At 44.0% G+C, this 58598-nt stretch overlaps 1 long non-coding RNA gene and 1 pseudogene across 1 annotated transcript; both read right to left on the reverse strand.

Moving 5' to 3' along the window:
* Nucleotides 1–19436: 19436 nt before the first annotated feature.
* LOC109277230 (uncharacterized) lies at nt 19437–48778 on the reverse strand. The gene is made up of 3 exons (XR_008421567.1): nt 48693–48778; nt 26401–26561; nt 19437–19724 (listed from the first exon to the last, which is right to left on the reverse strand). It is a non-coding gene; the product is annotated as an uncharacterized LOC109277230 (long non-coding RNA).
* Nucleotides 32505–34010, reverse strand: LOC109277229 (aspartate aminotransferase, mitochondrial-like; annotated as a pseudogene).
* Nucleotides 48779–58598: the final 9820 nt, after the last annotated feature.

The following is a 58598-nucleotide window of genomic DNA, read 5'->3' on the forward strand; positions in this document are numbered from 1 at the left end:
AATCAATGTATGGAAACCTCTCTCATTTCTATACACTGGTAATGAAGCAGTGCAAAGAGATATTAAGAAAACAGTCCCATTTATAATTGCATCAAAAAGAATAAAATCTCTAGGAATAAACAGGAATAAACTTAACCAATGAGGTGAAACAGCCCAAACAGAAAAAACAATCTCAAAGAGGAACAAAACTGGACACACCATAAACCCAGATTTCAAGTTATACTACAAAGCAGTTGGCACTGGCACAAAAATAGATGCATAAATCAACAGAACAGATTTGAGAGCCCAGAAGTAAACCCATGCTTATATGTTCAATTAATCTTTGACAAAGCAGGAAAAAATATCCAATGAGAAGAGGACAGTCTCTTTAATAAATGGTGTTGCAAAAACTGGACAGCTACTTGCAAAAGAAGGAAACTGGTCCACTTTCATACAAAATACACAAAAATTAACTCCAAGTGGATTAAAGCCATAAATGTGAGACCTGAAACCATAAAAATCTTAGAAGGGAGAGCAGGCAGTAGTTTCTCTGACACTGGCCATAGCAACGATCTTCTAGCTCTGTCTCCTAAGGGAAAGAAAAGCAAAAATAAACTATTGGAACTAAATCAAAACAAAAACTTTTGCACGGCAAAGGAAACAAGCAACAAGACTAAAAGACAACCTTCTGAATGGGAGAAAATATTTGCAAAGGACGGGTCCCATAAAACGTTAGTATCCAAAACATATAAAGAACTTCTATAACTCCACGCCAAAAATTCAAACAGTCCAATTTAAAAATGGGCATAAGACATGAACAGATACTTCTCCAAAGACACCCAGATGGCCAACAGATACATGAAAAGATGCTCACCATCACTAATCAGGGAAATGCAAATCCAAACCACAAGGAGATATCATCTCACACCCGTCAGAATTGCTATCAAAAATATAAGAAGTGTTGACAAAGGTATGAAGAAAAAGGAACCTCCATGCACTGCTGGTGGGAATGCAAACTGGTGCAGCTTCTGTATGGAGATTCCTCAAAAAATTAAAAAGAGAACTATTATTCAGTAATTTCACTACTATTTACCCAAAAGGATATAAAGACACCAATTTCAAGAGCTACATGCATCTCTCTGTATATTGCAGGATTATTTCAATAGCCAATTTATGGAAGCAGCCCAAGTGTTCGTTGATAGATGAATGGATAAAGTGGTACACACACACGCACATGCAATGGAATATTAGTCATAAAAAAAGAATGAAATCTTGTCATCTGGATGGATAGGAAGAATATAGTGCTAAATGAAATAACTAAGAGACAAATACCATGATTTTGCTCAAAGAAAAAAGACACAAGCAAAAAAAACAAAACAAAAAACCCAAAAAACAAAAACAAAACAAAACAGACTCTTAGCGGCACCTGGGTGGCTCAGTCGGTTAAGCATCCGACTTCGGCTCAGGTCATAATCTCACGGTTCATGGATTTGAGCCCCGCATCGGGCTCTGTGCTGATAGCTTAGAGCCTGGAGCCTGCTTTCATTCTGTGTCTCCCTCTCGGTCTCTTCCCCAGTTCTTGCTCGTGCTCTGTCTCTCTCACTCTCAAAAATAAAAAAAATAAAAACAGACTCTTAAATATAGAGAACAATTTGATGGTTACCAGAGTGGGGCACAGGGGGCGTTGGGTAAAACAGGTGAAGGGGATTAAGAGTACACTTATGATGAGCATGGAATAATAATGTATAGAACTGCTGAATCACTATATTGTACACCTAAAACTAATATAACACTGTATGTTAATTATACTGGAATTAAAATTAAAAATGTTTTAAAGATGGGGAACCTGGGTGGCTCAGTTGGTTAAGGGTCCAACTCTTGATCTCAGCTCAGGTCATGATCTCACGGTTTTTGAGTTCCAGCCCCCTGTTGGGCTTTGTGCTGACAGTGTGGATACTGCTTGAGATTCTCTCTCCCCCCCACCCTCCTGCCCCTCCCCTGTATTCTCTCTCTCACTCTCAATTAAACATTAAAAAAAGATGTTTTAAAGATTTTAAAATTAAAACATGAAGGGGGTCTATAGGGAAATAAAAATTTTATGAAGTCAAAGGGATCCACGCATTTATTGGGACAACGCAATTGTCTTTAAGTTATTTTCATTCTTAATTTTACAGATTCTAATGCTACCTGTGTTTCACGTTGTTGACGGTGCATGAAGGTTAGGAATTCCACACAGAGACAATCTAGATCTCTTTTAGTAACACTCCTATTCACAGTTAGATCTTTGGTTCTGAGAATACGCACTGGCATCTACCTTGTGCCTAACGTTGGGACAGGTGTTTGAGATTCTATCAGCCTTTTAGAAGCATATAGTTTAGTAGGGAAAAAACAGGTCCATGGAGGTCTAAGTGCCTGATCAGTGCGCCAGGGTCGGCTGTGCTGTCTGGGGAGCAGATGGCAGCTCTGAAATAGATGAAGTGAGGTAGCAGATAAGTGATAAACGGCCAGGACCGGACAGGTGAAACAATGGGTGGGGAGTCGCCCACACAAGGGGGTCAGCAGAGATACGGGGGAGTAAGTATTGCTTACGAAGTGGCCAAAAGCAGAGTAGCGGAGGCGAGAAGGGGGCCTAGAGGAGGTTGAAGCGGTGGGTGGTGTCAAATTACAAATGTAGCAGAAAGAACAAGGACTTTCTCCTCCAGGAGCGTCCCTTATCAGATACTCATCTGTTGATCTCACCCTGTTGTTTCCATACGTGACAGACCACAAAAAGTTCTTCACGGTAGACTGAAGTGACGTTATTCCCGTACTCCAGAATTTATAACAAGATATCCAGTCAGAATGTCAAAATATGAAGATGGTACAAGAACGTAACCAGAACCTAGAAGTTCCTCTTGCACCCACTCCGAATTACTACCCTCACCTCCTCCCCAAATTTCTACCTTAACTTCTAAAACCACAGATTCATCCTGCCTGTTTTTGAATTCATAAAAATGGAATCATATGCCTTTGGCATCCAGCTTTTTAAAAAATGTTTAAGTGCACACACACGTGTGCACACACATAGGAGTAGGGGAGAAGTAGAGAGAGGGCAGGAGAGAGAGAATCCCAGGCAGGCTCTGCACTGTCAGCACAGAGCCCGAGTCGGGGCTCAATTTCACGAGCCACGAGATCGTGACCTGAGCTGAAATCAAGAGCCCCAACGCTCAACTGACTGAACCACCCAGGCGCCCTGTGTCCAGTTTACTTCAATCATTATTCTAGTTCGTTCACTTTCCTTGCTATATGGTATTCCATTTCATGAACCTACCACAATTTAGGTCTTCTACTGTTAGTAAACATGCATATTCTTTTTGCACTTATCAGTAATACATTTGTGTATAGGTCTTAATGAGGAAAAAAAACACATTAGGAAGGTCAAAAAAAGGCCCTGAGTCCAAGAATGGTGGCATCAGTTTCCACTGCTGGGGAAACCCACGAGCTAACTGGAGCTGGGTTTTGTGCCATCTTCTGTTACATTAATGGAAGACTGTTGTGCAAAATAACCCAAAGTCAGGAAGGAAACATGTTTTTCAGTTACACTGTGGGGGAGGCTAAGTCTAAGATAGGTCTTGACTTTTTTACTGCATGGGGGCACCCAAAAATTTGGAAGGAGATGAATATGTATACGCTACGCACATTTTGAGTGATTGTTAACTCAATGTTCATAATCTTATATATCAATGTAGAGTTTAGATATGGGGATGTTCCGGCAGAAATAAGAATGTTATCTTTTCCTAATTGAAAAACAGACGGTCTTAACCAAGATAAAATTTTCCGACCTGCTCATAAAAATGTGTCAAGAAAACACGTATACTCCATTTCTCCTTGGGTTAATTTGGCAATTTGTCCAATGTTTCTAATTACTGAAAATTTCTAAATGAAGGTTTCCTTGTAGAGGCACACCAGTGTCACCTAGTGTTCAGAAGATCAACTTCAGGCTGAAATAAGCTTGTAGAACTCTTTCTAGCCTATTTTCCCACATAGTCCTGGGGTGGGGGTAGGGGAGGGGCAGGGGCAGTAGAGGAAATAAGGGGATTTGCATGTAAATGTCTGGTTCAGACTTCCTTCCCACCCCTGCCCCATCCATAGACGGACTTGTAAATGCACTGGGGAATGCTGCCCAAACCCTGAAAAGTGATTTAGAGGTTTAGTCGTTTGTTTTAATATGATTACAAGCATAACGTACATTTTAAAGAGAAGATATGGACATTTAAAAAGAAGCAAAATTTCCCCATCATTCCAGTTATCCAATCCTGCAAGTGCTCTGTTCGCTGTTTGGACATGTTTTTAGACAGAAGAGGCTTACTAGAGGTTTCTTCATACTAAATTGGTAGAAACTTGGAAAAAACAATACAGTAGGAAGCACCATCTGCCACCATTTCCTCAGTTGTAGCACAAAGTCTCAATTAATAAGTCTAAAAATTCCCCCCATCAGCTTTCAAAGATCCGAAGTTTGTAACAATTGACACGAATAGAGGAATACATACCAAATCTCAAGCTTCATAGTGTCTATTAAAATGATACCATTTAAAGACAAGATGTGGCACATTTTCATCCTCAACTCTTACTAGTTTATACCCCATTTGGTTGAGACTTTTTTGCTGCCGATAGTAACGTATGAAATATCGCAGTGAGTTGTCAAATTGAAGTTTTTAAGTTTTTTGGTCCTGAAGACATCCGCATCTCTGGGAGCCGGCTGAATTCCCAATTCTCTCCTCTCCCTACGTTGGTACTATTCACAAGACCTTGCATTCAGGCTAAGGAAATTAACCAGAAGATTCCCCTTCGATGGTCTGTTACCATGTCATTGTCCTTTGGCCTCTATTTGACACTGTTATTCCTATGGTCCATTCTGACATCTGTCACATCTTAAATTCAAGCCAGTCCTTGCCCCCACAATCTAAGAAATCACTGAGAGCCAGGAGAACCTTGGCTATAGAACCACCTGTAAATGTTCTTTCAGGGCAATTGTGACTTCTATTCATTAACACAAAGAACATCTAGTATGTCCCACCAGGTGCTTGGCCACAAACTAACACCAAATCCATGCCCTCAAGGTGAGCTCATTACAGTGGGAAAAATGAATGGAGAAACACCTGGGGCATTAAGTTCTAAAGATGGTCAGTTAAATCCATAGGAGTGTCGGGTGGTGATGTTGTGCAAGCTTCCTGGAACGAGGGACTCTAGGCGGTCTTAAAGAGGTCTGTTTAATTGGGTAAAGTGGAGTGAACTCTCGACACGGGGAACAACCTGAGCAAAAGCCTAGAATTCTCTATCAACTACAGTAATTACTAAGGAAGACAGGTACACGTAGGCACAAAAGCCTACTGTTAGCCTACAATGGTTCTGCCAACCTCCTAGATGAGAGGTTAACTCAGAGGTTATCGGAAAGTTCATAAACTTCACTGCATCGATAAGCACATAGAATATTTGTTTACCTCATTAACGCAAAGAAATGCATAAATTTATCTGTGCTTCAAACTTCATCATTAGGGGATAAATCTTAGATGGCATTTTGATAAAATAATTGTTAGGAATTAAACATGATGAGGACAAGAAGCTAGTAATTTATCTTCTTTGGAGAATGTCTGGTGGTTCATGCCTCTGAGTTTAGGGCAAACCCAAGTGGCCAGTCACGAAGACTTCACCTATAGCAGCCTAAGAGAACAACTTGTTTACCAAATTCAGAGGCGATGATGGAGTCAAATGGGCAAAACCAGATGTCTGGGGTGGCAGGAGGAATTTTCATTTATTTTTTTAACTTCCATCCAAGTTAGTTAGCGTATAGTGCAATGATGATTTCAGGAGAATCCAGTGGTTCATCCCCTACATAGAACACCCAGTGCTCATTCCAACAAGTATCCTCCTCAATGCCCCTTAGCCATTTAGCCCACCCCCCCTCCCACAAGCCCTCCAGTAACCCTGTTTGTTCTCTGTATTTAAGAGTCTCTTACACTTTGTCCCCCTCCCTGTTTTCATATTATTTTTGCTTCTCTTCCCTTATGTTCATCTGTTCTGTGTCTCAAAGTCCTCACATGAGTGAAGTCATAGGATATTTCTCTTTCTCTAACTTCGCTTAGCACAATACCCTCCAGTTCCATCCACGTAGTTGCAAATGGCAAGATCTCATTCTTTTTGATGGCTGGGTAATATTCCATTGTATATATACACCACATCTTCTTTATCCATTCGTCAGTTGATGGACATTTGGGCTCTTTACATACTTTGGCTGCTGTCAATAGTCGTGCTATAAACACTGGGGTGAGCATGTGCCTTTGAAACAGCACACCTGTATCCTATAGATTAATACCTAGTAGTGCAATTGCTGGGTCATAGGGGAGTTCTATTTTTAATTTTTTAAGAAACCTCCACTGTTGCCCAGAGTGGCTGTACCAGTTTGCATCCCGGCTTTGCAAGAGGTTCCTTTTTCTCCACATTCTCACCAACAACCGTTGTTGCCCGAGTTGCTAATTTTGGCCACCCTGACCAGGGTGAGGTTGGTTGCCAGTGTGTGGTTTTGATTTGTAGATCTCTGATGAGTGATGTTGAGCATCTTTTCACAGGTGTCTGTTTGCCATCTGGAGGTCGTCTTTGGAAAAATGTCTATTCATGTTGGCCCATTTATTCACTGGATTGTTTCCTGGATTTATTTTATAGATTTGGGCTACTAACCCTTTATCCAATATGTCATTTGCAAATATTTCCCATTCTATCGATTACCTTTTAGTTTGGTCGATTGTTTCCTCTGCTGTGCAGAAGCTATTCATCTTGATGAAGTCCCAAGAGTTCGTTTTTTGCTTTTATTTCCCTTGCCTCCAGAGACCTATAAAGAAGTTGCTGCCTGTTTTCTCCTGTAGGATTTTGATGGTTTCCTGTCTCACATTTATGTCTTTCATCCGTTTTGAATTTATTTTTATGCATGGTTCTTTTGTACTCTGTCTACTTAGTATTTGTTGAATTTTTCACAAGGAGACAAACATACCTAGTCTTTTTAATTGGAAGCCCCATATTAATCTTGGTTACTATTCAAAGCGGGGATAGTTGTCCAACGAAGAAAATCAACTCACTAGGTCTGGGCTTTTTTTTTTAACCACTAGGTGGTGCTGCCACATCTAAGGATGAAACCCGGAGCCTCAGCTTCTGAGGATTCTTAAAGAACCCGTATTCTTAAAGGATCCGTATCCTTAAAGACTACTTTCATTTGGACAAAAAAAAAACAAAAACAAAAAAAAAACAACTATCCTCTTAGATAAGGCTATAGTGGTTTTTGTTTTTGTTTTTTAAGAACTTCTTTGTTAAAAATATCCTTCAGGGGCACCTGGGTAGCTCAGTTGGTCGAGCATTCAACTCTTGGTTTGATTCAGGTCGTGAGTCCAGGGTCGTGGGATGGAGCCCTGCGATAGGCTTCGGGTGGAGTGTAGAGCCTACTTAAGATTCTCTCCCTCTCCCCCACTCATGCTCTAAAATGTGTGCCTGTATATAGATATACATATATGCATACCACATGCACCCTCCATATTACAAGGAGAACACTTTTCAATCATAGTCCTTGAAGCCTGAAAGTTAAGTGAATATTTTCACTACCTGCTAGAGGCAAAATCCTCACGTTCTTAACTTGCCCAAGCCTCAGTTCTCTCGTGTAGGAAATGGGAAAATAACTCTATTTGAGGAGGTGGAAGAGGGTCAGAAGTGTATCCTCAATCCCAAGAAGGCACTTTAATACCCCAAAAATGAAGCAAGCCACTCCGTACCCGTTGACAGAGTTATTCACAGCAACTGACGGATGGGATCCAGCTTTGCTCTGCCCCCCAGTTGGCTCTCCAGCGTCCCTCCCCCCAGCCGAGTCTCCAGCTCGCCTGGCCCTCGGCCCACGGCTGTTAGGGAGGGAGGGGCACGCTGCTGTAGCCACGGGCCAGTTATCTCCAGTCGTGCCATCTGTGCAGCAGAGGATCTCCATTAGTTATCTCAAGTGGCGCCGTGTGTGTGCGCCAGAGGGGAGAACACGATGGGGAGCCGAAGCTGGAGTCACGGTTGGCAGCGCGCCTACCCTCCACCCCCAACATCTTTAGGACCCTATCATCTCTGCACGCCGATCTGTCAGGACCCTAGAGGCAGGTATCGGGAGGGGAGCGGCATCCCTACCCCACAGCAGCAATGTCAAGAGCAACGGGAGATTCCCCCGTGACCTGGTAAAATGGGTTCTTTCCCCAGACTTAACAGTGGGAGCAATTGTGAACTTCTGTGTCAGTGGTGGCCCCATGACAGGAAGACGTTTTCCGACGCGACAGAAACTAACACCAGCAATGTGAGGCCGCGGGCCATCAGGCACCTGTCTCACAGGCAACAGCAATGACAAAGCTTATCGGGACACCACAGTGGCCGTTTGGGCCGCATGAGCCAACACCACCCCTGGCTTTTCATCAATCCTCAGTCTTGAGGTACAGATCTAGCCGCTTCCTGCCGAAAAGGAGCACAGAGCAGGACGTGAGCAATGAAACAGTCTTGCGTCCAACTGCAGACATTCCTTAGTACTAAGTCGAGCCCCATCCTTTGCAGAGCCATTATTTTGGAACGCTCGTGGATAGTCTCAGCACCTGTTCCCCATGTCATGACAAGGTAAATTAGGTCAGTTCAGTTAAAAAGTGGTCTCAGGTCAGGAGGTGGTCCTGCAGATGGCCTTTCACCGTTAGGCCTACAGTGTGCAAGCGATCAGGTAGAAATTTCGCCGGATACGCAAGGAAACCAGAATTCAGGATTCAGCCTGGTTTTAGAGGCAAACCATAAACATTCGAAGACGATCAGTCAGAACTAGAATCTGACATGTACAGAGGTATGTTACTGAAACAGTTCTGTTTTTCTCCTCTAAAGTCACCCCTATTTCTAGAAAAGGTAGTGAAATTAAGACCAAGTTGTTTGTAACGACAAGTCCGGTTTTAACAACCTTGGCCTATTTACATAAGGGCAGCAAGAATACTGACTGACCTTTTGGGTGCTTTTAAATCTGCTTTACTCGAACTTTTAATAAGGAATTTCAGAGTGAGCGTTTAACAGCCTTTCAAGGCTGAGCGCCAAGGCAAATACTCTCCATCAGACTTGCCTGCTCTAGCTATAGATTTGGACTGCTTCCTCTCTTTTCAAGATCCCCCAAGTCTCCTGAGGTTCCAGAGCCTGCCAGAAAGTGACCCTCACTTATTCACCTGGTAAGGCTCCCAGGAACACTGTGAGCAAGGTACCAGGCCCATTTTTTTTCCAAGGGGCTTCTTAGGCTCCATAAAGTCAACCTTAGTCCCTTCGAGCTGTCTGGTCATACCCGAGTCTAGGCAGGTTGCTCTCAAATATAACATTCCAGTCAAAGCCTTACTAATATAACCAATGGTTCCAATGGTGTCATGTAAAAAGGAGAACAGATTCTTATTGAACTTGTGCAAATAATTACAATTTCCCATTTTGTCATTGCCACAGGCCTGGCCAAACCCTCTGGATATGAACTTACATTCAAAACTCACATCTGGCATTAATACCTGCAAGCTCTATACTCGTTTTACTACCATTTTTGCCTTTAAGAAAGCCTCTTGTTGTTCACCCCACCCCCATTGGCTTTTCTTCTTAACCAAGGCATATAAAGGTTTTAAGAGGTGTTCTAGATGGGGAATAAAAGGTCTCCAGTAACCCAATAAACCAACAAAGCCGGTAATTCCTTTACCATTTTAGGGATTGGGAAGGTTTGCATTTTATCAGGAACCCCCTCCAGCATCCCTTTGTTCGTCCCCAGGCTGACGCCCAGGAGCTTTACTGATTGACCCAACCCATGGATCTTGTAGGTATTTATCAGTCATCCTCATGGCTTTAAGTATGCCCGTAATAATGACGTGGCCGCTTGAGACAGGGCGGATAAATCACCACAAGTTATGCAACTTGAACTCACCTGCTGTTGCAGTTAGATCCAGATCCTGTGGAACATCTACACCCAAAATATACTCAAAAGGGGAAATAACGCACTAGCAAACAGGGAAGAAGCCTACCAATCAGTAGGCAAACACTACTTTGTCCCCCGTAACCATCAACAGCTTTTATTTCTCCCCCAAATTTTGAGGAGTATGCATTCAGCTCCATTGTCTATCAGAGTAGTACAGGCTGTGGAACCAATAAGTGGTTAATTCCACATGGAGACTCTAGTTGCCTCCGACTGCATGCCCCAGAAGGCAACGCCGGCCCAACCCTTGGTCTCTAGGGTTAGGGGTATCCAGCCCCAAAGTTCTTCAGTGGAGGGGCTCTTGGTAGCACAGTTGGCTTCTTAAGCCTTCCTCCAAGGGAGCACACTGCTTTCCCTGAGGCAATGCCTTCCATAGACTTAGCGAGACAATCAGGCTTTTTGTATTTTCTCTTGAGTGGTCCTGGATATTAGAACTTGACACGGTTGTTTACAAGAGACCTTGGTGGGCCCCTTTTCCACCATTTTATCGTCAGCAGGATCCTTGGTTCGTCCCTGTTTTTCAACCCGTCTCTTTCCCCCATGACAATTCCTTTGGTCTTACTTACATCAGCCATCGTAGTGGCTACTGTAGCAATGGCCCAATTAACCACAGGGGCAAGGATAGATACTCCAATCCCATACCATGTCTCCAGGGCTGACTGCGAGATACGACCTTTCATACCAGAGGGAAATAATTGTGTCTGGGCCTCTACAACACTGGGTAGAGGGATGATGTTTCATTCCCACATACGGTTTCTTGTAGTTCTTCCAGAGAGGTCCAGCCCGGCAGAGGGCGGGGGAGGGGGGGGAACATCTCCCTTCGTCAGGCCAGGTGATCTTAATGCTGGCATTCATCCACTCAATCAAATTAGTTAAGTGCTTACAGATGCTTTACCATGCCTATAATACACACTCTTTTCTGAAAGTCAAGTTGAACAGTGACTGCGACCATTTTTGACATCTGGGACCCACTTAACACCGTCTCCCCCAGGATCCCATAGTCGGGATACTCAAGGTGCCGGCCCTTCTCGACCTGTTTGCTTCAAGCGGCTCAGTAGCTCCCCCAATTGCATGGACCACAGGAGCTCCCCCGGGGCCTGGAAAAGGGGCTCTCCCCTGGCGGGGACCACAGGCTCTTCCCCAGCTCGGCCCCCTTACCCATGCTCCTTTGGTCTGCGGCACCCTGCTGGCTAAGCCAAGAGTTAGAAGGTGGAGGAAGGTGAGCAAACGTATCCTCCAGACTGAGAAAGCACTTTGAGACCCAAACAGGAAGCAATCCACTCTGATGCATCTACAGTTATTCAGGGTCACTTACCGGCAGGGAGAGCCCCCGGTGGAAGATGCAAACGGAAGGCAGCCATGTCTCCCCAGCTAAGCTCCCCCTGCCGGGGCCCGGCCCACGCTCTTATGGAGCCAGGGGCTTGGCGGGGAGGTCACGTGGGAGTTACCTAAAGCATTGCACCTGGCTTCTTCTCTGCGAAAACCCCGGATGGCACGTGACACCGGAGCAGGGCAGGGCCTGGATGGGCGGCCACTGGCTTCTGGCGCAGCCTTGGGCAGCAGCCTCCCCAGCCGGGGAGGAGACAAGGCTGAGGACAAGGAGTGGATCCCCTTCACCAGGCTGGGCCACCGGGTCCGGAACACGATCGGGTCCCCGGATGAGAGATCTCTCTCTTCTCCCGGCCCAACAGGGAATCTGAAATCGTTGAGTTTTCCTGGGGGCCTCCCTCAAGGATGAGGTTTTGAAGATTATGTCCGCGTAAAAGCAGACCCGCGCCGTCCAGGGGACCAGGTTCAAGGCAACTGTTGCCGTCAGAGCTTACAACGGACACGTGGGTCTGGGTGTTAAGGGCTCTGGGGAGGTAGCCGCTGCCATCCTTGGGGCCATTTCCCTGGCCAAGCCCTCCGTCGTCCTTGTGCGGGTGAGGCTGCTGGGCGAACAAGGTCGTCAAGCCCCACACTCCGTGCAAGGTGACCGGCTGCTGTGGCTCTGTGCTGGTGCGCCTCTTCCCTGTCCCCAGAGGCACTGACACCATGCGAGTCCTGAGCGCATGATGCTACTGGTGATGGGCTGGCACTGATGGCTGCCACAGTTCAGCTGTATTGGCACGGCGGGCACCTATCCCAAAGCCACGTTTGATGCCATTTTCAAGAATTAAAGCCTATTAAGAAAACAGGAGAGAAAGAAAAGCTACATGTGCTCTCGAGGATCTCGGCTAGTTAGCTCAAGTGGCACCATGCGTGGGCCAGAGGGGAGACCAAGCAGGGGGGCCAAAGCTGGAGTCACGTTGTCAGCGTCTCCACACTATATCTCAAGTTTTGTAGGAGTGAAATATCTATTACATGTCTCACAGGGGCATGTAGTGTCACACACACACACACACAAATGCGAAGAATAGCAGCACAGAATAAATATTGGGCTTTTAAGATGGTCGCTTCAAAGGTCAATATAATTTCTGGCATTATTAGTTTGAAAGGTGAATTATTTGGGGGCGCCTCGGTGGCTCAGTCAGTTGAGCATCCAACTCTTGATTTCAGCTCAGGTCATGATCCCAGGCTCATGGGGGTGAGCCCCACATCAGGCTCGATGCTGAGCATGGACCCGTTAGGATTCTCTCTCTCCCTCTTTCTCTCTCTCCCTCTGCTCCTCTCCCCTGCTTGTGCACGCACCTGCTCGTGCACTCTCTCTCTCTAAAATAAATAAAAGGGAATTTTTTTTTCTCATCCACGTCTCACTTGAATAGTAAAGTTCTTTCTTTCTTCATTTCTTTTTTTTTTTTTACCAAGTGACACAATGATTATGCTTTTTAAAAATCTGAAAATGGTTATATGTAAAAGTTACGTGCATACCGTGAAGTGTTCTATAATCAGGGACCCCCCCCCCCCGTCGAAATGGGCAGAGATCTTGTACACTCAGCAGGTCACATCACAGACATTTCTGGGGGTGTCTGATCAGCTCGTAGATTTCCCCTTCTGTGGGAATTGTCTATGATCCTCAGAAACGACTTGTTTTTATTTTTCATTTTTTTAATGTTTATTTATTTTGAGAGAGAGAGCAGGGAAGGGGCAGAGAGAGAGAGGAGACCGAGAATCTGAAGTAGGCTCTGTGCTGTCAGCCCAGAGCCTGATGCAGGACTCGAACCCACAAACCGTGAGATCACGACCTGAGCCAAAACCAAGAGTCAGGCACTTAACCGACTGAGCCACCCAGGAGCCCTAGAAACTACTTGTTTTTATTATGAGACAACTTCCCAAGTCCTGGTTATTCAGTTCAGCTCCGTTAGAAACCACACCACCCTTACAAAAATTCCTTAACCTGCTTTTCTTAGTTTCATTTAGATTCTGTTGCTCATAACCACATGAACTTCAATGCAGCAAGGTGAGACAACAAATTATTTTAACAGCCCCAGAATGGCTCTTAGGGATAGAACTATTTTTGCCTGTGAAAATACCTTGAAAAGTAGCTTAGGATTTATGGTAAAATTTCTAAGACACAGCTTGGCCGGAAACTGCTGAGCTGCTAAAGAAGGATCGAGCAGGAATTTGACGTTGGAGGAGAGTAGAGCATTGTGTGTTTGTGGCAGCGGAGGACAAAGGAAAGGAGAGTACTTGCCGTACAGATTCCCACGAGCTAAACGACTCAGCAAAAACGGAAGGTGATCCAGAGGTGACCAAGAACCAGGGTCCTCTGCCCAAACCCCAAGAGAGTTGGAGGGACTCAGAAAAATCACAGCACGTGGAGTGGCTTTATGCCAATTTTACTTTGCTTTCAAAGGTTAGGCTACCTCTGACATTGAAACGGCACCTACTAGGACAAATGTTCATTCACAGATTTGCTGGTTTAAAACCATCAGTTGCTATTTTGTGGTCGCGCCCTGATACCATCTTAAATTGTTTTCCTGAAATGTGCTAGTTCACTTTAACCCTTAGCAAGGATCTCGGTTATCCAATCTAATTGGCCAAACCAAATACATCCATTCAGCACGTGTTTACGAAGCATCTTCTGGGCACTGAATTTACGAGTTGAATGTCAGCTAGTTTCATGCATCTTAAAATCGAGCTGGAAGGTGAGAATATTTATTGCAACAATAAACAAGTAATTTAAAGTTGTGACCAGCGCTGTAAAAGAATCAGGTAGGATATGGAGAAGGACAAGAATCAAATAGAATATGCAGGTTCCCTGCATCAGAGGAGAGAGTGGTCTGGTAAGGACTTGGGAGAGAAAGCCCTTCCCAAAAATCTTTCCGGTGAGTCGTTCTATCACCCCTTCAGCCATCGCGATAGACAGATTTCCTATCTTGAAATTACCTCCTCCCTCTCGTTCCCATAACACAGGGCCGGGCTTGGAGAGCTGACTTCACACAAAATATGATATTTCTCCTTTGTTGTAACACGCGTAACAAAGTTGCCACCACTAAACTGCATGCACTTGTCCCACCGAGGCTGCAAGATGACGTGTGCTACCCGACATCCTGATTCCTCTTTGCTTTCCAGAAGCTGCATGTGAAGATTAGCCTTATTGCGTTGTGGTCACACCTCACAGTCCACGGAAACGCTAAACACGAGCGTAATGACAGTGAGGCAGGGCAGCCACCGTGGGATCCTTCGTTCCCCATGGAAAAGGGAGAAATTACTAGGAGACAAAACCAAAGTGCTACAAAGCAGAAGTTAAAGGGATCCTCTGGGTATGACCAGAACTCATCGATGGGAAGGATGTTATTTGCCTTGTAATTTGCCCGTTGCCTCACAACAGTGAGCTTGCAGAACGGTAATGATAACGAAAATTCTCAAACTGCTGAAGGGAAACCTTACTCTTCATGTGGGAATGTTATCACCGCGTCCTCAGCGCTTTACTGGAATTTCTATTGCCTGATAAGGGTTGTGGCAAAAGGCTTTTTAGATGATAATCAAGAAATCTGGGTCTTCTCCAAAATATGTGATCTTGGGCAAATCTTCACTTTTGGGGGAGCCTCATTTTCCCCACCTCTACAATCAGGGAGTCTGAATAAATGTTTTCTGGCACCTCCTCCAGTTCTAAATTCAATGATACTATGAGAAAAACACAGCCATGTAGTAAATAACTGGGGAAGATTGGAGTGAGCAGAGCTCGATGTGAGTTTTACCACTTAGTAGTTGTTAGACTCTCAAAAAAATTCTTAACGTTTTTAATCTTAACCTTTTAATCTAGATCTCGTTTCTAAAACAGAATCATAAAAGTAATACAAAACTGAGTTCCCTGCGGTTGAGGTCAAATGAAACGGCAGGTGGAAAACTTCTTAAACGCCCAAGTTCAGCATATACGTGAGTCTTATTACTAGAATTATAACAATGAAAATAAAAATAGTACCAACATTTGCTGACCATCTTAAAGCCTGTGAACAGGTGGTCTCTTAATCTTCACAACCACCTTATGGGATAGTACGATTGCGATCACTATTTCCTGGAGGAGGAAACTGAGGCAGGGGACATGAAATGACATACAACCGACAAAGCGGCCACATAACTGGGCAGTGGTAGAAGGCGGTCGTGTTCCAGGCCACAACTGGGCTTCTTGATCAGTTCTCCTCCGACAGATTTGATGTGAAGGGACATCATAGGTCTAATGTGGCCATGAAGGATGGTTAGTTCTACTCCGAAAGCTTCTTCAGTCATATCCTAAATCAAAAACCTATGTATTTTGTTTTATCCCAAATTATTCAGATATTCACAAATTATTCACGTATTTGCAAATTCTCTAATTATCCCAAGTTATTCATGGATTCACAATCTTGCAGCAAAATATATTGGTTTTAAATTTTTTTCATAAGGGGCACCTGGGTGGCCCAGTCAGTTAAGCATCCGACTCTTGGTTTCAGCTCAGGTTACGATCTCACGGTTCGTGAGTTCAAGCCCCTCATCAGGCTCTGTGCTTGGCAGCGTGGAGCCTGCTTGGGATTCTCTCTCTCCCTCCCTCCTCTCTCTCTCCCTGCTGTCTCTGTCTCTCTCGAAATACATAAACTTGGAAAACATTTTAAAAATAAAAATGCTCCTAAAAGTTATACATCAAAAGAAATCAGGATGGCTGGCCAGCAAACAGAATTCCCATTTGTAGAGAAATTCTGGAAAGGAAATGTAGCAAGTTTAAGCATACATTTCGAAAATCTCAGAAAACCAAAAGTAAACACACAAACACGAAACAGCAAAACGGTGCCCGTGGTTACATTTTTTATACAACCTCAGTCCCTGTGAAGCCATCCCATTTCCCCACCCCCAGCCCCAGCAAGCACTTAGGAAAAATGTCTGTGTCTCAATCCAACTCAGGCTTCCTGCACAAAGGCTGTGCTAATGACAGGCATGTTTCTGTGGCAGAATTTCAAAAGCAGCAGGCAGCAATTTAATTAGCTCTAAGTCAATAAATCTCCATGAACTCTAGCAAGTCGGAAGACCATAAGCCTCACTAGCAATTATCAGCAAGAGATTATTCATGTAGAACCATGATGCGTAACATTTGGCAATACCCAACATGAAATATTTATAATTTTCTGAGAATGACTAACAATGAAGAGTGGCATTAAAATGCATCAGAATTAATTCTACCAGACACCTTGATTCCGAAAAAATCACCCAAAAGGATATAAGACACGGGAAAACCCCAAAAGATAAACGGTCAGAGGATAGACGGGCTCTGAAAAGTTCTTCTCAAAAAAAAAAAAAAAAAAAAAGTGACTGCGGGAATATTTTGTGTAGGAAAATGTAATCCTGGTGGGAGTGGGTTATACTGTGTTACTCATATAAGTATTGTATGTAGCTACTCATCATACAATTCCCTCCCTTCAATAATTCCTTAACTTTAAGCAGCCCTTGGAATCTGCCCCAAATCTCATTCACAGATGCTAAACACTGCTTTGGATTAAGAGGTGATTGCCGGCTTCACTGGAAGTATTCTTTTTTTTTTTTTTTTAATAATTTTTAATGTTTATTTTTGAGAGAGAAAGTGAGAGAGAGAGTGCGAGTGGGGAAGGGAAAGAGAGAGACAGAATCTGAAACAGGCTCCAGGCTCCGAGCTGTCAGCACAGACCCTGACGTGGGGCTCGAACTCACAAACCGCAAGATCATGACCGCGAGTCAGACGATTAACAGACTGAGCCACCCAGGCGCCCCTGGAAGTATTCTGACTTGAGAATCTGTGAGAGTTTTCATCAAAGGATCTAAGGAGATAAGCCAGAGGAGGCTCGTGTACCAGGCACCCAGCTTCACCCCGGTCAAGGTAGACGGACCCCCCCGCCCCCCCACACACACTCACCTACCACGTGCACTGCAATTCACATCCATCACTCTGGTTCTGTAGGGCTGACCCCTTGACTACCTACAGAAAGTAGAATATGAGATTTCCCCCTACAAAGCCATAACAATAACTTCGGTTTTCAAGGGTGGTAGGCTAGTGGAATGTTATTTTTCCTGCGTTTTTATAGGATTGCTCTTACTCCCTGATCTTTTTAAGGTTTTCGTTGTCTAGTCCTGCTGACCTTGCTAATCAGCACGGGTTAGATTTGGCTGTGAGTGATGGAAAACTCAGAATAACATTTTCTGAAACAAAATAGAAGTAGGAGTCCAAGTAGGCGGTAAAGGGCCGGCGTGATGGTTCACAGTGACCCAGATTCCCTCCATCTTGTTGCTCTGTGGGTGCTGGCCTCACCTCACGGTCCAGGATGGTAAAAGCCACATTGCAGGTAGCAGGATGGAGGGAAGGATAAGGAAGAGAAAAGGGGTATTCACTCCCTTTAGACAAAGGGTCTCTGTGATGGTTCTAAGACATACCCACAAATCCCCAGACACTCCCATCAAGAACTGGCATAGAGGGGCCCTGGGTGGTTCAATCGGTTAAGCATCCAACTCTTGATTAGCTGAGGTCATGACCTCATGTTTTGTGAGTTTGAGCCCCTCATAGGACTCTGTGCTGACAGTGCAGGGCCTATTTGGGATTCTCTCTGTCTCTCCCTCTGTCTGTTCCTCCCCCGCCTGTGCTCTCTTCTCTCTCTCTCTCAAAATAAATAAACTTAAGAAAATATTTTTAAAAAAACCAACAGAAACTGGCAGAGATACAGCCCCTCTCCTTGAACCTGCCCAGGCCTTTAGAAAGTGGCAAAAGTGATGCCGTGTGATCTCCCAGGTAGGAAGAAACAGAAATGAGACTTTTGCCAGTATCTCTTGGGACATTCATCCTGGGAGCCTTCAGCTATCATGCACAACATCTGACTACCGTGAGGTCTCCGTGGGGAAGGAAGAGAAGGAGTGGATGGGAAGATAGTGACGGGGTGGGGGTGGGCTGGGGGAAGAGGGACAGAGGCTGGCAGGGCAGGAGTCGAAGCTGGGAAAGGCAGTTATCTATTATTCTGAGCTGTTAAAATTCCATCGCTGTGCCACAATGAGAGAACAAACATTAGGGGACAAAAAGCAGTCTCCACCACGAGCTATGTGCAGCAGCTTTTACAAATGTTTAAAATTTCTTGCAATTTAGCAACACACAAATTTGGATTCCAGAAGGTGTAGGATTATCAGGCTTTACAGATATCTATATAGATATTAAATGCTAACCACTCTTCCATTTACCTTTAGGGCAGAAATTACTCTTGAAATATTTCTTTTTTTGCCCAATTCTTTCCAGACCTTTTTTCTGATGAAAAAGAATTTTTAAAATAAAGGTAATATATAAACCACATAAAACCTTCAAATGGTAAAGAACAGTACAGAATGAAGAAATCTTTGTCCTCTGTACCAACACCCCCCCCCCAAAACCTCAGTGCTCTTTACTCAGAAAGAACTACTGTTGGCAGTGTCTTGTGAATTCTCCAGAAATTACATTCAATGACCAGACTGACTATCTATCATTTATCTATCTACCTATCTGTGTATCTATGTATCTATCTATCATCTATCTATCTATCATCTATCTTAACAATAGGAGAACAAGCCTGTACTAATGAAGTATACATACTCCTATAAACCTTCCAATTCTTTCACATAAAAACATATTTTGGAGATTTTTCCATGTGACATAAACCTTTTTATTGATACACAAACTGGCATGCATTTATAGAATTTCAGGGGCGCCTGGGTGGCTCAGTCAGTTAAGTGTCCCACTTCGACTCAGGTCATGATCTCATGGTCCATGATTTCGAGCCCCGCGTCCGGCTCTGTGCTGACAACTCAGAGCCTGGAGCCTGCTTTGGATTCTGTGCCTCCCCCTCCCCCTGTCCCTCCCCAGCTCACACTCTGTCTCTATCTCTGTCTCTGAAAAATAAACATTAAACCAAATTTTAAATTACAAAATTTCATAAATTTTGCCACAGGTGAACACTCATGAAGCTATCACCACCATCAAGCTAGGGAACATAATCATCACCTCCAAATGTTTTCTCATGCCTCCCCCCCAACCCCGCCCCGCCCCAGCCCTTCCCCTCACACCAGGCAATCGCTGATCTGCTTGCTGTCATTAGAGATTAATTTGCAGTCTCTACCATTTTAGGCAAATGAAATCTACACGTGAAGTGCTCTTCCTGTGTGTGTGTCCAACTTCTTTTACTCGGTGTGTTCATTCGGGGATCCAGCCATGTTGTTGCACGTAACAATAGTGTGTCTCAGGTCTCTACGGAGCACTGTTCTATTATATGGACATGCTGTCAGCTGCTTGTGCCTTCCTCTCGTGATGAACATCCGGCTTGTTTCCAGTTTTTGCTTGTTACCTAAAACACTGAAATGTACATATGTGTCCAAATCTTTGTCTGGACATATGCTTTCATTCCTCTTAAATAAATAACAAGAAATAGAATGGCTAGATCATATGGTAGGTGTATTTTCATCTTTTTAAGAAACTGTCAGCCGACTTTAGCTCAGGTCATGATCTTACAGTTTGCGAGTTCGAGCCCTGCATGGGACTCTGCACTGACAGCACAGAGACTGCTCGGGATTCTCTCTCTCCTGCCCTCGCTGCCCCTCCCCCACCTGTGCGCACGCTCTCTCTCTCTCTCTCTTAAAATAAAAACTTAAAAAAAAACTGTCAAAATGTATTTCCAAATTGAGTGTAACATTTACCTTCCCAATGGCAGTGAATGAGAGTTCCAGTCCTCTGTATCCTCATCAACTCCCAGACTTTTAAACATTGGACATTCTGATAAGGGTGTGCAGCTTTATTTTGCATTTTCCTAGTGACTGATTCTACGGGGTATCATTTCATGCATAAATCTGCCGCTCATATGTCTTCTTTGGTCCATTCAAATCTTTTGCCCAATTTTAAATTGGGCTATTTTTCTTATACTTGTGCTTTTGAGATTCGCCACATATGGTTTGGATGCTATGGTTCATCTTTTCATTATCTTAACTTCCTTAAGAGTAGAAATCATTTTTGATGATGTGCACTTTATCAATTTTTCATTTGCCTAATCCATGGTCACAAATATTTTCTCCTCTGTTACTTCTTCTAGGAGTTTTACAGTTACCATTTTATATTACATGATATTTAGATTTATCAATTTTGAATTAATTTATATATTTTATATATAGAGAGAGAAAGATACATATCAAGGTTAATTTTTCTTTCATATGGATATATGAAGCACCATTATCTAGCACCATTGGTTGTAAAGACTATTCTGTCTCCACTGAATTGCCCTTTCCATTTGAAAATTTGAAGAAAACAAATGACCATATGTGTGTGGATCTATTTCTATTCTTCTCCATTGATCAGTTCGTTTATTGTTATGGACTGTTCTGTATTGATTGCTCTAGCTTTACAATATGCCTTGAAGTCAAATAGTATAAGTCACCCAACTTTGTTCCTTTCCAAAGTTTTTTTTTAATTGTCTACATATTTTGTATTTCCTTATAAACTATATCATCAGCTTAGTAATTTCTACCAAAAAAAGTCCACTGGGACTGCATTGAATCTATGGAGCAATTTTAGGATAACTGACATTCTGAACTATTACTGTACATCCACCACTATCGCAATAGACAAGGCTATTGAGTCTCCTGACCCAGGAACATGGTATATATCTCCATTTGTCTAGATGTTTACTTTCTCTTAGCAATATCTTGACATTTTCAATGAACTGATCCTACACGTCTTCTCAAAGATAAATCCCAAAATATTTCATATTTTTGTTAGTATTATAAGTGGTCTTTAAAAATTTTTCGTAAATAAACAATTAAAAAAAATTGTAATCTCCAATTGTTTGTTGCTACTGTATGGGGATGTAACTGATTTCCTGTATATTGATCTTGTATCCTGCAAGTTTACTAAATGCACATATTAGTTCTAAACACATTTTCTGTGGATTTCCTAGGATTTTCAACACAGGCATGTCATTAGTGAATTGACAGATAATTTCACTTCTTCCTTTCAAATCGTAATACCTTTTGTATCTCTTTTGTCCTTATTGCACTGGCTAGAACCTCCTGTAGGGTACTGAATACATGTGGTTAAACATACATTCCTGTTTTGTCCTTTACCATTAAGAGGTTAGATGTAGGTTTCTCATACATACACTGTATCTAGTTGATGAAGTGCCCTTCTGAGTTTGTTGGAACACTTTATCGTGGATGGGTGGATGGGTGGATGGATTTCTAAATGTTTTTTTCTATCTGTTGAGATGATCATATATTTTCTCTTAGACTCTTGATATATTTACTTTCATTGGTCAATTTTAAAATGTTAAACCAAATTTGAGTTCTCGGGAAAAACTCAAGGTCTCTGGCCCCTTTAAATGGCCCCAGGATACAGGCATTGGCACGCTTATCTCCAGAAACTGAATTCCTACCTCCCCAGAGCCCCCTCACCCTCTCCTTTCCAACTCTGAACCTCAGCTCCTGGTTTTCTCCTGGTCTTCTTCACGGGCAATGTGCCTTAGACCTACTTTCCCAGCTTTTAGCTCAGCTTACCTTCCAGGACAACACCTTCCAGTATTTGTGTTCTGGCTGAGCACATTAGAATTTGGGCCAGAAGCACCCACCTCAGGCTTTGTGGGACCAACTAGGTTGTCCCTCCTGCTCCAGCCTCTCAGGAGAGTGGCATACAATTTCATAAATTATTTTGTCAATGACAAATGAGATCTTTATTCAACTGTAATTTTTTAGTTCACCCTTTATAACATAGAAGAGAAAACCACAAATAAAAATAAGATATATAGTCAAGTACATATATGATTATGGATACAAATACACACATTAATATAATAATTATATAATAATTATGTAAATTAAGCATAAAGTAAATTAGTGTAAATAGGCACATTACTCAGAAACCATGAATACCAAAAATCCAGTCTGTAGTAGAATAGAAAGGAATTTGCTTTATGTCTGTGGTTTCCCTTTTTTAAATAATGGGTGACCATATGGCAGAATAAAATGGATATCTAATAAGGTTCAATATTCCAAGTCCCTGACTATTTGATATGATTTTTGTGCATGTGTGTGCCACTGAGGGATTAGGTCGCTGAATGTAGAAAAATTGTTTCAAATCTCAAAAAAGATTATCAAGTAAAGTGGAAGCTAAGCCAGATAGAGTAAATTACCCGTATGAAATGGCCACACAAGAAGAAAGTTAGGAATTAGCAGCACAACCGATTTTTCCGAATACAAAGACTAATCACCATGGACTGTTACCCACATCGCAAACACCGTGTTGGGAAAGTATGCTTTCAATCAGTTTTTCTGGACCTTAGGACACAGTTCTCCATGGAAACAATGTTTTAAGAATTTGCAGGCTGGTCTTTGAGACCAGTCTTCCCTCTATCTACATGTAGTTAAAATGCTAGCTATTGACAAACAAAAGCACTAAGAAAAATACCACTGTGTTACCAGGAATTTTTAAATATGAAAATGAAAGAAACTACGGAGTAATTTTTTTTTTAAGTGTAAACTCTGTTGGCAATTGAAAAGGAGTCGCTTTTCCCCTCACGAGGCTGAGGAGATGGATAAAGACTGAGCTGATTCTGAAGGACATTTCTGGGTTTTAAAGATCAGTGGCCGGGATGTCTGGGTGGCCCAGTCGGTTGAGCGTCAGGCTTCAGCTCAAGTCATGATCTCACAGTTTGTGAGCCCGAGCCCCGCATCGGGTTCTGTGCTGACAGCTCAGAGCCTGGAGCCTGCTTCGGATTCTGTGTCTCCCTCTCTCTCCGCCCCTCCCCTGCTTGTGTTCTGTCTCTCTCTTAAAAAACAAATAAACATCGGGGCACCTGGGTGGCTCAGTCGGTTGAGCGACCGACTTTGGCTCAGGTTATGATCTCGCGGTCCGCGAGTTCAAACCCCACATCCGGCTCTGTGCTGACAGCTCAGAGCCTGGAGCCTGCTTCTGCTTCTGTGCCTCCCTCTCTCTCTGACCCTCCCCCGTTCATGCTCTGTCTCTCTCTGTCTCAAAAACTCAAAATTAAAAAAAAAAAATAAACATTAAAAAAAAGATCAGTGGCACTATTTATTGTCATATCATTGCTTGTGAAAACACATGGATTTTTTTTTAACACAGTTGCTATTTTTTCGCTCTTCATCTCTAAGTTAAGGCTTTTTCCCCCCTTACCTTAGAAAGGGAGTGGGGAAAGGGTGGCGATAGATGTTCTCTTGTCTGACAGGGTGGAATAAGTCAAGGTAACAAGAACAGTTAGAGGAAGGAGTGTCTTACAAAAAGAATTGGCAGAGTTGAGGCAGTAAAAGGAGGGGGATGTGATCTTCCGAAGGGAGGAGGAAAAAGAGAAGAGGAAGAAGGAAGGGTGTGACTGAACAGGTGTCCGTGGACGTTGCCAGAGGGAGCCGGGTTGGGGCCGTGAGGAGCCTTCGGAGAGGGCCCCCCAGTGGGGTGTGCGAAGATCACATGCTTATATTCTAAAGCCAGAAGGCCTGGGGCTATATGTATATTTACTTTCTTAAAACTCTATCCACCAAACAATAATTGCATGTAACTACTTGTTTTCAAGGACCAAACGTGAGCAAGGAAATGGGCAAACCTTCAAAAGATCAAGCACTTAATGAATCACAGGATAAATATTTATGCAGATTTTAGGACCCTACTGTTGGCTTTGAGTTTCAAGTGCTTTGATATTAAGGTGCTATCTGAAACGGGATTCACGCTGCCAACCGTGGATTGAGGGCAAGCGAAAGGGCACTATTGAGAATCCTTCCAGCCAGCATTTCTTTCATACCCACCAAGCTAGGGACACGGGTGGTCCCAGACAGAGTCCCGCCCTCGAGGAGCTCAGGGCACATGTGAGCACGCAGCACATACACTCTTAGTTGCCATGCAAAGTGATAAGCAGCATTTAAAAGAGATAACGCACCCAGTGCCGGGGAGGACGGTGGGGAGGGCAGATGGGTTGACAAAGCAAAAGATTCCAGGAAACCTCCTCCAAGATCATGGAGACTCCGACTTGGCCCAGAAGGACCTCCTCTTAGCAATCTGCTGGAGGTCATTATGTTTGCAGCTGCTGTCTCTTGCATTTTCTTCCTCCCTTCCCCCGTGTCTCCTTCAGCCACCCGAGTCTCGGCAAGTGGCAGGGGAAGGGGGAGAAATATGTTTCATCGGTGGAGCCATTTTACATCACAGGACGCTACATCTGCCGATGCTGATAGAGCATCCTCAGTAAAAATAGCTTCAGCTAAAAATACCAAGTCAGCTACAGTGACCCCCAAGCGATTCTGTATCCGTCTTGTCTCAAAGGCTGAGACCAAGCACCGCAGAAAGAACCCACTGCCTCCGATTGTGAACACCAGCTCCATCCTTCCACAAAACAGGTACCCAATAATTAGTATTGTCAGCTGCAGTGAAACAAAAATCACTATTCAGAGATTCTTAGCACAGGAGGCTATAAAGTAAGGCCACTGATTTGGGTGTAACACCCAAGCATCCACAATTTAAAATGAATGAAATTCAATTCGAATTAGTGAAAATGAAATGAATGAAGTTATCTCTTTTGGGAAGAGGCGTCAAGTGCGGTTTGCGGGGGGTGGAAAAAAGGGCAAAGATAATAAAAACAGCTCTATTGGTTGTGTTCAAGCAAGACGAGGAACAACAGGCTGATTAAGGTGCTGGTCTCCACTGCCTGGAAGCCGACCTTCCTGGTAAAGAAGCAGAAAAGGGAGGCTGAGAGTTTCTTACACCTCAAATAGATTTAAAAAAAAAAAGAGGGGCCTGCTCCCTTAGATGGTTCTAGAACTAAGCAAATGAGTGAAGAGAATCGGATTGGGACCACGTCCACTGGAGAGATCTTCATCACTGCTATCTGCCATGAAAATGATCATTTTGGGAAAAAGGCACCTGACCAGGAACTCTATTCCTAAGGTCTCCTCCTTTTTTACACACTTAGGAAGCATTAATTGAGCAGCTACCATGTCCTGGGATGTTTGGGGATGTTTTCCTTTACTTTGGGGCAAAATCCCTGAACTTGAGTTCCTCTCCGTGTACTTCTAGGTTAATTAGAATTTTCAGGATATGGCGCATTCAAAGTAACATATAGAAATAAAGTGGATACTGAGAATAAACTGAGGGTTGATGGGGTGGGGGGAGGGGAAAGTGGGTGATGGGCATTGAGGAGGGCACCTGTTGGGATGAGCACTGGGTGTTGTACGGAAACCAATTTGACAATACATTTCATATTAAAAAAAAAAAAAAAAGGAAAGGGGCACCTGGGTGGCTCAGTTGGTTAAGCGTCTGACTTCAGTTCAGGTCATGATCTCACAGTTTGTGAGTTTGAGCCCCGCGTCAGGCTCTGTGCTGACAGCTCGGAGCCCGGAGCCTGCTTCGGATTCTGTGTCTCCCTCTCTCTCTGCCCCTCCCCTGCCCATGCTCTGTCTTCTCTGTCTCTCAAAAATAAATAAAATGTTAAAAAAATTTTTTTTTAAAAAGGAAAAAAAAAGAAGTGGGTATTGAGGTTATAAGTATAGATGCCATTACAATTTGTTTTCATTAAAATTCATGTATTGATCTCATCGATGGCGCTTTTAACAAGTGAAAGGGATGCTTTAAACTTAAAAAGAATTTACTAATAAAATAGTATTTTGTCAATTGTGTCTATTGGAGTTCCATGACTGAAGTAGATTGAAAACCACTGATCTATGCCACTGTCCTATACCCGAGAGGAATCCCTTCCAACAGCCCACAGCCATGGTCATCTGTCTTGTCTCTCCAGTGACAACATAGCCCGCTCCGTTTTCAAAAGTTCGACTCGAAATTTTTCTTCTTACCTTTGTTACCTCCCCTTTGGGTTTTTTGCTGACCTTCCCAGGAAATCTCATATAGGCATCTGTTTTTGGTTTTGTTTTCACATTTGTCATTACAGAAATGCAAAATGAGCGACCCCAAAACTTCCAGGCTTAAAACAAAAGCAGTTTCTTATAATTTCATGATTCTGCGGGTTATCTGGTGGGTTTCCTGCTGGTCATACCTGGAGCTGGTTGTGTGTCTGCATTCCGTTGGCTGACGGGCTGGGGGCACCAGCCAGGTGTCTTGGCTCTCCTCCCTATGATCTGTCCACACTGCTGGCTCCGGATGCTTCACAGCACGTCGATCTCCGTGTAGTTGGGCTTTTCACATGGCAGCTGGCTCCTGAGAGAGAGGGAGCGAGCTGAGGCTGCCAATCTCTTAAATCCTGGGCTCAGAAGACCCAGAATGTCATTTCTGTTGCATTCCGACATGGACAGAAATGAAAACAAGTGAAATAAGGTGCAAGGTCAGTCCAGATTCAAAGCGAGAGGAAATAGATCGCACTTGAATGGGAGAAGCAGCAAGTGTAGGCATCCAAGGAGAGAATATTGGTGACCATATATGCATATAACCAACCAGGTCATAAAAGGCTGTTAATAAGGCTTTTTTTCCCCCATGTAGGTTCTAATGGCTAGGAGAAGTTTATGGCTATGGTCCTCCAATGTGTTGTCATCCCATAGGTGAACAAACCATTCTTCTGAGACCTTTAAAATCAGATAGGGTCTTTTCCTCGTTGCTAATGTAAGGGAGGCAAAACTTAACCTCTCCCCTTCTGGGTCTCCAGACATAAGACAGATGAACAGAAGAAAAGCACATGCATTTATTTTTACATGTACATGGAAGCCTCCACACACAGACAAAAACCCAAATACTCAAAGAAGTGGCGAAATGTAAATTATTTTATACCAAGCTGAACAAAGGCAGACAATTATGAAAAAGTAATTAAGTCACCTGGGGAAGCCAAAGGAAGACGAGAATTTATTTCACAAGATCTGTGTGTACAGAATCTTCCCAGCCTCCTCTCTGGTGATAAGAATGTTTCTTTCCTCCTGATACCGAGAGGACATTTTTCACAAGGGAGTTTTTATCTCTTGCTTCCCAGAAGAAAAGGGGAGGTCAGGGCAACGTTGTTGCTCCCGCTGTTTCTCGGGTGCGTTCAGCTCCAAATAATCCTTATGCCGAAGTGGCATACGTAGGGGTGACATCTTCTGCTCCCCTTCAGCAGTGTAACTTCTACTTGATACCCATTTCCAAATCAGATCAGTTTCAACTGTGCGGAAAATTTGTTGGGCACACGGCCCCTTTCCAGGATGATTGGCACATGCCCCGGAGTTACCCAGCAATCAATTTGTTTTTGCAGGTTGGTCAGGAGCTGAGGTGGTAAAGGGAGCTGAATTCAGCTCTTGTTCCCCTCACTGAGCCCCACAGCCCTGTGTGGGACGGAATCTTCTTGCAGAAATTCGCAGCTACTCCATCTGCTGTGGACACGGCACCCCTGACCTACACAGTGTGCATATCCAAAGACGCCTGGGCATCTGTCAGTTGTCATCAGGTCTTCTCAGCAAGCCCTGGAGGCTTGCTCCTTTTACCATGTTGAAATGCTGCACGACCTACTAGCCTTTTTTTCTTACACCTGCCAAGCCCTCCCCTCCTTTTGTAAAAATTTCAATTGGGTAGTTTATTCTTCCTAATCGTTTGCTAAATGTTATCAACGGATTAGAGTAATTCTTTCCACATGTTCTTTTTGTGATACTGAATTGTTCCTATGGGCCCGTGAGTAATGTCTTCTGCACATGATTTTCTTCCATGTTTTCTATTGTTTCTACTTCTATTCTGCATTAAAAAAAATTTTTTTTAATGGTTTATTCATTTTTGAGAAAGAGAGAGACAGAGTGCAAGTGGCGGGGTGGGGCAGAGGGAGAGGGAGACACAGGATCCAAAGCAGGCTCCAGGCTCTGAGCTGTCAGCACAGAGCCGGATGGGGGGCTCGAACCCGCCAACTGTGAGATCATGACCTGAGCCGAAGTCCGCGGCTTAACTGACTGAGCCACCCAGGCGCCCCTATTTCTATTCTGCATTTATTGGAGATAATGGAATAAAGAACGTTCACAAAAGTACCTACATACTAAATGTGAATATAATAAACACACATTAGACTAATGGCTAATGTCAGGGGCAAAACTGTATTCAGACTAAAATGAGGACAGGTAACTGTTACTGCCCTCTGCTGGTGGTGGCCAGGGTTCATGTTTTCACTCTAAAAATAGTTTTGCTGCTATTCCTGACAACTTGCAAGTTACAAGTTTGTAAGTATCAGAGTTTCCCCAAAGTAACTACAAAGAACAGTCAGTCTTTAGGAGACACCTTGCAGTATGATTCACTGTTTTATAAGCGCTAATTGTCTGCTTTTGGAGTTCTTAAGTATGCACGCTTGCAGTCAATTTTTAAAGTAATTGGGTTTTTGTAAAAATAACTCATAAAATGAGTTGAATGAGCCCTGAAAACCTTAGTTAGCACAGTTAAACTGTCCGAATCAAATGATAATCTATCCTTTTGTGTGTGTGAGAAAAAAAGAGTCCATAGCGTTTACAGCAAATAATTTTTGGATTAACTTTCCATGCAGAGATGCTTTTCCTGGTTTTATTTGCTTCTTTTGATGCGGCAAGCTAAGTTCATTCTCTCGCCTCATTTTGAGTATAAGTCAGCCTGTATTAACTCTAAAAGAGCCTCTCCACGTATTTCTGGACTAACAATGATGGTCATGAGTGCATCTCCCATGGGAGATATTGCCTTTTCTTCCTTGGGTCCCCATGGAGCCCAGAACTTACGTCAGCCGTAGTGCGTAAGTCCCCTTAGGGACTATCCTGGCCGCCTCATCTTGCTCATGGAGAGACTTCGCCAAGGTCTATCTGAATCACCACAGCCCCTACCTGAGTGCCTTAATGCACGCTTAATATATCGTCACCGGAGAAAACAAGCATTTCTAACTATTCCTCACAGCTTTGTGCATCACCACTTGCGCCTCAGTTTTCTGGCTCTGTTTCAGGTCTCTTCTAGGCTCTCCAGCAGCTCTGGAGACGTGGAGGAAGTCAATTTGTGTAATTTGATGATGATTGCTATTTTTAATTTGATCAGCGTGGCTTCATAAATGAGGGCGGCCAGTGGCTGCTCCTTCTAATTGTACTCCCACTGAAATGGCATATTTAAAGGCTTGTATAGAAATAGCATCTCCTACGTTTTGAGCAAGAAGCCAGTGAGACAGCCGGGTGTGGGGTACCGCGCGCCAGGACTGATCTCTCTGTCCCTTCCTGCAATGTGGCTTCGGAGGTGCCCCCACAAGTGGGCTCCACTTCCTTGCTTTCCGAGGGCGCAGAGTGGGTGGGATGACCTCTCAGCTTTCTGCCAGGTCTCCTGGTCTCCGATTCTACTGAGGTTTTACCATATGGAAGAGGCGGGACTTGAGTCTCTGTCTGTCTTCAGACTCCTACTCCAAGGATCTTTCCCCTGCACCAATTAGTTTCTCCTCTTATGTGCTTTATAGAGTCTATCCAATTAGAAACAAATTAGCTTTGAAAGCTTGGTTCTAGCATGCTGACTTAACGGTATTTTCTACCAGGATTCCATTTCTCGTTTTCTTGATGTTTGACAGCCATCCTCACTTATTAGTAAGTGTTCCTTTTTCCATCTTAAGTTTTTCCCCTTTCTGCAGTACTCTGCCTTTCCTCTGATTTAATTGCATTCTGCTTCTGCTATCTTTCCCAAGCACTAAATTTCCCTTGAATCAAAAGCTTCTGAATATTTTCCACAAACGTCATGAATATTTTGCTACGTCATGAATATTTTGTCATCGGAATCGCTGGTGGAACTATAATATGATTACAGAATAAGTGAAATGAAGCTGCCTGAAATAGTTTCCTCATGTTACTCCCCCATGAAAAGCCTACATTCCATCTTTCCCCCAACTCCTCTTCCTTTGTTTGAACTCAGCCGTGCTAAGGCCCAGTGGTCAAGAAGAGATGTCTGCATTCAGGAGATGCTGGTGGTTGAGAAAGGCTGGGAAGGGAGTGCAACGTGAAATTATGGCAATAACCAGACGAGGCTTTTACAACAGGGCTTGCATCAAAGTTGAAGTGTAGGTGCCTGTATGAAGTCAACATGAGGATGTCCAGGAGGCAGTGGTTCTGAGGGTAGGGAATTCTACAGAGAGATCTTGGTAAGAATGATGAATGGAAGGATGGTAACTGCTGCCGTGGAATCTCACTGGAAGGCTAGGAAAAAAGGGAAAAACAAGGATTGAGGACAGAACCCTAAAGAACTCTGCTTCTTATGGGATGGACAGAGTATGAGACGCCCACAATAGAAGCCTGAGTAGGAGAGTACAAGGAGATAACTGTATTTAACATTCATTCATTCCCTCAACCATACAATGCACTATTTTGAGACCTGGGAATCCAGCAAGGATAAGAGAAACAAGCTTATTTTCCTCAAGTTTGAATCTAGAGGAGCGGTGGCCATTAAACACGTAATTGTCCATTTACTTAATTACTCTCTGGATAAGTACTTTTAAAGGGACATGGAATTTGCATGAGAGAACATGGCAGGGCAACTGGACCCATTCCAGGGGATTTGGGAAGGTCTTCTTGAAGAAGTGAAGTTTGATCTGACCTCTGAAGGCTGAGTGGGCATTAGCTAGGGGACAGCGAGGTCACCTCAGGCAGACAAAACTGTGTGTGGACAGGAGAATCAAGCAAAGGATGGAAAGACACATAGACTTGAAGGACAGAGATTTGGAGGGAGAGTGCCTTGAGAAAAGCCTGGTGACTTAGGTAGAGCACACAAGCTGGAGACTGTTCTCTTTATCTTACGGGAAGTAGGATGCCTTCCCCCTGCCCCCCACCAGATCTACAATAACTTTATTTTTTTTAAATTTTTTAATTATATTTTTAAGTTTATTTATTTATTTTTGAGAAAGAAGAAGAGCACACGAGCAGGGGAGGGCCAGAGAGAGAGAGAGACAGAGAGAATGAGTGGGGGAGGGGAAGAGAGAGGAGAGAGAGAATTCCAAGCAGGCTCCGCACTGACAGCATAGAGCCCGACATGGGACTCAATCTCACGAACTGTGAGATCATGACCTGAGCCGAAATCAAGAGTCAGACACCCGACCGACTGAGCCAACCAGGCACCCCAACAGTAACTTTATTTTAACAGAGAAACCAGGCTGCAATAATCTACCGGATTGGAGTAGATGGTGGTTATCTTTCCAAAGGGTGAAGCCTGAGCCCAGCTCACAGCACACAAAGGTTGAAACCAAAGCCCAGATAGCCTCTTTCCTGGTTCTGCCCTGCATCACCTGCTCATGGTGTGAGATGAGAGGCTTCACGACCACTGAATGAAGTCAGGGGTCCATCGGGGCAGAGGCAACCTCCCAATAGGAGACGAACAATCAGTGGAGAGGATGCTGAAAAACAAGTGCAGCGACCTACTCTCTGCTATTCTCTGATGAGGAAGCTGAGGGTGTGGGGTGAGCCGTAAATTATGTTCTTCATTCTTCAAATAAGTTTACCCCATAGGATGGGGTTGCTGGTCAACCAAGGAGTAGAATAGGGTGGAAATCTAGGCTAGTTCTAGATCTTGGTACCTAAGGAAAAGAATAGTAGTGATAAAGGGGAAGAGAAGAACATGAAAATGTTTGAAGGTATTAAAAAGAAGAGCATTTTTTTTTTCTTAAATAAGACAGGAAACAGCATCTTTTCCTTGCTGCAGACTTGCTGGTTTTCGTGAAAACCATTTCTGGAACAAGGTCTGTTGCTAAGCTTACTCAATCATGGGAGGACACACACAGGGCTGACTGCTCATGTTAGAATGAGATTTTCCCACAATGCCTCCTGTAGGTGCTATTCTCATGCTGGATCCACAGAGGTGCCCCCAACACCATAAGGTGCTCTAGTTAAAGCTTCTGAAATATTGCAATGACATGATTGGCAGCTTTGGGGGGCGACTATGTCTTTCTTGTACAGGTACACTCTTAGAACAGCTAAAAGATGAGCAGGAGTTTGGTTTTGAGCCACAAAGTTTCAGACACCAGCCACAGATGCCTCTGCCCTATTTCACTACACGTTCTTTTCTGAGAAACACACTCAATGGTTGAGAGTTAAGCACTATGGTTGAAAGAAATGACCAGCTCACCACCATCCACCCTCCTTCTTCTCCGTGTGAATCTCACAATAGCAGAGGCTGTAGACAAGAAGGTGGTCTCTGTTTCCTCTCACCAAGGAAACTCATGACCTAGTGAATGGCGTAGACAAGGTAGTCCATGTTGCCCGTGGCGACCCCTGCCACAGAGTTGCGGCCATCCTTTGTCACGTAGATGGAGAACTCCTTGGTCAGCCTCTCCACCTGTTCAGGCTTTAGTCTTGCGAAACAAAACATGCCATCCGGTCAGTGATGTGCTACCCATTGTGGGAGGAGCCCTCTTTCTTGTGGTTGGCGACCAGCATGCTAATGATGTGGTCAGCCATGCCTTTACTTCCTGCAACCATTGTTTCTGCAGGTCAGGGCTGGTCAGGATGGTTGAGGCAATCTGGGCCCCATCGATTGGCAGGTTGGACTACATGGGACGGATCGAGATCTTCAGGCGTGACTCCACCCTTTTGACTTCATCAACATCTTTGCCCACCACAGTGAAGGCTCCCACATGCTCACCATATAAGCCCATGTTCTTGGCATAGGATCGGCAGAGACAAACGCGAATGCCCTGTTTGATGAAGTGGCATACAGCCAGGCATCCTTGTTACCATGACTACTGGCAAAGCCTTGGTAGGCCATGTCAAAGAATGCAAAGAGGTTGGTCTTCTTCACCAGTGTTGCTATTTCCTTCCACTGCTCACTCCCCCATTCCGGTGGGATTGTAGGCACATGCATGGAGGAGGAGAACACTTTGCTATGGCATTTTTGAATGTCTTCTAGAGAGCCTGTGAAGTCAGAGCCACACGTCTTGGGGTCATAGTATCGATAACCATGTAGTTGCAGGCCAGTATCCCTGAAGATGGGTATGTGATTTCCCTAGGATGGTTCAGGCAGAAAGACATCTTGGGTGAACTTAAAATAATCTTTGTAGGAAACCGGCTCCAATCCTCAAGGCCCCCAGTTCCAGAAACGGTCTGCATGGTGACATAGCAGCTACTTTTCAACACTTCGCTGTTCTCACCCAGGACTAGGTCTGCAGATGCCTCAACAAAATTCAGCAAGGATTGCAATGGGCGGGTATTTGCTGTCCAAATTGGTTTTGCAGCAATCTGGGCCTCTGTTTTCCGGACATGAGAGAGCACATAAGGCTCCATTATCATCCCAGTGGGGCACCAACTCCCAGATTCATCTTTAAAAAAAATTTTTTTAATGTTTTGTTTTATTTTTGAGAGAGAGAGAGACAGAGCATGAACAGGGGACAGGCAGAGAGAGAGGGAGGCACAGAGTCCAAAGCAGGCTCCAGGCTCTGAGCTGTCAGCACAGACCCCGACGTGGGGCTCGAACCCACGAACTGCTAGATCATGACCTGACCCGGAGCTGGATGCTTAACTGACTGAGCCACCCAAGCGCCCCCCAGATTCATATTTTTGTTCTTGGTGTCTCTCATAAGAGCTTCTGTGACTCCCAGTGTGGGATCTGGGGCCCACATCTCCACATGGGTCCATCAGGAGCTGGCTCTGGCAGAAGCCACAGCAGTGAGGCTGGGTGGAAGGTAGCAGTGACCGTGGACAGGCCATGGCCGGAGTGTGAGTGCAGCATGGCCATGGTGGAGGCGAGAAGGCAGTGGGAAGATGCAGGACAGAGCAGAGGGCCACAGGTGGATGTCTTTAAGCAGGAGAATAATGCGATCGTATTCTGACTTTAACGTTTTTGTTTTTTGTTTTTTTTTTTTTTTTTGGGACAGAGAGAGACAGAGCATGAACGGGGGAGGGGCAGAGAGAGAGGGAGACACAGAATCGGAAACAGGCTCCAGGCTCCGAGCCATCAGCCCAGAGCCTGACGCGGGGCTCGAACTCACGGACCGCGAGATCGTGACCTGGCTGAAGTCGGACGCTTAACCGACTGCGCCACCCAGGCGCCCCTCGTATTCTGACTTTAAAAGGCCACTGTGACTGTGGTGTTTCTTTCCTGCAGAAGCTGGGTGTTACACCTCTTTATGAACACGGCCAGTTCCGTGTCATGTGCTACGATTATGTGCTGAATAAATACCTGATAATGATAAACAAGCTAAGAAACAGCGGGCCCCAAACTGGCCTGGGCACACATCATTCTTATACCGTCTTTGCCCCCAACAGCCTTGACATTCTCTAAGCTCTCTTCTTTCTTCTTCAGCCAATATTGGTTGAAGGGAATTGCATTTGTAGAAATATCCTTACTTTTATGCACTTTGTTAAAATAAACTATTTCTTTCTGCTTACCTTCTGCATAGAAACCGAGTACAATCAGTGATCAATTTCGTTCCTTTATGGCACATTTATTTACTGAGCGCCTACTAGGTTCCAGGCACTACTAGATTTGGCTTTAGAAGGAGCCAAAATCGCCACCACCTCCACCAACAACAACAAAAAAAATCACTTCGATACAAAGCAATAATTATATCTTACCAAAATTCATATGTAGTAGTTATTTTGGGGGTACTCTCAAAGTATGTTCCAATAAGAAATAAATTACACATGACAGTTAAGTTTTTAAACCAGTCCAGAAAATCTTATATAACTCCACTGTAGTAACAAAAGAGTTCGCTCAGATCCCTTCCGCGCGTGTGTGTGAGTGTGTGTGTGTGAGTGAGTGTGTGTGTGTGTGTGTGTGTGTGTGTCTGTCTGTCTTGATGATAAAGATGCTTCTTTTCTACATACAGATTTCTAGCTAAAATTTTGAAACAGATGAGGTTTATCTCTGGTTTCCTTTCATGTCCTTTCTATACTGTCACAGTGGTGTCCTCTCTCTAGGCCCCCAGGCCTCCCGCCTTCTCCTGCAGCCTGGCCTCATACCCATTCCCTGGCCCACGCGCAGCCCTGCACGCAGAACCACCCCACTCCCTAGAGATGTCCTGTCTGTTTGGACAGACGCACTCGTGTCACCTGGCGTGGAAACCGAATAACTGGCTGGGTGGGGGCGGGCTCAGAGGAAAGGAGGCACAGAGGACGGAGGAATTTATAGTCTGCAGGGAAGACGGACATCAAACGATTACCTAATTATAATTGGGGTGAGTACGAGAAGTTCAGGGTACTATGAGAGCACATAATACAATGAGCCGCCAAACCTGGGATTAGGAAACTCTCACTGAGAAAACGGCATTTAAGGTGACTCATGAAGCATGAAATAGAGGTCTTTATGTAACACAGAAAATTCCTATTCTTTCATGTGAAGTCCTCTTTTGTTCCCACCTAAATCCCTGCTTCTCCTATAAATGTCCTGGGCTCCAAAAGCACCGCGCTTATCAGATCAACCCCAGGACGAGTAGACTGACAAGGGGTCAGCTACCTGGTTGGGGAACCCCCGCATGAGCATCCTTGGCCCACGCCTTTCTGACCAAGAGTCAGATTGTGTCAACCAGGGCTCTAAGTTGTGTGTGTTAAGAAAACAGGCTTAAGGGTTGGGCCACACTGGGTTCAAATCGTGTACAGCTAAGGAGCTGTACTACTTTGGACGCATCACTGAACCTCTTCAATCTCCAATTTCCTCATCTGTAGCACAGGGAGAAAACACGCCTGCCTTTTATTGCTGTACCAATAGGATGATTTGACAGCAAAAAGCAGAAACCCCCGCTTAAACCAGCTTAGACAGTCAGGAGATCTATTATCTCATAGCAGGGACCGTGTATCAGGACCCTGGCTGCATTTCTCTGTGATTCTCTTGGTTCATCCCCCCTCCTTCTGTAAGCTTCAACCTCAGGCAAGTAGCAAGATTCCGGAAATTAGACTAAAGTTCATCATGGCCTAGAGAAAGAAAAGAACCTTCTTTCCATGGCTCCTCGTAGGAGTGAGGATACACTGCCAGGATCTCTGGCATACTTCCTTCCCCCTCAAGTTCTGTTGGCCACAATTTGGTCACATGCTCATTCCTAAAAGAGAAACCGTCAAAAGGAATGGAAGCATCCTCAGACAAATCAGAGCCAGCCTTGTGCTGAGCATGGAGTGAATTCTCCTGGGGCACATGGCTGGGTGAGGGGTGGAAAGAAGAAACGCATCATGGATTCCGGGGAGCGTCTGCTGTAGAATGTGGGAAACGTTCCACGAGAGTCGCACAGGAAGCCCTATTACTGTGCTTGACTTACATAGTTAGTCAGCATTAACTTGGTAAAAGGGCAATGGGGGAAGCTTCTGTAGTTCTACAGAAGCCACAATAACCGGGGCATCCACCTCAACTCAATAGCCTTTGCCGTAACAACCCCTTCCCCAAAACATCCGCTCTACAACAATAGGCCCGGCAGTTGACAGGTACCTGGGGGCAGGAGGGAGTGTGACACTTAGAAAGCCCTCTGTAAAACCCTGTAGTATGTGAAGGGTCCAAAGTCATAAACTGACAGCTGTCCATCCCTAAAGATGCCTGGCTTTCCTCCAGAATCTCATAGACCCTACACTTCAGAAACCAGAAGTCCACGTGGGCCCTGCGAGCTTTCTGTTTCCATCTTCCTTCTGCAAACATCCCCACCGTGCCCCCACAGACCCCAGGCCACCCTCAACACCTCATCCTGGACACTGGATCCCAACGAGAGCTCTGCTAACTTATCCACTGGGACAGTGGGAATGCCCTTCCAGCTTAGAAATGCAAGCTTCAGACTTTTTCAGAGGCTTCTACCAGGCAAATCCGGGAAAAACCCAACAGGAGAAAGCCTGATGGTGATGGTTGGCAAGGGGGTGGGGTTGGTGTCAGTTTAGAACTAAATTCTTCTAAATGCAGTCAGCGTGACCTCAAATAGCTGCCTCCTTGGGTACTGCCTGATTCTCTTTTTTGTTGTTTTTCCTTTTCTTTTTCTTTTTTTAAAGTTTATTTGCTTTGAGAGCGTGTGTGTGTGTGTGTGTGTGTGTGTGTGTGAGCAGGGGAGGGGCAGAGAGAGGGGGACAGAGGATCCAAAGTGGGCTTGTCACTGACAGCACAGAGCCTGATGTGGGGCTCGAACTCACGAACCGTGAGATCATGACCTGAGCCGAAACTAAGAGTCAGACGCTTCACCAACTGAGCCACCCAGGCGCCCCTTGTTTGTTTTTCCAACCCATCTGGCACCTTACTTTAGTTTCTACTTGTTCTCTGACCCCTGGGGTTGCTGACCCAGCGTAGACTGTTTGTTTTGGCTCTGACCTTGCTTTCCTCTGCGGACTTGACCTTCAGTATTTACCTGTCTACACACGGCAAAGCAACCACCAGCAAGAGATGCCTCATTCCTCGGCCGCATCCAGACCCATACACCGAAGCCAGTCCCACGTGCCCCAGGAAGCCAACGACAGAAGAAACTTCTGTGACGAAGTCCCATCTCGCCTTCCCCCTCTCCTCCCTGGGAACGCTCTGCTCCTTCCGGGCTCTGCAGATGTAGGGGGAAGGGGATCCGACTGAATTGATTCCATCATGCGTGAACGAGCAATACCCGTTTCACACTTACGCTTCTATTTTAGATGTATTTCTGGTTTTTAGAAGTAAACAAAGGCAGCAACGCAAAGCGAAGTATTCCATACTTGGAGTATAGGAAGTCTCAAGCTGGAATGTGTCGCTCCTTCCTGGGAAGGGAAATCTCCCCATGGCTCTCCTCAGCTGCCTCTTATTTTCACCTCTTTTCTGACTCTACTTCTGACGTCACAGATCCCATAAATGTCTTAGTTTTTCAAATGACTTCTATGGTTGTCACGGTGGGTACACAGATAAGGGAAAATACACTTAGGCTTTTTTGTGTGACTTGGCGTATGGAGCGATTTGCTTCCAATTCTGACTTGAAGGGTCGCTCTGATTAGTACCTTTGTGTTTTTGGCCTCACTTAATAGAAGAGCTCCACAGAATGAAAGACAAGACAGGGAATAAATTAGACTTAAGAAAGGAATAAGTTAGGTTTTAAAGTGTAAAATAAGGACTTGAATTATGTCTCGAATTTGAGCACAGCAGCACCCCTCTTGCCTGTGAAGGATGTATTCCAAGACCCCCAGTGGATGTCTGCGACCACAGCCAGTATCAAGCCCTATATATACTATGTTTTATCCTATACACCATATCTGCAATAAAGTTTAGCTTATAAATGAGGCATAGTGAGAGAATAACAACAGCAACTAATAACAAAGAAGAACAATTATATAATATTGACACTATACGATTATTACAATATACTAAAAGTTACACGAATGTGGTGTCTCCCCCTCAAGATATGTTATTGCGCTGCACCCACCCTTCTTCTTGCAACGATGTGAGATGATAAAATGTCTGTGTAATGAAGGGACGTGAGTGGTGTAGGCATTATGATGTAGCATTAAGCTCTCTTGACCTTCTGATCAGAAGGAGGCTCGTCTGCTTCCTGTCCTTGGTTGACCAAGTATAACTGAAACCATGGAAAATGGTCTTTGACCCCAGTTCCTGGCACTTTCTGGGTGATAGGAGTGCATTTGGTTGAACTGAGGAGACTCTGGGTGGCTCCTGGATAGCTTCAGGAAGTAGGCGGGTTACTAGAAAGATCACACCATGATTAGAAGCTTGGAACTTTCATCTCTACTCCGCATTCTCAAGGAGGGGGTGGGGGCAGGGCCAGAAAACAAGTTAATGATTAATTATATCTACAGGATGAAGCCTCCATAAAAATCCCTGAAGTGTTTCAGAGCTGCTGAGTTGATAAACACACCAATGTGCTGGGAGGGTGGCACACCCTAACCCCATGGGGAAGGAAGGTCCTGTGCTTGGGACCCTTCTGGACCATCCTATGTATCTCTTCATTTGGCCATTCATTTATTTGTATCCTTTATCATATTATTTACTATATAATAAACTGATAAATGTACGTAAGTGTTTCCCTGGGTTCTGTGAGACACAATAGCAAATTATTGAACCTGAGGAGGGGGGGGTCACTGAAACCCCTGATTTGTTGTGCCCAAGCCAGAAAGAAGTGTGGATGACTTGGGGACACACTACTCAAAATAGGCATCTGGATTAGTCTCATGAAACTAAGCGCCTAACCTGTGGGGTCTTCTGCTAACCCCAAGTAGACAGTATGAATTGTAGACACCCAGCTGGTGTCAGAGGACTGACTGGTCGGTATGAGAAAAAACCCACATGACCGGTGTCAGAGGAGTTGTGAGCATAGAGCACAGGAATAGGGTTTTCTCTTTCGTTTAGTAACTAACGGTTTCAAGGCCATTACCAGGCGATGCCTGGTTGTACACATGAACCACATGTCGCTCCCTGAGTCAGAGGTACACACAAAACTGTGTGATTTTAGAGGCTCTAAAGCTACAAAAATATCTTTAATTAACCATTTACCTGTACTTCTCATCAAACCTTTACTTGAATGCCAGAACAGGAAGCCTCTGAAATGATCTACACAAATCCTTCTTTCAATAACTGCCAACTCTGGGTAGTAGTAGTAATAACTCCAGATGTTTTTATAAAGCTGATTAATTAGCGGTTTGAATAAACTTACATAACTTCCTACAATACATAAGGTCTGTGTAACTCTCGTAATGCAAATGGATATGATGATACTATGGAAGCCAACGGAAGAAACAGACCTGCTTTGGCATCTGATTTAGTGTCCAAATGCAAGGACACTGGAATATGACTATACTAGAGAAAATTTCCATGAGCCAATGAACCATTTTCCAATAACTGCTCAGGACTAATGATAGTTGTACAGGAGGCGGGAGGCTTACACCAAGTCCAGACTGACACCAATAGGCAAGTTTGTTTCAACTGGATGGGCTTAAATTGGAGAATAAACACATTCTTGGTGTAGGATGTTTATCTTCCTTCCTAAAGTGATACTAATTTTGTTATCTCAAAAAAAATATAGACAATTTCTGGAACATTCATCTATTTACCATGCCAAAGCCAGGAAATATGTCTATTGACATTCAAAATAAGAAACATATTTGTAGCTAGGAAAAAAAAACAATAGGAAAAAATAGTTTCCAGAATTCAATACCTTTCAAACATTTATAGATTCTCTGTTTAATTTGAAACACTGACAATAGTCAAAGGGCATAGCAACTCTTTATTTTCTGTTTGGGAAGCACAGACTGAAAGGAGCCAAAAGGCTGAGAAATTTGAAACTACTATAAAACTGCCTTCATGTTTCCTAATTAAAGAGTAGGTTACTCTGATTCAGAAACGGGCCTGAATCAGTGAATGTTTTATAAGAAATGTAATTTATGGCCACCCTTGACAGGGACAAGAGAATTAAATTAAAAGCCTGACAGAATTAATTTTTTTTTCATAAAATAAAGACTCATCATTTGGAGTTCATTCATTATCTGTATATAAAGGCTACCACTAGGTTCATCTCCATTTTTTTTTTCCCTTACAAAATGCCATTCACTTTTAGCGCTTAATAGACTAAACACGTCCCTTCTTGGATTATCACTGGCAATGTAGTCTGTCTGGAAGGACACCAAATTCCAGATTAATGGAGTCCAAATTAATCAACTACGTTGGCTTTGCCTACATCATGTCAGAGATGTATCAGTTGCTGGCTTTGTTGGGGGCGGGGGGAGAGGGTATTTGTTTAACATTCTCAGAAAACGAATTTCTAGCTGCATGACAAAATAATGGCTCATTTCTGCTATGGCCGCCAGAGGTCTACTTACCACTGCAAATATTCCAGGCCTTGCTGAGGCAGTGTGGGCAGTCCCACTGGTAAGAAAGAGACGCTCCGGCCATCCTCCAGAACTACGGAATCAAAGTCTGCTTTGTAACACCCCCAGGTGACTTGTGGGTGCAGTAAAGTTTGAGAAGCAGTGTTCTAGGTTATGGAAAGAGAACATTTCATGTTCTGCACATGATCAGGATGAACAGCTTTGAAAACTCAGAGGATCTTGCCTTGCAGTTCCAAACTCCATCTCCTGGCACCAGATTAGCTGGGTTTCCGTAAAAGCATTCACGCAAAAACTAGTCTTTTCTTAAAAACACTTGCCCTAAAGGGTTTCTTTTATGACACACTCTAGCCCATAAATTAACATAGTCATGAATGCTTCTTATTTAATCTTTGATTTATAGATTTGGGGAGCTGAAAGATCCCTTAAGTATTATGTCACACGAGTCTAAATTTTCTTATTTTACAGAAGAAAGACCCAGGCAGGGGATTTTCAGAATACGGTGATCTAAATGACATTCCCCTCCCCTCCACTTCCAAATCCAAAAGATTTGCTTCTCAAGAGCCAGGCTCTACTGTGGGTATAAATGAGGCTTTGGGCCCTCCGCAGGGCCCCCCGCCTCCCTGAAACTTCCCTTGGAGCAGGGAGAAGTGCTGAGCTGGGTGAGCTCAGAAAAGGGACTGGACTTATCAATCAAGATGTGTGGACCGCAAGGGGTAGGGTGCCCACCCTGTCCTACTGAAGTGTGCCAAGATTCTGCAGGGAACATAAAGGTCTGGGCAAGTCTTCTCTGCCATGGGTGCTGGGAGAGCCCAGGGTGACCTGCTTCCTCCAGGTGCCCCAGAGGGGGCTGTCTGCCTCTGTGCCAGCCTCACAGGGATGGGACCCCTTGGCTTGAGAGTTTCCTGATTTTTTAGAGGGACACTAAAAATAGGCTTGAAGTCCAGTTGCCAATGGAGACAAAAACGAAAAAACAAACAAAAACAAAAAACAAAAAAACCCCACATAGATCTAAAGATGTCCAGGAGCCAAAGAGGACAAATAGATCCAACAATCAGATGGCACAGCCAACGAAAGACACCTGATAGAGCAGACAAATGGGTTCCTAAATCAAACAATTAGAAGCACTTAGGAACAAGACTACAGAATAACAGATAAAATGATTTCCTAGAGCTTTTAAAACCCTCACCTGTTCAGTGCCTGAATCCAGAGGGTAGAGGGTGGCTGATGAGATTTGTGTTGGTGGCGTACAAGACGGGGGACCAGCCACATCACAAATCACAGAATAGAACACACCATAAACTGGAAATCACAAGGGGCAAGGAGAGGATTTGGGAAATGGAGGCAGGATACCAGCCATTTGAATAACAGACATTCTAAAAGAAGAAAGAACATATGAAGTGGAAGAAATAATTTTAGGGGCACCCGGGAGGCTCGGCCAGTTAAGCTTCCCACTCTTGATTTCGATTCGGGTCATTATCCCAGGGTCATGGGATTCAGCCCTGCTTCATGCTCTGTGCTCAGCATGGGATTCTCTCGCTCTTTCCCTCTCCCCTGCTTGCATGTGCTCTCTCTCTGTCTCTCTCTCTGTCTCTCTCTCTCAATAAATAAATAAATAAATAAATAAATAAATAAAACTAATAATTTTAAATCACTTAGAAGATTTTCCTAAGCCTAAGGAAGACAAGTTTGCAGAGTAAAAAGATTCGGAACGTTCAGTTAGATTGATGAGATAAACGCCTGTTTAGGCATATCCAGGTAAAACAAGTTTCCAGGCTTTTCCTTTTTTGACTGTTGCTGGACTTCTTATCCGTAACACTGGAAGCTAGAGGGAAGTGGGCTCATATCTTTAGAAGATTGCAAGGAAGGGGCGCCTGGGTGGCTCAGTCAGCTGAGCATCTGACCTCGGCCCAGGTCATGATCTCATGGTTTGTGAGTTCAAGCCCCGCGTCAGGCTCTGTGCTGACAGCTCAGAGCCTGAAGCCAACTTCGGATTCTGTCTCCCTCTCTCTCTGCCCCTCCCTAGCTCACTCATGCTCGTTCTCTCTCTGTGTCAAAAATAAATAAACTTAAAAAAAATTTTTTTTAAATAAGATTGCAAGGAACCCCACCCCCACCCCCCACCCCAAATCCTATACTGGGCATTTTCAGTTGTTTACCTGCTAAGGTAAGCAGAAGATATTCAAGGACATGCACTGATTCAGAGCATAAATCACAGAGTGCCCCATCTGAGATAAATACTTCAGAAAAAGACCTTTCCAAAGACCAATGAACTGGAACAGAGACTTCAAGATGGGGAAAGGGAAGGCAGGAAACAATTAGAGATGAAAAATGCATTGGTTTTAGAAATATGTCATTAAATATTAATGGATAAGAATATAACATATAATGTAAATCCCACACATGGACCCCGAAGACAAACACACAAACAAATGTGAAATGAAATTCTGTGTCCAACTATTTCAGCAAAACCTCAGAAATAAGAGCACAAGGGGAAGCAAAAACATTCCAGGATTTAATTAGGGGGTGAGAGATGCCTGGAAGGAGGAGAAAAAGGGGGGGAAAAAAGAATTCTAATGATTTCATTCCATTATGGTTTGAGCAAAACATGGAGAAATCAGAAAGAGGAAATCAGGAAGGATATAGTGGGTCTCAGTGGGAGAAATAACTTTGAAATAAGAGGGCAGTAGAGGTACTTGGTCTGATTTCTAGAACTGGAAAAGGCCAGGCCATTAGTTGAGTGAGCACATGACGGTAAAACTTCTGAATTAAAAAGATGAAAATGGAATGCCTAGCAACATAAGCAGACCAATAAAAGTAAGAAAGGAAAACGAGGAACGACAATGTTCAGTAAAAACTGTAAAGAAACAGGAAAGGAAGAGTGTTTCCTTTTTTCTTCATTATATGGGTTTTTTTCTGGTACTCATCTACTCTCTTTTTTTTTTTTTAAGTTTATTTATTTTTGAGAGACAGAGAAGACAGAGCATGAGCAGGGGAGGGGCAGAGAGAGAGGGAGACACAGAATCGGAAGCAGGCTCCAGGCTCTGAGCCATCAGCCCAGAGCCCGATGCGGGGCTCAAACTCACGGACCACGAGATCGTGACCTGAGCTGAAGTCGGACGCTTAACCGACTGAGCCACCCAGGCACCCCTCACCTACTTTCTTAAATTAGATGTTAGCTCATATATTTTCATCTTTTTGAAAATGTAAGCATTTAAGGCTTTTTTTTTCTTATGCTAAGTACAGCTTAACTGCAATGATATGTGGCATTTACCTTACTCTGTAATTCTAACTATTTTCTAAGAAGCTGGGACTTCTTCTGACCCATTGATTATTTATTCTTATTTCTGGGAACTGGGTTTTTTGAGGGGTGCAGGAGGGACTACCTCTTTGGTATTGGTATCTAATTTAATTGTGCTGTGGTCAGAGACTGTCATGTATATGAAGTAGCTTTTAAAAATTATTAGTTGTTGTTTGCTTTATGGCCCCAAGTATGATTTTTAGACATAATGACCTCTTGATCAAGCTTTTCCTTGCCTGCTTGATCTGTCAATTGCTACAGGGGTGTTAACGGAATCTCCCACTATCGTGATAAATTTAATATGTAAATTTTTTCTTGTAATTCTTTCACATTTTGCTTTATATATGTTGAGGCTGTTTTATGGAATCAATACAAATTTTGAATTCCTGATGAGTTGAAATTTTCATCAATATGTAGTGATCTTCATTGCCATTAATGGTTTTTGCTTTAAAGTTTCTTTCATCTAAGATTAAAATGGCCATCCTACTTTCATCTCTGTAGGATTTGCCTTGTATTACCTTTCCCTATCTTTTTTTATTCAACCTTACTGTGCTCTAAAGTTTGTTTCTTGTAAACATAATGTAGTTGGGTTTCTAAAATAAATCCGGTCTATCTTTATCTTTGAGCTGGAGATATTAGTCCATTTATAATTAATATGTTTATTAGTTCATACTTTCTCATTGTTCTCCCCACACACCTCGACTCTTCTAGGTTTATCTCTTTTTTTTTTTAATTTTTTAATGTTTATTTATTTTTGAGAGAGACAGAGACAGAATGCGAGTGGGTTAGGGGCAGAGAGAGAGGGAGACACAGAAGCAGAAGCAGGCTCCAGGCTCTGAACTGTCAGCACAGAGCCCGATGCGGGGCTCGAACTCACAAACCGTGAGATCATGACCTGAGCCGAAGTCGGACGCTCAACCGACTGAGCCACCCAGGCGCCCCGCTTTATCTCTTTTTAATGCTTTTCTTACTCTTTTGGATTATGTTTTTTTGTTCTGTTCCCTAATATTGTCTTTCTAGAATTTCCTAAGAAATACACTCCTTCCATTTTTTAGTAGTGGGTCAGAAAATATCACATGGATATTTAACTTAACAAAATGTAAAATTAACCAATAGCTTTACCCTCCTCCAAAAACATTAATAGTCTTACTTAGCTTTTTAAAAAATTTACCTCTCCTCCAGACTTTTATGATATTTTTGTACAGAAATTTAGATCTATCTTATTTTCGTAGCCTTATACACTAGGGCATTATTATTGCTATTACTTTTGTCAGCCAATGTTAGTTTAAACTTTCTTTGTTGACTGTTTTGCATCTCAGACTTCTTTCTGGGCTCATTTTCCTTCTCTTACAAGGAAGTTACTTTAGAGACATCTGTTGATCATGACCTCTCAGTTTTCACTTATCTAAACATGTCTTTGTTTTTTAACCCTTATTTTTAAAAGAGATTTTGCTGATAATGCAATTCTAGTTGAATACTTTTTTTCAGCACTCTGAAGATCTTATCCATTGTCTTCCTGGCTCTCCTTGTCCTTGCAGTCAATTGAATCGTTATTCTTTTACAGATTTGGTGACCAGGTGCTCTGATTTATGTGGTGCAGACCCAGATTACACCTGTGGTCCTGGTCTCTGTTGGGATAGCATCGCCTTTCCTTCTCAAAAGCATCCTGATTTGAGTGATATATTATGTAGTTAGCCAATTAATGGGCAAGCTCTCTTTCCCTTTGGCTATTTTGAAGACAGTCTTTCTTTATCTGTAGCAGTCTGTAATTTTATTATATGCCTTAGTGTTGAATTTCTTTTTATTTACTCTGCTTGGTGTTGGTTGGGTTTCCAGAACCCTAGGACATGGTTCTTCCATCAGCCCTAGAAAATTCCCAATTATTATCTTTCCAAATGCTTCTTTCCTCCTCTCTCTCATTTCACCTTTAGAAAGCATTAGATGTATTTAAAAAAAATTTTTTTTAATGTTTATTTATTTTTTGGAGAGAGAGACAGAATACTGGCAGGGGAGAGGCGGAGAGAGAGAGAGGGAGACAGAATCCAAAACAGGCTCCAGGTTCTGAGTTGTCAGCACAGAGCCCAATGTGGATGGATCTCGAACTCATAAACGGTGAGATCGTGACCTGAGCCAAAGTCGGACTCTTAACCGACAGAGCCACCCAGGCGCCCAGGAAGCATTAAATGTATTTTCACATTGGCTGATTTTGCTCCACTATCCACATCTCTTCATCGCTCAGATTTTCCATTCCCATGTTTGTCCATGCTGTCATCTGGGAAATTTTACCAGCTCTATTTCCCCATAATTGACTAGGTATCCAGTCATCAAGTTTCCACTTTCTAGTTTTTCGGTTTTTTTTTTTTTTACACTTATTTATTTTTGAGAGACAGAGCACAAGTGGGGGAGGGGCAGAGAGAGAGGGAGACACAGAATCCGAAGCAGGCTCCAGGCTCCGAGCTGTCAGCACAGAGCCCGATGCAGGGCTCAAACTCACAAACTGTGAGATCATGACCTGAGCCGAAGTCGGACGCTCAACCGACTGAGCCACCCAGGCGTCCCCAGTTTTTTGTCTTAACGTACCCATTTGGTTCTTTTTCAAGTCAATCTGATCGATCTTCATAATCTCTTGCTACATTGTCACTCTTTCTACTTGCCTTTTTTCCCCCTAAGCATATTAAACATACTTATTTTATACTCTTTGACAATTCCAATATCTATCATCTTTGTATCTCTGACTCCACAGTTTCCTGTTTCTGCTGAATCTTCCTTGTAACAGCCTCATCCTCCTTCCTCCTTCCTCCTTCTGGTTTTCCAGGGTGAACTTTCTGTCAGTGGTCTGGGAACACCACTTCCTTAAGGTCTCTACCAGCTCAGACCACGTTAAATGTAAACTTATGGTTTTTCAGACCACACAAATAGTAGAAATTCTGGTCTTAAATACTTGTTAATATGGTCTTGAGGTTAGAAATGTTCACAAAGAGCACTTTCCTACTTTCTTCTAGTCACGCTGCAAAACCAATATAAGCAATTCTGCTCAATGTCTTCCTCTCCAAACAAGTTCTTGGTTCAGACTGATGATGCCACTCGTGGAAATGCAGTTTTATGAAAGGGGTCTCATTGGTGATCTCTCGCAATGTTCAGGCTCTGGGCTTTGTCTCCCAGTCCCTATATGTGGACCGTTAAATTTCAGGCTGTCACCGGGCCACCAGCATGCCTCCAGAGAAAACTCCAATGCCAGTGCATGTCCCGTGGATTCAAGATTTCTCTTCATTTCTGGACACTAAAGAATTTCCTTACTTCGACCAGCTAAGTCATGTAATATACATCTGTCTATCAATGACCTATCTATCCATATACATATGTTGATATAAATATACATCTAGCATTTTTAGATGAGTTATATTTAAAGAGACTAATGTGAATATCTTGTCTGCCTTATTTCCAGAAATGGAACTGGTCTTCTGCGTGTGTGTACGCGCGCGTGTGTGTGTGTGTGTGCACTTGTTGGCTTGCTCAAGGAAATCTAACACTACCAGGGCCTTACCCCACCATATGAATGATTTCAGTGTCTTAAATGAATTGCCTCACCCTCACACGCTGCTTCTAGCCTCTCCTGATACCCTGAAGCATTGTAAGGTAGATTTTTGCTTTGACTGAATTTTTGTCACATCGAGTGGCAAGAATTCAGGAGCTGTTCTCTAGTGGAAATATAAAATGAAAATCACATGCTTCAGTGAATTTCTGGGCTACTGAATAATTTAACAATTATACTTACTAATGAATGCTTGCCAAACACAGAAATGAAGACATGAAAAGAAAAGGCAGGTACATGTCAGTAACCTAAAAACATAAACATCTCTACATCTTACAGGACACTGGTCTATTGATCACTGATAAGTGACTGTGATAGATATTACATAACTTTGAAATTACACTCAAGGTAAGATCATTTGAAGTATACTTTAGGTCATGAAAAGTATCCTCTGTCTAGACCTGCCGCTCCCTTGAGGAAGGAGACATTTTTTTTAACTCCTACAAAAGCTCAATGGCAACTAAAGCATAATATCAAAACTTTCGTTAATACAGAATTATTTGAGATACACGTAAGGTTTCATTCCTTCCTCTTCATGCCTTACCTCATTTCTTTCTCGTTTGTTCTCAGTGCTCTAACTTTCTGTCAGAATCTACCTCAGCTTGATCTACCTCAGATCAAGCTCATTGTGTCATCTTGACTTGTTAAAACTCTGTGTGTACGGCTCTGTCTGAATGTCAGGGCAATGTTTATTTCATTCTTCCCACATTCTTGAATCACGCATTGTGACGTGATTGCCTTTGGATGACTTTGCTCAGAGGGAATCCCCTGACCTTTCTCTGAGTGTCGGTCTCGCTCCACAGACTCGTTTGTGTTGTGCCACTCTGTCACATGCCTTCGATATTTAATATTCAGATCTAGGAAATGAAGGAAAGGATTTTCAGGTGTTAAATTGCCTCAGTCAAATCAAGAAATTATTGTGGGTGGGTTTTGGTTTCTTAGCTGAAGGATGTGTGGCAGGATAATTCACTGAAACATTAAAATGCGTTTCTTCTTCACGTTTCCCTCTGGTGTTCTTAGCTTCCAGACATTGACCCTTGCCTCAGACGCCTTTGGCAGGGAAGAAAGTAGGAGCTAATGGAGGGCAACGTCTCCACTTGTCTTTTACAAGAGTTGGAGCTCACTGAAGACACAATAGTCTGTGTCCCAGGGAGGGAAGGAAGTCTCTCTGTTATTATGGTTGTTTCTCTCCTCCCTCCCTCCCTCCCTCCCTCCCTCCCTTCCTTCCTTCCTTCCTTCCTTCTTTCCCGTTCTTTCTGTAGTGAGATTATAAGGTACAAATGTATTGGAGACCCACACTCTCGCACCGGCAGTGCCTCGGGGGCAAATCCGTGTGGTATAACCAGACACCTATGCTTAGTGGCAAAGCAAGAAGCAGCTTAGTTTGAACTGAGAGTGTGTTCATGTCTAGGGCTCGCGGGCTCAGAGAAACGTGTGATCAGGGGCAGCCAGGATGGGCTGAAAACACCAGGTGGGTTCCTCTCCCTTCTCAGTACCATTTAGGCCTTCTGGGCTCTTTGCGTCCCAGAGAGGAGAGAGGGGGCACTTGGAACGATAGAAATGGAATTTTCTACTCGTCCCCTCAGAACGGAAAGCCCGAATCAGAATTTCTTTAAGTTAATGAAATGGATACGTTCCCAGTGTACATGAATTTAGGTTTGTGGATACGGGTCCTCCGCAAGTATCTGTTAGAGAACAGCAAAACCATACTCGGCCCCGCTGCTGTAAGGAAGTGTTGAAGGGCTTGAGGCAAAGACACTCACCTTTGAGATTCTACCCACTCCTGAGAGAATGCATGTGAAAATCTGTGTGAAGTCTAAAGTACTGAAAGTGATTATCATTTTTAAAATAAAATATGTGTCAGGTATTGCTTGAAGGACTCGGAGTAAGAATTCCCCATGAAACAGTACTCAGAAAATTGCTTTAGAGATCTATATACCCGAATTTCCCAAACTGAATTGTAACACAACATATCATAATCAATCTCTAAAACAATTCCAGGGGTCCCTATACCAGCGCACTCTGAATCTCAGATTTGGCAATCGTCCTGCACTCTTAATTTGCTTCATTTGCTTGAGCTTGGTGCAACGCGTGACATGGCCATTTTATTGGCCAAACATTGTAGACCCTCCGTGATTTCAGTTTTCCTGCACAAGTGAGAAGACTTCTGGTTTCTGGTCTGACATGTGAAGAGCTTGAAACTCATCATTCCTGTCTTTACGAGAAAAAGGCCAAGCAAAGCGAAGATCAGTGACCCTTCTCAGACCCATCAGAGAAGTGAGTTCATAAGCCGACTGGTGGCCCTAAAACCGGAGAGACAGACACGTAGGCATAGAGAGTCACGGTTGACTTTGAGAGTCAGAAACTCCCCCCAAGACTGGAACCCCACACCTTCATGAGTCTGACCTCCAGGAGCTTTGCCAGGTTTTCATTGTGAAGACTGAAGAAAAATCTCCTTGTGTTTCTGGCAGGGTAAGTATTTTGAAATATAGCCAGAGCATTCTGTTCTCCTTAATAAGGAATGCCCGAAGGGAAACTATTTTACCAAAGCCTCACCCACTCCAGCTGCCTCACCGACAGACTGAGACCTAATCACAGGATTATAAACGCCTCCCCTACTCCTACACCCCAGAGCCACATGAGCGGGGCTCCTGTATCATAACAGGGGATACCGCTGAAGAACTGCAAACCTCAGACGCTGTTTACGGAGTTTTTACCTTAACCCCAAGACAACAAGGGAGGGGGCCCAAAAGCAAGGACACTTAAGGAAATTTTAACCTCAGACACCACAGCTGGAGCAAACAGTACACACGGCCTACTTCCTGGCCAGATAAACATAAGGCCTTCCGTGAAGGCGTGGGTACCCCAGCTCCTTTCACCCCACGTAATGAGAGAGGCTCAGGTAGTCAGGCAGCACTCAAGGACTACCTTAGAGGTGAGGGTGGGGGCACGCTGTGGACCATTTCCCCAGCATTTAAGTACAAGTTACCCGTTGCTACAGCAATCGTCATGTGCACCACTGCAAAAGAGTCCCCAAGAGACACCATCCATCTCGAAGGATGTCCACCAAGCTCCGGGGTCACAGATTATCATCTGTACGGGCCAGTGGTGTTATCATCTAGTGCTGGTCCAACCCTAACTTTGCAGATGAGAACACTGAATTCTGGAAAGTCAGAGCACTGTCCGGCATAATGTAAATGGGGAGGCGGGGGGATTAATAAAATAAACAAATAAAATAAAAAATAAATAGTTGGAGAGTTCCATCTAGAACCTGGCTTTCTTCTCTGAAGACATGTATGCGAAACCAGAAAATATATTAAACAGGCTGGACTCTCGGGGCGTTAGCTTAAAGCTAAATTCGTTTTTTTCCTCCCACTGTTCCTGCACATTTGTTCAGTGGTGGAAGGTCTTTCCTTGCCTCTGAATGAAAAACACATTTACTTTTCATCAACGTGTTCTCAAGATTAGTCATGAATAGTGCCCAGGCCTCCATAATAAGCAAACTTTCAAATCTAAGAGTAAAAACTCTCACACTGTCCAGTCCTCCCATGCATACGCCCAAGCCCGAGGGCTGACCCCTCACAATGGGACAGGAGGGCTGGCTCAGTTCCGCCTCTCCTGCCACAGAACTTTCTGACCCTGTCAGGCTGAGGCAGGGAAAGCAAGAAGCAGTGGGAAGTTCTAAGACGGTCATTCGTTCTCTGAGTGTGAAAACGGTTGAAGTCTGACTCTTTTCCCTATGGGGCATTTCTGAGAGTCTGCTGAGAATCTTTCCCAGCCATCAGCAAACATTTTCTGTAAAAGGCCAGGTAGTGAATATATTAGGTTTCACAGGGCATACAGTCATGGCTACTCGATTCTGCCGTGGAGAATATGTCAAAGAAAGTGTCTGGCTGTGTCCTAGTAAATACGTATTTCCGGAAACAGGCAGCCAGCCTTCTGGCCGTAGTTTGCCGGGCGCGGTCTCTCCAGCCTTGGGCAACTTCCATGTAGGGTCCCCTCACCCTGGGCAAATGGAATTTGTTTTGTGGTTGCTCACTCCCTTCTCGAGCCTGTGGAAAGAGGAGAGCGCCTCTGCTTCTCCTCTCCTGAAGGCTGGTGCTTTCCTAGGGGCCCCTTGAATAGGTTCAAAGACAAGCGTTCATTCCTTCTCTTCATCGGGGGCTCACCAGATGAGGTCAATGGGAAACACTCAGGAATGCTTTGCCTACCCAAAGGCTGAGCTGCCAGGCCCCAACCTGACAATCTCCTTCACTCTGCCATCAGAACAGATAGCCAGGTACTTCTGGACCTCACGTTCCTCAGCCATGGGTCAAATCCAAGTCCACTCTGTCTAAGGCTGGGACACAAGTTTGCTAAGTGGTCTTTAGAGGCCCCCCTGCTGCTAGAGACAAGAGGCATGGGTAGAACTTGTAACACACCAGCAGCAATCTCCAAATAAATAATCTCCACCAATCCCTTCAATCTCCAAACACACAACCCTTTTGACCCTTAGCGTAGGTGAATTGTCTGACAAGGTTTAAAATTTCCATGGGCTCGTACATCTCACAGCTCACCTGGCACATAGCAGCTACTGCCTTCGTGCGTCAGACAAACCAAGAGAGGAAGTGCCCATTTTCACACCGTGTGAATAAAGCGCCCATCCCAGGCCCGCCCTCAGTGATTGCCGGCTCCTGTGTTTCTCTTCCTTCCATCTGAATTCCACCTCCCCCAGCACGTCCCACCCTGGGGTCGTCTCTTTCCCTAACAAAAATTTTTATTTTTACTGTAATGAGCACCTAAAAGATGTAATGAACGCACACAAATTAACGCATGCGTGTTCACAATCTCCTGCTTTCCTCTGCTGCACATGTTCAGTGGCAGGGAGGGGTGGGCAGGAGGGAAGAGCACCAATTTGTGGGGCAAGAGCAGAAAGAGACAGTGAACAGCTGTGAGACAATTGTATGGAGGAGGGAGGAAGGACATGGTGGGGGTGACTGGGAGGCGGCCACCGTGCAGACTTTGGGGAGACTGAGGTGGGAGGAAGAATTTTCTGATGCTTCGCTATGTGTATAATCCACTCCTTGGAAGCACTGAACCCCCCTTTCAAGAATATCTGGAAGAAATATCTGTATTATTCTTTGAGGTTTCTGGAAGAGTCTGCATCCCCCACCCCTGCGTTATTGGTGGTGGTGGGGAGGGTTGGTGTCAGCGGGCAGAGGTAGGATTCAAGATGGCTGAGCTCTCTTTAGGCTGCGTTCCAGGCTGTTTGAGAAATACGGGTACCGCCACTTGATTTTAGTGCCTGCGTATGTCTTACCAATCACCTTTAGGTAGGGTATCCTTGTGGCCCAATTTATCCAAACGGTCCTTGTTATCATTTCTTGTCCCAGCATAATGACTAACGACACCATCTTTCACTCTCAAGAGCGTCCTGGTTTAGGCGATACATTACACGGTCACTCTTCCTTTCAGTGACGGCTTTTAACCTTACTCCACGGCTTCTCACTGCCCATCCTGCCGAAGATTCAAATGTGCTTTCTATTGTGAGAAAAATAGCAGTCATTAATTATTTCTATTGACCAGAGCCATTTGTGACTTAACGCAACTGTTCGGAGAGTCAGTAACACGAGTGATCCTCACAGGCTGGGAAAACGAGGAGGAATGAAATTAGCCCCTGTTGCATAGGAAGGAGCCGTGGCTGCGCATAAATGTGGCCCAAATGTTGCTGTGGATGTCGCCAGCCTGGATACACTTCGGCATCAGCAACGCAGGCAACCTGTTCTGCCCACACTTCTGCACCACAGGCTTCCTTCCTGTTTCCTCCCAACCAAAATACTTCTGGGACTTTCCCAATAACCAGCTTGTCCACAGCATACCCCCAGAGACATCTGCTACGTTCTTCTCTGTCTACTCTGCCTCGCCCTTTTCCACATGAGCTGCCTCCACGGGTACTTGCAGGAGTCACACGCTTGCTACAGCTGACTGAGTCGCATACGAGGCTCGATGTCTATGCGAAGGTGCCTCCCCCCTCTCCCCCACTGCTCCCCAGGCTGTCTGTCCTGGGTGGGGGGTTGCAGCAGAGCTGGGCTCCACGGAGAAGCGCAGTTGGTCGCTGGGTTCCACAGTAGCGTGCTTGTGCATGGAGCCCTTCTTCATCTTCTGGCCCTTACTCTTTATTCTTATTGGAGCGCCAACCAGGCCAAAGGCCTAGATAGGAAACTCTGTGTAGTCTTTAGTTTCTTCTCTCCCCTATCCATCCCTCTTTTTGGTCAAAACAAAGCTCCCAAACCTATCGCTTCGTGCACATGGGTCCTTGGTGAGAGACACGGAAACTTTCAAAAGTTTCTAATCCCTAGCCAATCCTATCCCACAAGAGCTTTTCTCATAATCAGAACTATTCGAAAATAGAATGGCGTGCCTGGTTAGGTCATGATTTGTCCGTAACCCTGGCAATTTTCAAGGACTGACTGGATCTGAGTCATTCCGCACAGTATTATAGAAGGAGTCCCTTCACTGGGTGAGAACTTCCATATCAAGGCCACCAGGTACCCGCAATTCTGGGTCTGCTATTCTAAACCTAAGTTACTTACTATCCATTGACATACTCAGAAATGTGGGGAAAAAAAATCTGTTTCAATCACAACACACTGATGAAATCATGTTATTTATAAACTGAAAACAGAGAATAGACAAAAGATGTATTTTCTAGGCAAAGCTACCATTTTGCCTTGCACGATTATGCTTCTCCCCTCACTTTTAATTAATATTTTGGTTTGGGACAAGACATTCATTTTGGACTCTTTATACTCCTGACTTATCGACTGAGACCCGAATGTCAAATCCTTTTATACCTATACTTTCTAACAGGGCAGGGGCTGTCCACAGCGGTATGGGTGATGGATGAACCCAGCCCCCACGCTGTGGGATGTGGGGCAAGGTGCCTGGTATGCAATCACTCAGTGCTGCACCTTCCTTTCAAGGAGATGGGGTTGAGAGGTCTTTTATCACTTCCTCGTTTCCCGTCACAGACTATTCACCAGGGCAGAATAATTGACAGGATGTATACTGAGTTATGAGTAATATTCTTTCCCTAGCAGCACCTAATCTTTTATTTGGTTGCTGTGGCCATATCATTAGCATTTCTTACCAGGCAGGGCAAGAGGTCTGCCCCGCAGAAGAGAGGACACATTTGTGAGGAAATTAAGTTGGAACAAAGGTTACTCCTTCAATTCCCTTTGCAGAAAACTTAAGACTTTGGGGAATCAAAGAGCTCCAAGGCAGTCTAAATAGTTTTTAATGCTCAGTCACACCCTCACATTTAAAAATACAACTTGACGTAAGTCGTGCACATGCAAACCATATGGGATAGCCATGCCAACCCGCTCCTTTGTGCACGAGGAGCTGCAGCCCACCCCTGTGCTCTCCTCCCTCCACCCAGCAATCTGATATGCACTCGAGCGTTATGAATGCGGAAATAATTAATTCTAGAAAATGGAACCACATCAATCGCCATCATTTAAATGTGTTTGTGTATACAAATATTTGCATTTACCCTGCAGAGACAGTACAGTCAAATATTAAAATAGATATCCCATCTGCAAATAATCTAGGAGAGTGACTCTGCTGGTGCACGGTGACGTGAAAACATTTTTAACTGAGCCAGGTCTGGCCAAGTGGCGTGCTGCTGAGAGGTGCTCCCCTGCCTTCCTGAACCTTCCGTGTTACATTCTCCATTCCCAACCTCATTTCCAAAGCTCTTCTCCAGTCTGTAACTTCCTAGTGATACATTTTGGAATTTTGCAGCTCCTCATGTGGTGCTATAATGTCTTTGGAGAAAAGCTGTTCTAAAGAGAGAGAGAGAGAGGGAGAGAAAAAGAGAGAGAAAAGAGGGACGGAGATTCCTTTTCATTCCTTTTATCTTTATTACCATCTTCTGCCTTCCCTGTTTCTCTCTCCTTGTTGTCTCTTTAAAACTATTCAAAGAATCTTAAGTCTAAATACATGAGAAAAGTGCATATTATGATTCACTACTTATGCAAAAACATTTATTTATTAGCCAGCTGGTGGGACTGACAGCTACTATCTGCTCTGGCCGGCAAATTTCTATCACCATTTGGGTTACGGCGTAGGGTAGTGCAGGGGACCCCGGAACCAGCCTTAGAAGACCAAAGTCTGAATTCCTGTTGAGCTATTACCTCTCCATTTCATTTCTGCCTCGCAGATTTAAGCTACATGCAAATACGCACATATATGCACACATATGTAGATACACGCACATTTTCACGTGATTATATAGTCAGGATAAGCTTCATTCTCTTCTTCTGCTTTATTCAGTATAAAACGACAGAGATTCGTTTTGCCCCAAATTTCCCACAACGAATAGGGTGGATTTTTTTGAGGGTATAGTAATACTCTTCTTCATTTGGTTTTCAAATAAACAACCAACATTAGGAAATTGAGGTGTATCGTATGTGGAAGGCTGTGCTCTCAGAGCAGAAAGTGTCAGCTGCATGCTAACTGTTATGTAAAGAGATCATCTAAATCCCTTGAGTGGCTGTTCAGCTAAAATTTAGAGTCTCTTAATCTTATATTTGATGCTAAACCAAATAGGCCCTTAGGGAAGAATTAAGAACAAGCCAGACAGCATAAAATTCTTAAGTTGTTAAGGGTGAATAGTATTTGTTGCATTAGGTATAACCGGAGTGATCATTCTGGGGGTTAGCTGTGTATACTATCTACCCTTGAAAATAAAGTGCTCTAGGATCCAGACGGACTAAAGAGATTCAATACTTTCATCTTACTATTTGCCATTCAGAGTACTGCCCTTTCAGAAACCAGAATGTCATTCAGATTATAGATAAGGTCATGCCTCCAGGACCACAATGAATCAAAACTGGGGGGCGTGCGGGGGCAGGGAAGGGAGAGGTGAGTAGCAAATCTTGACCTAAATGCCATGAACCTTCTTTTTGTACTCTTGAGTCTTGGATTTTGTCCACGGAAACACGAACATTATCCAAACAACAGAAAATGGAAAAGATTCATTGGTAATTAGCAAAGCTTTAAGGACACAAAGATGAACATGAATTTCTAAGAAACCATTTTTTTAAACACTAACTCTCCTTTGAATAAATACTGTAATAACTTAAGATCTGTTTTCTCATCTCAGGAAAATTATTATTTGCGAGCATGTTTTTCTTTTTAGATGCAGACTTTGCCTAAGGTCTAAGTTGAAATGAAAGCAACCCAAATACTTCTCCATAAGGCTAGCTGAATTTTGGTTTTTTTTTTTTGATTGGAGGTCACATGTATAGTTATCATTTGTATTTATCACTCTTGCCACAATTTCCGCCCCCCCCCCCCCCCCCAGCCAGGGATTCTTTGGGGTTTGTTCCTACATTTATTTGGAAGATTCTTTCTCTTGTTTACATCTCTTCTGTTTGGACATAGCTCTGCTAGATGCTTGTAACTACCAGGTGACATCACTGCTTCCAGACAGCACAGCAGCTTTTACTGGGTACCAGAGTCCTGGTGGGGACTTACAACTTCATCCAGATACCACGCTGTGTGCACCCAGTGCCGGGTCACACCCCTTCTGGGAACTGCCAGGCTGTTGGTCGCTACAGTCTCTGCCCCCGTCCGCAGGCACCGTTGCCCCCCCTGTTCACTTTCACCCAGACACCCTGGAGCCCACACAGAAGGAACTGAGATATGGAAACCTCAGGGCTCGGGGTTGGGGGGGGGGTGGGTTTGCACGGAGGTTGATTTCTGAGTTGTAGAACGTTCCTTCCTGGATCACTCCATCTCTAGTCTTATAAGAAGGAAGTCGGCCTGCCCCTCTCTCCTCTAGGACCCGTTTTGTGTGTGTGTAGGTTTTTTCTTTCCCAGGACTCACTTTGGCTTTCACGTCAAAAGACTGCTATTGACCCAGGCCATGTCTGAGTCCCAAACTTGGACTTAAGCAAGGTGGCATGCCAGTCCATCTAATGCAACCCTCTCCAGGGAGAACAAGAAGAGCACAAGGCGAGAATTCTCGCAAACCCCTCAAATAAACTTATTCTTCGTGAACTTCTGTCGTGTGTGCACTAATTCTTTTCCATTGCATATAGCCATTCTTTACTTCCCTTACTTCTCTGTGCCTCAGTCTCCCTGTCTATAAAGTGGGGATAATAGTTTTCAACTCACAGGGTTTCTGTGAGGTTTAAATGGGTTAATATGTGTTTTATGCTTAGAAAAGGGCTTACACAGGGACTGTGATTTAAGTGTTCGCTCTGATTACTTCCCTAGCTTTTTCTAATTTACTTTGTCACATCCTGTATTTCATTAGCTAACTTAGTGGGTTTTCACAGGTGACCTAAGTTTGTTTGCTTTTCCCTTTCTCTTTTTTATTTTTGTCTCCCTACTTCCCTATGTGAAGATTTTCCTTTAACACATCCTTCCTGCTTTTGTTTAACATGTTTGCTAGGATTCCTGATGTGGTTGCTTTCTCCTTCATTTAGTTGCTGACCTCACTCAGCTTTTCCTCCCCACCCCAGGCAAAATGGGAAGGTCGGCAGCACTTAAAAGTCAAAGCAAGGACAAGCCGGAAAGGGGACCTGTGGAGCTGGATCCAGGAGAGAGGGACCGGGATTAGTTAATTATCCCAGAGGAGGCAGTGGGGAGGTGGCTGAGGGGAAAGTGTGCTATGCCCCCCTAAACTC

The sequence above is a fragment of the Panthera pardus genome, unplaced genomic scaffold, assembly GCF_024362965.1.
Source record: "Panthera pardus isolate Hobbes unplaced genomic scaffold, ASM2436296v1 HiC_scaffold_13, whole genome shotgun sequence".
Lineage (NCBI taxonomy): Eukaryota > Metazoa > Chordata > Mammalia > Carnivora > Felidae > Panthera > Panthera pardus.